This window comes from Ambystoma mexicanum, chromosome 10, assembly GCF_040938575.1.
Source record: "Ambystoma mexicanum isolate Mex_15411 chromosome 10, UKY_AmexF1_1, whole genome shotgun sequence".
Classification (NCBI taxonomy): Eukaryota; Metazoa; Chordata; class Amphibia; order Caudata; family Ambystomatidae; genus Ambystoma; species Ambystoma mexicanum.
The window spans coordinates 1,389,818,206-1,389,890,294 of record NC_090932.1 but is presented as its reverse complement, the minus strand read 5'-3'; positions in this window follow the sequence as shown (position 1 = coordinate 1,389,890,294).

Genomic DNA, 72,089 nt, shown 5'->3' with positions numbered 1-72,089 from the left:
ACACGAAATCTGTCCCTTTGGTGTGGGCGGTGAATTTCACGACCGCTATGCCCACTGGGAGCTGTAGTGCTTTTATCACCCTGTCCAATAAGGCTGCATGTTGCACTGGTGTGCCGTCTGCTCGGAGGTATCCCCTCCTCTTCCAGCACGCTAGTTCTGTGTGCACTGTGGACATCATATAGGCCGAGACACTGTATCCCATTACTTCCTGGTCTGCATGATTCTCAATGGCGAGTATCAGCGCCAATAATACTGCAGCCTGTGCTGAATAATGAGATGGTATTCGCGCACTAACGAGTACTTGAAATTCTCAGTTTGCCGTGTGTTTTATTACGGCAACTCCTGTATATCTCTGTCCATCTTCTTGGTCGATTCTTGATGAACCATCAATGAAAACAATCTCACCACCCGCCAGGGCATTTTCTTTTACCCTGGGGATTTCATCATAGAATTCCTCATAATGTGCACAGTCATGTACATGTTCTCCCTCTGTGACTGGCTCAGCTGTGAAGGTAGCTGGATTTACTGTTTGACATTGAACAATTTTGATCGATGGGTTGGAGATGATCACCTCATATGCGCATGCTCTCTGAGATGTCAACGTGACCATTGGCTTGTCTAGTATGGCGAATAATGAGTGCTCGACGTACAAAGTCATGGAGCACCCCATAACAATGGATGATGCCTTCTCGATGGCGAATGCGGTGGCAGCTAGATTTTGTTCGCATGAGAAGTGGCCTCTCATAACCGGGTCCAGACACCCGCTGTAATACGCTAGGGGCTTATACCCCAGCGAGGTTCGCTGAGCGAGCACTACCGTCATAAAATTGCCATCAGTGTGTGAAAACAGGTAGAATGCCTCTGCATAATTAGGAATCCCTAGAACTGGGGCCTTACAAATCGCCCCCTTGAGTTCTGCAAACCCCTTCTCCATTGCCTCAGTCCATTCAATTTTCTCTTTTGTCGCCTGGGCTTTCTTTAGGTCCTGAAGCAAGGGCTTGGTATACGAGCTGTAATCGAAGACCCATGCTCTGACATAATTGCACAGACCTAAGAAGCTGTGCATTTGTTTTATCGTGAGCGGCTTAGCTGTGTTCATGATAGCTTCAGCCCTTTCCGGGGTTACCTTTTTCCCTTTGTGTGAGATCAGCTGGCCTATGTACAGCACCTCTTGTTGACAGTATTGTAACTTTTCCTTATCCACCTTATATCCTTTCTCAGCCAAGATAGTCAGTAGCTGGACAGAGTCGTACCTGCATTGTTCCTCAGTGATGCTGCAGATCAGAATGTCATCTACATACTGCAAAACAACACTGTCTACCGCAATATTGCTTAGGTCCATTTGCAGGACTCTGTTGAAGATGGATGGGGATTCACAATATCCCTGTGGAAACCTCGTGCTTTTCAGGCGCATTTGTCTGAAAGTAAATGACGTCAGATCTTGTGAGTCACAGTGTAACGGGATTGAGAAAAACGCATTTTTCAAGTCAATCATTGTGAAATATTTTGCCTCAGTGGGTATGTTACATAGGATTGTAGATGGATTCGGGACTAGAGGGAACTCGGCTTCAATAATATCATTTAATGCTCTTAAATGCCAAGACCCTCGCTTTGATTTCTTGACAGGGTAGATAACAGTGTTGCAAGGCCATTCTGATGTCACTAGGATAACCTGCTCCATCATGGTGGAAATTCTCTTTGCGATCCCTTCATCTGCTTCTCTGGACATGGGATATTGTCGCGCTCTTGGTAAAATTGCTCCTAGTTTCAATTTAATTTTCACCTCACCTGCCCCCTTAAGGAGACCTACGTCATAGGGCCCTGTAGGCCATTTTCAAAGTATTCTGGACGTATCAGTGCCAACATCATTCTCTGTGGCACCTCTCATTTGATCATTTTGACCCAAAATATGAGACTCAATTCCACCCCTGTCTCTTCTAGGTCATGGTGTTCTTCGAACAGATCATCATCGGTGACATCAGTCACTCGATCCCCTTATTCGATGGCTATAACCGCGCACCATTGTCTACCTTCGTCATCGTATCCTTCGACCAATACCACTTTCCCTCGTACCGCGGCAGATTGTATCATTAAGGGAAATACTTGTCCCTCTTCTTATTGCATCGGTATTCTGGGTCTGAATAGGAACTCATCAGGTGTCCTCAAAGTTCTATTAGCGAGGCCTGGCAATCCTGCCATGTGCACCCGCACTCCATATGCGAAGATTTCTGGCACTAACGGTATAGCTCTCATGGCTATACGTCCTGAGTATGCTCTGATCATTTCGCACACGTTTGAATAGTGCATCCCTGGAGTGGAGCACACTATACCATTCTCGGTAAACGAGATTGTCATATTCAACTTTGTCATCAAGTCCCGACCCAGGATGTTTACTGGGGACTGACAAGAATACAATAAGGGCCCATACATTTTGCGCTCTCCTACAGAGACTGGGAGTGCATCTGTAAAGGGAACTCTACTGTGAGCTCCTGTGAAACTTTGAGTGTCTAACTAAGAAGGAATATTCTTTATCCTTATTACGACAATCACCCTAGGTTGCCCATTAGGGTCTGGTGCCACTGATAGGATAGAACACATCAGAGTCTCCAGTGAGATGTCCTATTTCATATATAAGTTCGACACACTGTATACTTGTGCATCTCCCCCATTTCCAGGGGTATTACCCAAATTGTTTGTTTACAATTGTTCGAAAGAACAATTGACCGAATTTAAAGGGTCACAATTGACCTTTTCACAATTGACCGTAATATATATATATATATATATATATATATATATATATATATATATATATATATATATATATATATATATATTACATGGACGCGGTAGCGTCCATGTAGTTATGGTTAAGTAAGTTGGTGTTTCCATAGGAAGAGCATTTTTTGGGTGGCTTATAACTTCGCTCCCTCTGGACGAATCCTCACCAAACTTTGCAAAAAAAGTATATGGCCCACTCTAAATTTTTTGCAAAGTTTGGAGAGGTTTGGTCCAGGGGGGGCAAAGTTATAGGGGGGGGTCCCAAAACTTTTGTTTTTTCCCATAGACACAATGGGAAAAAACTTTGCGCATGCCTACAGCCCAAACCGCTGGACGGATTTACACCAAATTTGCGGCAGGAGTGGGGGCTTGGTCCTGAAAGCATGCTTTTGCAAATTTGGTGTAAATTGTCCAGTAGTTTTTTTTAAAATGACCAAAATGTAAGGCAAAAAAATTAGTGATATCTCTGTTCGCTCCGCGGACAGACTTCCCTGTTCGCTCCGCGGACAGCGCCCCGATTGGCCAATCGGCTTGCGTGATGTCCGCGGACATGCGACGTGTTCGCTGATTGGATGGCGTGGTGCGTGAAGCTCGTCAGATTTTTTGTGGCGCCCGCCATCTTGCATTCGCCGACGACCACGGACAGCGCGGTGGTACTTGGATTAAACATTGTATTTAGTGGAGTGTGTTGGTGTGTAAGAGTGTTTGGGGAGGGTGGGGGAGTATGAGATAGGTTCAATGTTCTGTTTTTTTATCTGCTAGATGCTTTTGTTGTGTTCGATTTGTCTGTGGACAACACGGCTGTTCTAAAATTTTCTATATAAACTAAATGGTGGGGTGTTCCGAGTATGAGTCCGTTTTGTTCGTAAGCAAGCTAAAATTGAGCTAAGAACACTCGCGATGTCCTTAAATGTTGGTACATAAACAAAATGGGGGTGTCCTGAGGACGCTGTCCGTATTGTACTCTGGCAAGTTGAATGTGTTCTAAGAACACTTGCGGTGCTAAAATGTTTGCAATTAAACAAAATGGGGGTGTTCTGAGAACGCTGTTCGTCGTTTTCGTTGTCAGGTTGAAAGTGTTCTAAGAACCCTCCTTATGTCTGCTGACATTACAATTTCCTATGGGCCTTACCCGACTTTTTGTCCACTAAACAAATGATAAATCAGGCTGCTGTGCGCCGACATTATGTGATAATCCTATCACTTGCCCCATCGACCTTGCTGACCTGTTTTGCGACACTAAATAATATATCCCTCCTCTAAGCCTGACATTATCAAAGCATTCATATTCCCCGTCTCTCTCCGTGACGTTACAGGGTGCGTAGCCAAACGCGCCCAGTCGTCTCCAGTCCTACGCGACTTTACACAGAACGCGGAAAACAACACAGATCATCTCACAACACAGCACGCCACAATTCGGAATATGAAACTGTGATTTAAAAGCAAACAGCAAGATTGTAAATTTCGTAAAGTACATTTATTTGACATCAAATGTTTAGAGAATATTCAGCGATTTGCATTTGTCTTTGCTGTCGATCTGCAAAAGTTCATCTTGAGTCACACGCTGTTCCTTTGCGTTACACAGGGTGTTGGTTTATGATAAAAGAAGGAATGTGGTCGCACTGATAATCGGAAGGCTGTTCCAACAACGAGGCATTAGACCACCATAATGGTTGGTATGTTGCTTCTAGCCGCTAGTACCGCGTAAGGGCATATTGGTCCTTGGCGATTGTCCCATAAAATGGTGAGGGTCATGAAGTTGTTTACTAGGAGCTGCACCTGGCAGTTAAAAAACGCGTCGGCCCGGGTCTGAAAATCGTGGCATTGACAGGAGGGAAGGATGTACCTGTTTTAAAAACATAAATTAGTCTAACGAGCCGATCTTCATTAAAAATATTCATTTTATTTATTAGGGCGTGAAACTATTTGCTAGCGGGGATAGTGCAACGGAGTATGTTAACTTATTCCCACTAACCCACCCTCTCTCCTCTGCCTTTTTCAGAGCCATCTGAGCGCCAGCGGACCACTTCGACGGGGATAGTGCGCGGTCCAAAACAATATGCCACATAGAATAAACAATTACAACTTAACCGGGCTTTAACGCCACGCTATTGTTATTATATTCTGGTATAAAATAATTGAGAGGGTTACTTACATTATATTGTCATTTTCCATTGTCTACGCGTAATGCAGTCCCTAAATATGACTCCGTCTGTGCCAACGATCTTTCTCATAGTGATATAATATATAAAAGCGGTTTCGTTTCAGAAATGTCATCCTTATCGTCTCTTACGTTTTTGCACCCCTCCTTCAAAAGAAGTCTTTTGGCAAGATCCCTGTCTGTCAAGGTCAAAAAACAATAGAATCTTATAGTGCGAGTCGTGGGCCACTCCGGCCCGCGAGCAAAAAATGGAAGCAGCTGACCTTCACTGTGAACGAGCATAATTCTTACTTTGCAACATTCTGTGTAAAGCCATCCCTGAGAAATTGCTTTTTACACTCCATCTTTGTATATTGTCTGCATGCTAATGAAAAAAGTTTGTTAAAGGGAGTTTATGGTTAACTTGCGCTACTAAAAACCTATGAAATTCAGTAAAAAAACTTTGTTAAAGGGACGTTATGGTTAAGTTGCGCTAATAAAAACCTATGAAATTCAATGAAAAAACGTTGTTAAAAGGGACGTTATGGCTAAGTTGCGCTAATAAAAACCTATGAAATTCAGTAAAAAACTTTGTTAAAGGGACTTTATGGTTAAGTTGCGCTACTAAAAACCTATCAAATTCAGTAAAAAAACTTTGTTAAAGGGACGTTATGGTTCAAAGTAAAACCGAAAAACCACTGAAATTCGGCAGTTATGGTAAGATAAGCAACCATAACTCGCGCCACCGTGCACTGCTAACAATAACACCCAGGACATCAAAGATGACATCACAAATGTCATTGATGACATCACTGATGACATCACATGGCTGGCTCTCCCTTTTTTTCCTTTACTGACATATCTAAGCCACATAGTTTTCTTCAGTAACAGTCAGGAAGTAAAAATTGAAAAGGTACTATATTTGTAGACTTAGGGTCAAGTCATATCATATGAAAGATATATATAGTGGAAGACACAGGCTTGAAAGAGAGCAATCCTTTCTGTGGATGAAGATAATCATTAGAGTTATCAGCACTTCCTCATAGTTTTATTTTTATTACTATACCTTCCCTGTATATGCTCATATGTGTATACATTGTACTCACACTCCTTTCCTTAGGGTTCACTGACATCATTTGATACACATACATACAGTAAGTAGCAGCTTTGAAACAGAGCAATCATTTCTCTGCATAAAGATAATCAGTTAGGTTATGTACTCTTTCTGCTACTACTTCTGATTTTTTGCTTACTTCTCTGTCCCTGTATATACTGATATTTGTATGTGTTGTTGTCTCTTTGTGTTTGTCTGTAATAATGTAATTATGTATTAAGTGGGTTTTATTAGCTACTTATTACATGTTTCACAGTACGCAACACTCTACTAAGAAAGCAACTATCATTTCATTATTCTACATGGCAAGATTATGAATATTGCACCTTCATCATGTATACTGCACACACTGCCTAAATTTCTGCATGAGTTGCTTAGTATACTGGATAGAACTTCATAATAGAATGCTATTTATATCAATGCATTGCTTAATGCACTAATTAGCTCATGATATTTATTCAAATGATCCTTGACACTTTTTGGTCAACATTATAAGAATCCCTCCTACAGAGTTTTCATGAAAAGTAAATGCACATGTGATGTCATCAGTGATATCATCAATGACATTTGTGATGTCATCTTTGATGTCCTGGGTGTTAGTGTTAGCAGTGCACGGTGGCGCGAGTCATGGTTGCCTATCTTACCATAACTGCCGAATTTTAGGGGTTTTTCGGTTTTACTTTGAACCATAACGTCCCTTTAACAAAGTTTTTTTTACGGAATTTGATAGGTTTTTAGTAGCGCAACTTAACCATAGCGTCCCTTTTAACAAAGTTTTTTCATTGAATATATATATATATATATATATATATATATATATATATATATATATATATATAGGGGTTTTGGGGGGTTTGGTGTTGGGTGGGGGGTTGTGGGGGGTTTCCCCCCATATATATGTTACAATTGACCTTCACAATTCGGTCAATTGTGAAAAGGCCAATTGTAATTCGAACAGTTGTAAAACGAACAATTCGTATACAACCTTTCCAGGGTTGACTCCCCCACCGGAGTTAGTGACCTGAGGCATTTGCAGCGGTGCCTGTTGGGATTGTCCCTGTGGCAAGTTCCCCATGTTCGTGGGTTGAACCCCTTGCTGTGCACCTTGCTGCACTGTGATTCTGCGCACTGCCTTGTTGTGGGACGGCGGGCTGATTCGCCATGCCTGTTCCCATTCCTTGGCCATTTTGCCACATGCCTTGGTTTCCGCACACGCGTGCCACATGTCCTGTCATTCCACACAGCCAACACATTGGCGGTGGTCGGGCCATCTGTCCATCTGGCGTGGCTGGACTGCCCATCTGCGCATTTTGAAATCCACCTTGGGTGGTCTGAAAACCTCCCTGGTTACCTCGAAACCCTCGTTGGTTACTCTGCCATCCTCTTCCTCCGAAACCCCTACCCCTCCGGTAAGATCCCGCGCTACCCTGATTATTCTGGGATGGGTTAGTCGCTTGTTGTGTGCTTGGTTCAGCTGGGCTTGTCAGCATCGCTCCTTCGAGAGCATACTTTGAGAGTTTCTTTTGCACCAGCTTTGCCTCCTCACCCTTAAGAGTTGCCTCCTTTTTCCGGTTCTTTTCCTGCAACAATCTACAGTAGTGTGCAATAGTTAACTGTATTTCAGCCCAAGGTTTAGCTTCTATTCCTACCAATTTCTTGAGCTGTTTTTGCACGAGTTCGGGCAACTCCTGGCACAATATGTGGTAGAATACAAGGATAGATTTTGTCCAAGACTCATGCCTCTCGAGCATCCACGCGTCCTGAAAATTCTGGATATAAATCAACAGATCCTCTGACCCTTTCATTTTCTGAGTCATTATAGCTCCCATATCGGAAGTGTCTGGGTACAGCGTTCGTAGCGCTTTCCACACTGCAGCTCTACAATTATTAAATGGCGCTCCGTCATGGGAGGTGTTAATTATGGTTACCCTAGGGTACCCTGCCCGTTTCCATACATCGTCTGCTCTTTCACCGAGAATGGCGATCAATAGGCCCTTAATGTCCCCTATGGGTAAGGTGACACCCCCTGTCATTTTCTCCAACTCATGTATCCACTTCCCAGCTCCCGATGTCAGCATTGGAAGCTTATTTTTCAGGTTTTCTCGATCCATGTGTGGCCATGGAATATATTGTGGTCTTGCTCTCCCTTTTTCTAGTAGTGGGACTTGGAATGCGCAGTTTTCCTTCTCTCTTCCCATAGTACTCCTGTCTACCACTGGGGTAGCATGCCCGCCTTGCCGTCTACCTGGCAATGCCCTCAATTTGTCTGCATAGGCAGGTGATGACGCCCCCCTCTGACCGTGAGGTGTTCCTTCATGTCGGCCGGACTGCGCAGCAGACTTTGATGTCCTAGTTGTAGATTCGCTGGCGTCTGACCATCGCACCCCTCGGTCCCTTGGGAGCCGATTTTCGCACCGTCTCCCTTCCTCGTGTGCCTCATCCTCCAATTCCCCACCGGAGTCAGTTTCTGAATACTCCCAGTTTACACAACTCCTTTCATCTTCTTCGTTCTGCCCAATCTCCAGCCTGTCTAGGGACAGTCCCCTGCTCCCACTACTTCAGGTGATATCCTCAGTGTCATATAGCTGAGTGCTCTCCAAGCGCTCATCTCCCCTTCCCCCTTGGGAGATTTGCTCCAGCCCCATCTCATCATATATTTTATCGATCGTTTTCATGATGCTTCTGGTGTCGAAGTCTTCCTCTATATTTCTCCCACTTATAACTTGCACCGAGTCGTTCGCAGGAAAGAATTCTTCTATGTCTTCCCATTCTACAACAGGATTGGATTTTTTAACTTCCCGCTCCAAATATTCAAGATCCCGTGCACTCTGTCTGCGCTTACATTCTGCTTCCTCATCTACTTCCTTGCACTTCCTCGCCTCATCTCTAGCCTTTTCTACTTCCCTCATCCTTTCGTTTCTATGTTCCTTTGCCCTTCTAATTTCCTCATCTTCTCTTCTCTTCACTCTCTTCTCACGTACCCTTTGCTCTTCTTCCAACCTTTGCTTATTCTGTTTGTACTGGTCGTAGGCTGCCTTCTGTTTGCGATTGAGCTGTTTCTCTTGCTCTTTGCGATATAGTTGTTCTCGCTTCAGCCTATCCTTCCTTCTTATCCTTTCGTCCCTTATTTCTATCTCTTTTTCTCTCTCTCTCGTTTGCGTCTCATCAGACCTCTCTCTCGGTCCCGCATCATCACTTCCTTTTCCATCTAGTTTCAACAATATCTGTCCTCCCATCCATTCATCTTTTGCGAATGTTATCTCATCAGTTCTACCTTTGTTTCCCTTTAGTTTCTTTCCCTCTCTCTCCTTATCAAGAGGTGCACTAATCGGTGCCTGGTCCTTGCTTTCATCTTTGCGTCTCTCCTTGTCCCTCGGGACTGCAGAGGCAAGATTGTTTTCTTGTTCCTTTCCCTTATTGTTGTCACTACTGTACGTGGGCGACTCATATGCAGGATTGCTGTACCCCGTGGCTGCCTTAAGTTCTCTTAGCGGGTAGAGTCACTCTACCTTACTTCCCTCGATGACTGGCTCAGGCGGGGCTGGTGCCACGGTAGGCGTCTCACCCCCCTCCGTGCATATGTTTAATATACAGTCTGAGGGTGGTTCTTGCTCCTTCGTCTGTTCGAACATCTTCCAAAGTTCCAGAACAGCGAGGCGTTTCTCTAATTTTTTGCCTGTGTACGTGGCATGTAGGTAAGTCGTCATATGTTGTGAGACGGCTTTAGATAGGGACCCATTCTGTGGCCAAGGCATAAACATCTTGTGGGTGGTACCCTTAACCCACTCTGTGCTGTACTTTTTGAATTTAGGTGCATGCTTGGGTAGCTGCTTGCACAGATGCGCAAGTGGGGTAACTTCCTCCATTCTTAATTTCGTCACCGACAATATTTATACAGTTTTTTATCCTACCAACAGTATGAGCGAGCACCAAATACACCAACACAACTCAATAATGAGGACTCAGTAATTTGGCAAAGGGAAGTCCGTTTAATGACAAGTACATCAAACAGGGAAACAATTGGAAATCAGCATCGTGGCGATCACCTGTCTCGCTCCAACTTCCTCGAACTTCAGTTGAACAGTAAATTTTATACAATCAGGGCTTTTGAGCTATGTGTCAATTAGTTGGCTGGGCATGGCCTCGAAGCTGTAGCCTCTTATCTGGAGAAGTTATGGCACCCTTTTCTCTGGGTGACATCAGCCGTTGGTAATTCTATGTCTCTGACTCGTCACATGTCTGTTCACTGTGAATCTGCTTCAGTTCCCAGCTTTTCATGTATTTGATTCTTCTTTAGCCTCGCCATCTGCCTGGGCCCCCCCTTATCTTGACCTTCACGTGGCAGGCTGGTATGCTCTGAAGTTTCGATTTTCCAGCGTTGTTGCTCTCCCCCTTTCCATGGGTTAACCTCGACTTCCCAGGCATGGGCTAATCTTTGTTGAGTTTCGATTCCGCTCTTCTTTCTGGCTTCATCTGGAATATGAAACCTGGCCTAGTAGGCCTGGGCACACTTCTGCTTACAAAATGGAGTCGCACTTGTATAATGTGCCTTATTGAAGTAGATATATGGTTGGCGCTTACCGCTCTAATCTTCTACTAAGCATTGCAAGCCGTATCGTTTTCTTAGGTTCTTGCATTCCAAGCCTATTTACACACGTTTAACTGGTTAACTCCTTCCATCTTGCCTCATAGCAACGTTTCCTTACGTTTTAACATCGTCTCTTTTCCTGTGTCCATTACATCTATTTTCCATAGCTTCTCGTTAGCCGTTTTCGTTCATCCGCGAGTCTGTCCAGGCCCTTGTATCATTTCCACTGGCTTTCCATTAAGGCTCTTTGGGTCGCTTCATGGACCGTCTGTAGGTACTCTTCATTTCATCTCAGCGACTGGTACGGCTGTCTGATAGGGTACCGTGCTGACCAGGGCTGTCTGGTTATGGGCGCTTCAGCAGGTATGGCTCTTCTGATGTACACTGGGCAGAGTCCCAGCGCAGCTATCTGTTTGTTCATTTGCTCCTCATACGTCACATACTTTGGCAAGTATGCTCCTGGTACCTCAAAATCGGGGGCAGGGGTGCAGGCCATGTTTGGGACCTCCTCTACACTTTTATACTCATCTTCTTTCAATCTCTTCTCTTGTTCCCTGTCTTTTCTATCCTGTTTGTCTTGATCCTCTTTTTGCCTAACTTCCTCAATGCTTCTCCCATCTAGCTTGAGTATTATCTGTCCTCCCATCCATTCATTCTGTACGAGCGTTACTTCGTCAGCTCTATCCTTCTCTCCTTTCCATCTCTTGATTTCTCATTCAATCTCTGTCAATGCATTTGATTGCTCGCTTTTCTCTTCCTTGTATTGTAAGACCTTGAAGATCTCCTCTTTTCTCTTAGTCTCCTCTGGACTATTGTCACTACTATAAGCAGGCTGTTCGTATATTGGATTACTATACCCTGTAGCCGCTTTTAATTCCTTTAACGGATACAATCGTACATCTTCCGTGCTGTTGCTTTTTACCTCAGGTGAGGCAAGGGGAGAAGAAGGCTCAACACCTTCACTGATTAAGCATCCAATCCTCAGGTATTGGATCCTCTCTCTGTTCCTGATAGATTTTCCAAAGCTCTAAAATAGCTAACCTTTTCTCCAATTTCTTTCCTGTGTACGCAGCGTTCAAGTATGTGGTCATGTGTTGCAATACTACTTTTGTCAATGATCCCCCTTAAGGCCATGGCATGAACATCTTATCTGCAGTGCCTTTCACCCATTCTGCATTGTACTGTTTGAGCTTGGGCATATGTTTTGGCAATGTATTACATATATTCATCAAAGGTGTAATATCTACCATTGTGACAAGTCTCAATTGACTGTCAATACTTACCAGCGTTTACACAAAATACCTCTTTGAAAACAACAAATATGAGCGCTCCAAAAATCACCGCTCAAACCCTCTATTTTTCAATAATCTCAGCCTACCTGTGAGTCGGTACAGCCAGATTCTCTAGATAGACGCTATATCTCCTCAACTTCTTTTCAACTCTCCTTACACAATTGTCGCTCTTCGACACCTTAATATACCACAAATACACAAACAGACAGACTAGTCGACTCTTCACGTTTATCCTTAGAGATCACTCCTCTTGTTTCTGCCCCTAATTATACCCTGATTACAGGATTTGAGTTGTCATCTTTATATGGACCTGTCCAATATGTAGCCTGTACCTCGACTTAAGTGTATGCTAACTCCTTCTGAACCCCTTGGGTTAGAACTCTGAGGCCTTCTTCTCTCTCAATTACACATAAAAAATCACACGTTACTTTTCCCCATTACTTTCTAATTACTTGTTACTTTTAAACAACCACAATCCCATCCCTTCAGTTTGAGATTCTCCTTAGTCTACTCACTGTTCGCTCTTTCAGCTTGAGTCATTTGGTTTTGGCTCTCCCTCCTTCGTCCGCAAAGCGCCTGTGGAAACCAGGAGGGTTTTCATCGGAGAGGCACTCGTCCCACCTGTCTCGATTTTCTTGCAAGAATTCTATATCGGCCGCTCTCCACAGGAAACCTCGCGATCTTCCGACTAGATGGTGGAGGGTACTCGATTGTCCATACTCTAGAGTTTATAGGTTGAAGGGTCTTTCTATTCAACCATCCGACATGCTACCAAGTGAACCCGTACAGTCCCTTTAATTAAGGTAACACATCGTACGATGGATGTGATGGAGAATAACTCTCACACTAAACAAGAAGACCGACTCAGGAAGTTGGCAAAATGTCTGTTTAAATATCTAGTATCTAAAATAGGGAGTACAACGGACATCAACGGACGTCGCACAGCACGATCTCAATGCATTTTATAAAAAATTACACTTTTATAGCAGAGACTCGCCATAGGAGATCTAATATTATGTGACAAACTACAAAAACCCACGGGGGATCGTGGTTGGCCCAAGGGGAATATCTAAGTATATTTTCTATTTGGGATAGGATTGTGATTGGGTCTCTATAGTCAGGTAGGCAACTCATGCCCTCCCTTAGTACAAGTCATCTTCCACAGTGATTAGAAACAATATATATCATTGGCTCTCAAACATATAAGGGTCTTTGTTATATGGCCTTCTACAATTGGTTAGCACACTTGTACCCTTCTAGAACATTCGATTCTCTAGCAGCACGTAAGCTGGTAAAGCAGGTGCTGGGGGATGGACTTGACCGTACCTCCCCACCCAATAAGCCCATCATCTCCCATCACTCATGCTGTCTGCCATTCAGATTGCCTTTGAACTTGGCCTTTTAGTAGCTTCTCATCTCTGGGAAATAGAAGGGAGTGTGAGCATGTTCTTATCAAGGTTCAGGCTTGCATGCTCACATCTATTTCCATCTTGGACTCATGTGATCAGAGACTGTGAATCAGCCCATTTTATAGCATTTAGTTGTCTTAAATGAAAAATGTGGCTCTCATGGTGTTGTCTCTTTACAACCTAACAAGGGATGCCTCAGCATCTCGCATTCACTGTTCTTCAAGGACTGATAACCCGTATTGGCTGCCCTTAGGCTTTGACACCAGGCCAAGCAGTCTTTCTTTGGTCCATCTTCGAGCTTCGGCTCATTCTTTGCTGCAACACACACACAGCTATCAATCCTCCTTTCTCCACGGGTTGAGCTTACTAAAATTGTGGCATTGAATATACAGACTCTACACACATATATATATATTGGCAGGAAAGCCTGCAGTCTATTCACTACGAATAGCCAGCCTTTATGATTACTTAGTCTACTTGCGTTACGGCATCTGTACAGTTGTAAAACGACGTGCATTTTCTGCAGTGCTTCCCTTGCAATCTTCATACACACATGAAAGTCTTCTCGATTCTTTACTTTGCCATCAGGGTCTATATTATCTGTGCATCCTCTTCCTTGGTCATCCATCTCAGTGCGTCACTCTCTTCTCTTGTGACATCACCTGCCTCTCCTTTTCACATCTTCTCACTTCTTCAGGGATCTCCCTCAGGAGACTGTCATCCTGTCGGGGATACATCATGTAGGGTTTTCTCAGTGGATACCTTGTCTCAAAGGCTCTTCATGGTATATGTACCATTACTGGCATTGCACGTGTAGCAATTTCCGGTTTCCAACATACAGGCAGAATAGGGGTGGAATTTCCTGCAGAGGCGTTCGGCTGCTGCTCCACATTTTCTTCGTTATCAATGACATCATGGAGAACAGCATCTAGCCATCTTCTTAGCCACATGTATGCACGCATCTCTGATTTTGAAAGCCTATGTGTCATCAGCAGTCTTTTGAAAGGAGCTTATTCCCTGACAGGGATGAACTGTGTCACCGTGAGTATTCCTAGTTTCAACCATTCTCATAGTAGAAGATCCCATCCATATGGTTCAGCACATCATTGCCCCAATCCTCCACTAGACTTGTGTCACAAAAGCATTTATCACAAAAATGCATTACCTCTGTGTGTTTCTCATCATTGTCAGGGTAGTAGGTGGAGGGTAGTACTCTCACAAATTGCAGCGTGGAGCAAGTTGTCATGTTGCCTTCAGTTGAGCTGCATTCCTTTTCCACCCACTGGGGGATGCTTGCCTGTTTTCAGATTCAGAAATGTCACAAGTTGCAACAGTGAGAAACCAATCTGGTATTTTTAATGTCTAGCAGACTAATGTCCCCAAGGCAGGTCAGGGTGTACAGTGCCTGAAGTGACAAGGGTGGTATCCCATCCCCACAGAGAAGCTTCTTTGTTAGGATGTCTACTGCATATGCTTTCAGTGGGACATTCACCAAGAGATTGTCAAGGATGAACAGTATCATTGGGAACAGAATAATTTTGAAAAGATTCCTTATATCCTCCAGATGTAGTTCATGGGCCAGCCACCTCTCCACCTTGCATTGTGCCAGGCTTTCCATTTATTTGCCATTATTCCCTTAATCGATGTGTAGAAGTCGGTGCTCAGATTCCTAATGAACTTCTCAGAAACCCTGAAAGGCCCTTTACACATTGGGACTCATTACACGGTAGGCGGTAAGGGTTTACCGGTACCGGTATTTTACCGGTACCGGTAAACCCTTACCGCCTTACTACGAGGTCCCTTTGCGGGTTGGAGAATTTAACACCTGCTTTTTGCAGGTGTTCAAAACCAACCCGCAAAGGGACCAGGGAGCTAATTACGGTAGCACAATTTGCGGTGCCGTAATTAGCACCTTCCCCATTCCCATTATGCCCTACGGGGCAGAAATGGGAATGGGGAAGGGCAATGGGGGAAGGGGGAATTACCGCCCCACCAACCTTGGAATAGGGCGGTAATTCCCCTTTCCACCAAGGCGGTGCCGGTATTTTACCGGCATGGACCAAGGTGCTAACAGCACCTTGGTCCACCGCCGTCCGTGTAATGAGGCCCATTGTGTTGTATTTCTTTTTTGACATATCGAGGACAATGTACTTTTCCCAGTTCACTTTATACCCTGCCCAAACTCCTGATTGACTGCCACAATCACCAGGTCTTGCTATGCTCACTTACAAACAGATATATGTCATCTGCATATGCCAGGTTCTGGAACTCAACCACTGCCATTCGATCTCCAGAGTTCCCTTGATAGGTTCTAAGAGCAATTGGAGGGTTCTATACGAAAATCAAATAATTCAGTGGGAAATGCGCAGCCCAGAATAGTCCCATGCTCAATCCTCAACCACCGACTCCAATAGCAAACCACTCACAGCCACCCTTGCAGTCCTGTCCGTGAAGAGGGCCTTTATCCTCATCTCAGACATTGCTGGTCTATAAACAACAGAATAATAGATCTCATCTAATACAGTCCCAAAACGTGCAATACAATCAACATGTGCTAAATGTAAAAATAGTTAATTCAAAAACTCTATGAATATAGAAATACATTCTCTTTTCTATGAGTACTGTACATAATTACTAAATGGTCATCTGTCTCCAGGAGAAAACAACATTGTCCAACTACAATGCACTTTAGTTGTTTACTTGCTTTAGTTACTCCTGTGTATCAATGTATTCATATCCCCTATATGACGCAGCTGTGGTGTTGGCCATGCCAGAGGAGGGAGGGAGCGTGACTGCCAAACACCTTCCCGGGTGCTGAGAAAATGCGGGCAGGCCTGCTCCGAGTTGCTCCTTACCTTCAGGAATGGAGGCGGGCCTCTGCATTGAGCCACAGCTGGAGCAGAAACACATGGGGAAGGGGCCAATGCAAAGCAGGCAGCATCAGTGCCATGTGGTGGTATGGAGAGGCTGAGCTACAGAGTGGCTCCTGGCAGAATGTCACGGGGTGCAACAGCCATGACCGTGCCAGTGTGGCAACACTGTATAAAAAGGGGGAAGAGCTTACAAACCGTTACAAACCCTTGCCAAGCCATTTCCCTTTCCCAAACCCCAGGAAAGGTGAGCTGATTGGTCAGATGAATTGGCCAATACTGGGAGGGGGTGGGATATTTAAGGGTTAGCATGTGGATAGTTAGTGTGGGTTAGTTGGGTGAGGACAGGATGTGGAGGTAGAAGTCCGAGAGACCAGAGCTAGAGAGTGTCGAAGGAGTGTGGATGTTACTGGAAAGAGGGGTCTGTGGAGGCTTTGTAAATGGGAGTGAGTATAATAGGAGTAGAGTAGGAGTAAGGTGGAGATAGTTGTAGTACTAGTGGAAGAAAGTGGTGGAAGGAAGTGTTAGTAATCGAGGCAGTAGTGGAGTAGCTGTGGGAGTGAGAGATGGAAATATTCAGCCATAGTAGCAGCAGTAGAGGGTGGTAGTGAGAGTAGAGAGAGAGAGAGAGAGAGAAGAATCAGTAGTAGTAGAGAAGTGGAAGTAGCGGGAGAGTGGGAGTACTAGTGGTGAGAGGTAGTAGTAGCAAGGAGATGGAGTAGTAGGAAGGGGAAAACAACAGCAGAGGGAGTAGTAGAGTGGTAATTGGAGGTAGTGGTATAAGGAAGTATAGAAGTAAAGTAGGGAGTAGAGGAGTAGCAAAAAGGGAAGTAGTGAGATCAGGAGAAGAGAAGCAACATCAAAGAGTGGAGATAGGAAGGCAGAGGGTAACATCGGAAGGATAGTTTAGTAATGGGAGGAGAACATCTTGGGACCCAGTGTCAGCTGACTCAGTGCTTGCATGTAAAGAGAGTGACACTGGGTGGAAGAAGGCGCCATTCCTGACTTCCCTAAAACCATGCAGGGCTAGGAGAGGGACAGTTATAAGACCACTACGGAGTCATACAGTAAGCGTCTTAGAGAAAAACAGACAGGTGCCACCTGTTGGTACTACTAATACCTTGTTACGAATGCCTTGCTAGGGAGGGGGAGGGGAGTAGTGGGAAGTAAAGATAGAGGGATAGGCCCTAGCGCCAAATTCCCCAAGATCCCAGTGTACCCTATTATCAGTGATCAAAGTGAGTGAGAATGGTCAGGAGGGGCGTTGCACTACTCTACTTTTTACATCCATATTCACCATTCTGTATGGGTGATTTGTCCATCCCTGTCCCTGTGCAAGTGTAAAGTTGTTATAGGAACCTTAGTTACTATTCACATAGACTATTGGAAAGCCCTGGCTGCAACACTTGTCACATGTTGCACTATACTCCCGCCTACCCTCTCCCCTGCTGAGACCACAGTTCCACTACTTTTTTCAGTACACTTCTAACACTGGCAAAGTTATGAAATATAACACCCAAGCTTCTGCAGTCTTGTAAATACAAATAATGTATCATTTCAGAGTAGGTTCTTCCCATGGCAAAATCCATTGTCAGGAAATTAGAGACAGCTGAGTTCGTCAGATACCCAAGGGATGAAAGGTAGCGCACTCAAAGCCACTCCTTTCACCCGCTGGGCCCGATTAAGAAATTGCAGCAATTATGAGCATCAAGGGACGCCTCAATTACATTGTGTGCTGCTGCTAAGACTGTGCGCTTTCAGTAGTTGCCTCTCCACCTCCTAAAATATCCTGATTCGGGCAGACGGACACTTCACTGTATCCCTAGGAGAAGACGCTCCTTCTTATCAGTAAAGAGGGTTGCTTCATTTCTGATGGTGTCACAGTGTTAAAGCCGCTTACAATAATGGACTGCTCTTTCGATAAGAATGCTAAATTGCCGTGACATGCTCACTCCCCGGATCAACCAGTCTGGCTCAGTGAAAATAATTACTACCTGCTGTCAGATGCTTCTTCTACCCAGAGGAAAACAGTGATTGTGTTCAAGGGTACGTGTATCCCATCTGCTGTGGGTCCCTTGCGTAACATAATGCAATGTTACTTTACAAAGGCAAGCAAACAGCTCTGAGGCACACATGAGGTACTCGAGGGAGCACGACGGCGAAGGAGTAGATAACAGTGCCCCCTGTCAGCCTATCAGCGCTATCTTGAACAGATGGGCATCTTATGCAGAGTATACTTCCATGTTGAAAGGGGAGTGTCAGCCATTTTCCTTTCAAATAAATGATGTTCTTACCAATTGGACATCTCCAGGGCAGCTCTTTAAGTTTGTTAGAACCAGCAAGAGCCTAAAAGAACTTTGGGAATACCTTGAACTGGGATGAGCAAGCACCTGGTAATAACACTTCCTGTAAAGAGTAGTGTCTGCGCACAGCAAAATAAGATCATTCAAAGGAGAATCACAGGAAGTGAAATGATGTAGCAAGTTATTTGTTCAACCTCACCATAGCTAATAAAAACAAAAGAAAATCATTGCCAAAGACAAACGTCTGGGCTCTTTCATAGGCAATAGATATGCATGTGCTAGACAATTGGTAACCACTGGCATCAAATACCCAGATAAAGCCTGCGGTGGAGTTAAGGACGCAGCTGTTTTCTGCTGTTCGGCTGAGGATCTATCTGCCTTTAATTTTGCGTAATCTTGCCTTATACCTGTGCTCTGAAGACCCGCTCCAACTCGCATCAGTCTGCCGGCTGGAACCGACAGCGGTTGAAGTGAGCGGGACCTTCCAAGCTTTTTGACTTATCACGTGACAAGCATCACATGACATTATCTTGCCACGCCCACAGGAAGTTCCATACAAAAGCAGTACAGCGCGACCCTTGCGGCGTGAAGCCTGCAGTGGAGTTAAGGGCGTGGCTGTTTTCTGCTGTTTCCGGCTGGTCCCGGCAGGATCGGCGGTAAGTACTTGTTACCCAAACATACTTTGTTTACTGTGACAAACCAGTCCTCAGTGATTGTATCCCTCCTTGCCAATACAAATTATTAATAGAACCTACAAAACCGCAGACGCGATTACAAGGGAAATTAGAAGAATCCGTAGCAATGGCAAATAAAAGCACCAATCCATTAGAGCTACAAGAAAAGCAAACGTGTAAATCAAATACCAATGCTGCTAAAATGGTTGAACTTACAAGTGCCCAACGCTCAATAATGAAACTAAAAAAAGATGATAAGTACTCTTCGTCACTTCATGCGGCCACAACCGCGGTAACATGTCAACCGGATGATCAAGCACTGCACCCATCGGAAACCCTAGTACAATCTGCAACCATGAAATCATTGGGGAAAACACTGCAGCCTCTTGATCCTGAGGCTCCTTCGCTTTCAGCTCAACAAAAGACCACCTCTTCTCCTCAAAACTCGCCCACTCCCCTTCCTCAGTTGTCCAAATATTCAACCTCTACAGAACCATCTGACTCAGAGAAGCAACGGAACATGCAACCTATTCTGCCTAAACCAACCTCTGATGTCTTTCTCGAGACAATGGCACCTGATTGCTCAAAAAGACCTTGTCCCCCATCAATGCAGCCTCGACAACTGAATGGAACAATTCCTAAATCCGTGCTCGAGGATTCCTGCTTCACACCATCCCTTCAAGAACAAGCAAGAGCAGCCAAACAACAATGGCAATCGACATATTATCCCATAGACTCCTTCAATTGTGAAAATACCAAGCCATTGTCGGTTCGCATTGCGCGTCTCTCCCTCGATATAACAGAGATAGATACGATCATGGACTCTCAGGAGAAAAGAGCTGAAGTATTTGGGGAGGTTCCTAATCCTATCCCAATACAAAAGATCAATACATCCACACCAATTGCACCTAAAGGACCCCATGTGTTCCTAAAAAGTACTCCAAAATCTCCTCATGACACATTGACTAATCTACTTAACAATTAACTCTTAGAGGTTGAATCATTTTCTCCACGTAAGAGATCTGAAACTTTGAACAACTCCCCTGAAATCCCGGAAAAACTACCAACTATGATGCTCAACCTCCAGAACACGCTAGTAGCAGTGTTATCAGTAGCTATGATACCTTTTCTCAAAATCCAAGAAGCCATGGTTGACACAACAAAAGACCAAGCGACCCTGCTAGCCATGATTATGACTAAGCAAACCCATCATGAAGGCTTCATTGGAACTATACAGGAGCGTCTTAAGTACAAAGCGGAAACCTCTAGAACATGGCAAAGCCGCCTTGCGGAAGTTGCAAGAGTTGATCAAGCAAATAAACAAAACTTGATGGAGACAGTGTCAATAATTACCAAGAAAATGATAGATGAAAAAGTAAAAAAACATTCACAGGTGCCGTCACATCTACACCAGCCAACTAAACAAACCCAAACCATGGGCACAACGCAGGCAGATGTCCCCAAAACAGACCAGATGAAATCTAAACTTACCCTATTGGAGCACTGGACCCATCTTTACCACCGAGCCAGGCTAATGCCGAACTGGCATTATGCACTCCCTTCAACATCTTTGATATGACAAAACAAGGTCATGTGGGAAAAGAACTACCGAGTAAGACAAATAAAAGAAAAGACCCAAAAAAACCTCAAAAAGGCTTGCGTGCATTCTTAAAAAAAATGCAATCGGTCCAAAAATCTCTGCTTGAGAACACACCTAAAACTACTATAAAAACAAGTGAAAAGCAACCAAGTCCGGTATCTGTTGTTCCAATCATAACAAATGTGAAAGCTTCAAGCCTTACAACTAAACACGATGACCATCCACAGCCTGAACCACTTGACGCTTTGCTGGCTGTGATTAACCAAGACATACCCAGCAAAGCAACAAAGGCCTTGTCAGTCATGGACACTAGTACTTCTGACGACTCTATCGCTCATGATTGTACTTCTATAGACTCACAGGACGCCTTATTGATTGTCCTTGACGAATGCCACGAATCATCCTCTGAATCCGCCCAGATGAGTCCATTCAATCAGGAACCATCAAACAACTTTTATTTGGGATACTCAGAGGTGTCAAATGATGAATCTTCGTTGTCTCCAGAAATGCAAAAGAGACCTAAGAATAAGGCCATTCAATCTGACCAAACAGATCCACCACTTATCAGACCAACCTTTCTTAATCCAATGAAAACATCTTTTGCGTTCAGAGTATCTTTAGTTCCAACTGCGACAGACTCTGATGAGCCTGTAATCTTGAATAGACCCAATGTTCTGCATTTATTTAATGCAGTTTGGCAACTGGCTCAGATTGGTTCCCGTGATATTGAGGTGATTAATTTTTCCAATAAACGACAGATGGAAACAACACATATTGACATTTACACCGAAGAAATAATGCAGCGTGTCCTATCCACCAAGTCTGAACTAGTAACGTTGGGTTTCGAAACTGAAGAGATCTTTGTATCCAGATTAATGGCTGAAAAAATGTTTTGCAACAAATTAGCGACGTTTGACTCATATACTCGCAACAAACTGATGAAACAACAATCGGCATATGATACTCAGAAGAATTACAATAATACGGTTCCAAAGTCTCGAGATACCACCAGGAAAAATTACCAGACAAACACGTATGATGCCTTGAAAAGACAAGAAATATGACGTGACCTCCAATGGACTCACCAATGCAAAACAACATCTAACATTCCAGGCGAACAACGGAGTCCGTGCAGGAAAACTTATTTATAACAATCAACATGCCTAACTGCCCAGTCGAGTAAAATATCCCTATGCTCTTGGAACACTAGAGGCCATAAACACCTCTTTGATGAAGGATCAGCCGCTCTTGCAGAATCAGACATTATATGTCTACAGGAAACCTGGTTGAATGAAGACTTAATCTGTGAAAGATTTATAACCTTGACGAATCCCGCAATTATCTCTCAACAAGGCAGACCTGCGTCAGGAATGATGATCCTAATGAAAATTATCCCCTCATGGTCAATAATATCAAGGAAGAATATCCATTCCTAGGCTCAATGCATCACCATAGTTATACCAACCTTCACTAACGACCTGGACCAATGCTCAGAAACCACTTATCTAACCATTTCTAACATCTATTGGAATCCCACCGCAATGAATGATAACAAATTTATAGACTCAATATGCGATGAAATCGATACTATAGCCTACTCCAACAACCAAGCAGAATACATCATTGCCAGAGACTTTAACATGCACCTATTCAGCAGAGAAGCACTAAAACTCGATTCCCAGGCTTTGTCATCTAGAGCTAGAAAATGGATAAAAGAACTAACCATTCGTACTATATCCTTGATCGACCTACCAATGAATAGTAAAGGTCTTCCTCTCCCAACCTGGTCCGAGAAAAATCGACATCCATTATTGTCTATATTTTCGTTTCAGAAGGTATATGGAATTTAATCACCTCCACTGCTAATGCTCCGCAGTCCACCAGTGACCATCATCAAATATCGATTTCATGGGACACAGTAAGATTAAAGAACCCGCAAATAATCTTACCAGCTCTTGAACTCAACAATGGTTTGAGCAAACTCTGAATCAAAAGTCATCAGATATCTGGATTAATATCAACCTTTGAAGGGTCGCCACTTCAAGATCAACCAAAATTGAATTATGGCTGGATCCTAGAAAAATACTATCAACCACGGTCAAGGATTAACAACGCAACAAAATACAATCATATGCATCATTTCAATATCGAAATCAGGTTGAAGAAAAATTCTCTTCATAAACGAATACAACAACTAAAAAAAAAAGAAAGAACCTGACTTCGAAATCGAAATAAAAAAAGAAAAACAGAAATATTTGAATTCAATCAAAGCTATCAAAGCCATAATGCAACAAAATGATGCAGAATCGATTCTAGCTGCGCTCAAACAGAAAAACACGAGACAACTATGGTCATTGCTGAACGATTCACCGAAAGCACCTGATATGATCCAAGAAGTCGAAGCGCAGACATGGATCAATCACTTCACGACTCTCTACAAATCAAACATCGACATTCCTCCAATCAAACTGGAGAAAGAAGATTGCTCTTGGAATCTCACCTGGGACATTGAAGAGCTGAGAAATACCATCATGGCCCTTAATCCATCTCGAGCCCCAGGTCCCGATGGACTATCGAAAGCCGATCTCAAAGCAGCTCCCGACAAATGGGCTACCTTTTTCACCCAACTTCTTCATCTCATTGGAAAGACAAAGGAAATCCCTTGCACCTGGACACAGGCTATTCTTATTCCAATTTTCAAAGTTGGAGACCGGAAAAATCCGGTGAACTACAGACCTATAGCGCTCATAGATCCTTTAGGGAAACTATTTGTGGGCTACCTTGTAAAAAAGCTTAACACCTGGGCAGAAAAAAACGGTAAGCAGGAAAAAAGACAAACTGGTTTTGTCAACAAAATAGGAACTAATGTGAACCTATTACTGTTGAACATGATAAAATATGAAGCAATAACTAAGAACCAACATGATGGTGCTGTCCACCCTCCATCCTGAACCCGATAAAACAACTCTACTCTAATACCTCTGTCCAAGTCCGGTTAACCAATGACAGTATAGTGACAAAGCCAATTTCCACCTGGAACGGCTTGAAGCAAGGGTGCCCCTTGGCAGACTGCCTATACAATTTGTGCACCTGTGACTTCAGAGAAAGGATCCAATACACAGCGGCCAATCCTCCAAAGATCAATAACAAGCCAATTCAAACCTTAATTTACGACGATGATATCATCACTCTAGATAAAACCGTATCAGGCCTACAAAAAACCTTAGACAAAGCACAAAACTTCATGATGGAAAACGAGTTGCTGATAAATATCAATAAAACTAAGGTAATGAAACTTTCCTCTCAAAAAAATAAAAAACAACATAACTTAAAGATACACCTAGAAAGCGAACAGATCGTGATAACCAAGGCCATCAAATTTCTGGGAGTTATGATTAATCCCTCCTTAAATGAACAAGAATGGAAAGACCACATTGAGGGAAAAGCCAGATCTCTTGTAAGGCAAGGTCGATTTTTTCATCGAAAATTCGGAACTTACTCAATAAAAGCTACAATTGCTTTGTATAAGCAAAAATTCCGATCTTGACATATGTCAGTGAATCACTGATCAACCAACAAACAATAAATTGGCCCTGTTATGAGGCACTATTTTGGAGGAAAACACTATCTCTTCCCAGAGCATTCCCGATGCCAAAAATCCGTTATGAATTAGCCATTCAATCCACTCAATCTGTAGTTCTCTCGAAGCAAATGATCTCCATAGAAAAATAATCTCCCAAGACAAAATACCATCGCTGGAAATCCTCAAGGAAAAGAAACTAGCTTTTCAAATCACAGCCCTTTCCAAGTGGACTTCTGAGATTAAACAGAAAATGCATACAGAAGAAATTACTGAAGAAATGCTGATAAACAAAACGCGAAACGCAAAATACGGACCAACGACTGGATTAAAACTGTGGCCGAACAAAGCAAATATAAATGTCATCTTAAATGCAAAACTGCCTGGCTACTTGAACTATTTTCCACACCGCACCATCCGTGGCCTATTTTTGCGTTTTCGCTTCAATATCTTACCGACTCGTGATTATTTAACCATGACAGACAAATCAACTAACAAAACTTCTGATTGCCGTTTCTGTAAATCAGTAAATATCCCTGAAACTCTTTTTCATCTGATCATGATCTGTCCAGCTCTGAAGGAAAAAACAGATTTATATAGAGACTTCTTTGGAATATCCCACAAACAACTGACAACCCAAGAAAGATGGGACAATTTATTAAGAGGACAAGACAAACGCCCAATCTTCACAATAATCAAATTTTGGACTGCGATCAACGAAGAAAGCAATTTGAATGACTGAAATGTAGTCATATAGTGTTCCTTTTTAGAAATTTAAAGTAACTGCAAATGAAAAGTTTGTAAAATCAAACAAAACATTTTAAATAAATAAAAAATACCCAGATAATTAACTATTTGCTAGATATTGCCTTCTTATGAAGTCCGGATTTGAATTGGTTTGAATGGGGAGTTGGGTGGGGGTTGATGGGGTAGGATTGTGTGGGTTCTGGGCCGTGTTAATGTGGGTGTTTTAGGGTGGGTGGTGCTAGATGAGTTAGATTGGAATTGGTGGGGGAATTGATTGAGTAAGCTTGAGTCAAGTTGCCACGGTGAGCTTGGGTAGCTGAGTCTGGTGTGCTGGGGGGATTTGCGGTACTGGGGTGAGGTAATGTTTCTGAAGTGTGCTACGGCTGTAGAAGTGAGATTGGGAAGGTGGGTGGTGCGTTGCATGGTTGAGCTAGAGAAGGTGGGTGCAAGGGCATGTTTCTGGTCTGAATTATGGATGGTGGGCTACTGGGCTGGGCTAGGGTGGAAGTGTGGGATATGCAGGGTGAGCAAGTTTTTGGGTAGAGCTAGGGATTGCTAGGTTTATGTTGGTGAGAGTGGTTGGGGGTTTCTGGGGTGAGCTTGGGAGGGAGGGTTGGTATGGTGATCTAGGATGGGTGGATGTAAATATAAATGCATTTTATAATCACAAATGAAGATAACAATGCATTGAACTTTTGAGAGCTGGTGAATTTTTAAAGTGGTTGGACATACATATGTTAGCCTGAATTGGTGTGAGTGGGCCCACACAGGGTTGGAGGGTGGATGGCTGGGTACTCCAATAAAGATTTTTATTTTAATAATGGTTTGGAATTATGATAATTGGAGACATGAACATAAAATCTTGTAAAATATGGGGTCAGGTGAACTTTCAAATTCCATTGGCCAAAGCTGAGTTGCCCATTTCCTGTGCCATGATCAAACATTACTCCTGTGCTTCCATTAATGCCCTGGACATGATGCTACTCACCCTTTTGGATGATGGCAGGACATAGTCAGGGTTGGTTGCTTCCCAACCAAAGGTAGAACCTAAACTAACAGGAATAACGATAACGGACAGTTTCAGGTCCAAAGGATAAGCAAGTGTTCTACAGGACATTACTGTAAAACATGTCACTATAGACATACGCGGGGAAAGCCTGCAAAGGAAAGACGTTTCTCAGTTAATCGTGCTTAGAAAGTAATAATAGTAATAATTTGGCATTTATATAGCGCTACGAACCCTCAGGTATCTGAGCGCTGCTTATTATTACCCACGGTGTGTGGTGCTCATTTATCGACCTCGGAAGGATGAAAGGCTGAGTTTGGCCCTGCCGGGATTCGAACCTGCGATAGCAGGCTCTGCACGGGTGTCAAAGCGAGCGCTCTACTCGCTGTGCCACTTGACCGGCTAGGTAAGCACATACTGATTTGTAAAACATACCCCATCCTACGAAAGTATATAGGGCCTGATTTATGGAAGTTATGTTATGTTATGTTATTTTGCACTTATATAGCGCCTTATATACCATTGGTATGGTCTGAAGGCGCTGGTAGGTTGAACGCCCATGGGAACCGAAGTTCAGATCAGTAGAGAGAGTAGAGAGAGTCAAAGGTGGATGTAAGCACCGGGTATGTGTGAAGCTTGTGCGGTATTCGTGTAATCGCTGCTTCTTAGCGGTAGGTGTGGTGGTTGAGAGATCAGGAGAATGTGTTTGTTCTGGCAGGTTTGATCCAGAACGGCTGCGGCTGCGTTAGGCCTGAGGAGAATGCCTGGCTGGCGTGTGTGAAACCAGCAGTGTTTACTTAGAATGAGGTGCAGCGAGCGGCGGATGTTGGTATGAGAACAGTTATACCGAATGGTGTCATAGTATCTCTCTGTTCTAGATGAGTGGTGATGTAAAGGAGAGAGTAAGTGTGGTGGTGTGATATGATGGGTTATATGCTCTTTCAAATGCTCTCTGCATTCTATGCCATACTATATACGTCACGCAATTCTATGCGCTCCAGTCCGTCCAATACTAGGGTCTGCCCCGCGCACTCTAGTCTGCTCACACATGCACTCTTGTCCGCCCCACGCATGCCCTCTTGTCTGCCCCACGCATGCCCTCTTGTCCGCCCCATGCATGCCCTCTTGTCTGCCCCACGCATGCCATCTTGTCCGCCCCACACATGCCCTCTTGTCCGCCCCACGCATGCACTCTTGTGCACACCCATCCGCTCCATACACTCATCCGCTCCATACTCTCAACAGCTCCCTGCACTCATCCGCTCCCTACACTCATCCGCTCCCTACACTCATGTGCTCTATACATTCGCCAGGTCTGTACATTCATCTGCTCCGGCGATCTACACACTCCCCGCACTTCCGTATTCATCCACGATCCACACTCGTGGGCTCTACATACTCATCCGCTCTACATATTCATCTGTTCTACACACTCATCCGGTTTACGCTCATCCGTTCTGCATATTCATCTGGTTTGCACATTCCTGCATTCCTGCATTCTACTTGCTTCTCTGAGATTTACGCACTCATCCGTGCTACACACTCCCCCTCTCTACCCCCTCTCTATGCACTCACCCCCTCTCTACGCACTCACCCCTTCTACACACTCACCCCTTCTACGCACTCACCCCCTCTACGCACTCACCCCCTCATCGCACTCACCCCTTCTGCGCACTCACCCCCTCTGCACACTCATCCCCTCTGCGCACTCATCCCCTCTGTGCACTCATCCCCTCCACGCACTCATCCGTTTCACGCACTCATCCGCTCCATGCACACATCCCCTCTCCGCACTCATCCGCTTTAAGTACTTGTGCTTTTCCTGCATCCAACAGCAATATCCTGTTCTATATATTCATCTCATACACTCACTGTTCTATACCTTCATCTGCTCTGCGCACTCATCTTCTGCATATACTCATCTGGTCCATACACCCATTCGCTTCATACATCCATGCACTCTATACACCCATGCGCTCTATACACCCATGGGCTGCATATACCCATCTGCTCCATACACCCATCCGCTCCATACACCCATCCGCTCCACCACCCATCCGCTCCATACACCCATCCACTCCATACACCCAACCGCTCCATACACCCACCCGCTCCATACACCCATCCACTCCATATACACATCCGCTCCATTTACACATCCGCTCCATATACCCATCCGCTCCTTACAGACATCTGCCCGATACACTCATCCGTCCTATACACACATCTGTCATATACACTCTTCTGCCCTATATACTCTTCCGCCCTATACACTCTTCCGCTCTATACACTCATGTGCTCTATAAACCCAACCGTTCTATACATTCATCTGCTCCAGCTATCTACACACTCACCGCACTTCTGTATTCATCCGCTATCCGCACTCGTGCGCTCTACATACTCATCCACTCTACATACTCTTTTGTTCTACACACTCATCCGGTTTACGCTCATCCGTTCTGCACATTCATCAGGCTTACGCATTCCTGTGTTCTATTCGCTTCTCTGTGTTTACGCACTCATCCGCGCTACACGCTCGCCCGCTCTACACACTCATCCGCTAAATATGTTTATCCATTCTATACACTCATCCAATCTAAATATTCATTCGATTTCCACATTCATTCGAACTATATAGTGATCTGTTCTTCCATTCATGCATTCTTCCACTCAGTGCATTCATCTGCTCCACCTGCTTCATCTATTCTAACTATTTCATCCACGCCATTCACTTTGTTCACTCGTCATGCATTCTGTCTATTTCAGGAGTTTAAATCTTGTTACTGATTCCGTAAGATTTACTCTTATTAACCAATTCACTACTTTGATCTACTTTATTAGTTTAATTCTGGTTGTCCTTCTAGTTTATATTGGGGATTATTAGCTGTCAATTTCTTGCATCAGGTAGTTTGTTGGATTGGTGTCATTGAGTTTGCTGTTAGTCTGTTTGGGTTATTTGGTACAGGTTGGTTTTTAGGGGAAGAGCCAGGTTTTCAGCAGTTTGCGGAAAGACGTTAAATCCTCGGTTAGGCGGATGTGGGGTGGGAGTGAGTTCCATAGCGTGGGGGCCAAGGCTGAGAATGATGATCCGCCTAACCTGACTGAGTTTGTCTTTGGTATGACTAGGAGGCCGGCTGAGCTTGATCTTAGGGTGCGAGGGGGGTGATAGGGTTTTAGCTTGTCTTGAAGATATTGAGGACCGGTTTTATGCAGTGCTCGATGGGAGATGCATAAGGTTTTGAAGGTCACCCTTTGGGCTACTGGGAGCCAGTGCAGCATCTTAAGGGCTGGGGAGATGTGGTCTCTTGGGCCGAGCGCAAGTAGCAATTTGGCAGCCGCATTATGTGCCCTTTGGAGTTTATTCAGTTGGTACGCGTAGACTCCGAGGTATAGGGGGTTTGCATAGTCCAGTCTTGATATAACGATTGATTGGACTGTGGAGAGTCTGTTGGGAAATGAGAGATATGGAAAGATGCGCCTAAGGGTTTTAAGGTGGTAGTGGCAGGACTTTGAGACGTTGTTGAATTGGCGCGAGAGTATTAGATCAGAGTCAACGGTGCATCCAAGATTTTTCACTGAGTTGGAGGGGGTCAGTGAGCTGCCCATGGCGGATGGCCAGGGTAGCGGGTGCGGAAGAAGTTCTTAGTTGCCACATACCATTATTTCCATTTTGGAGGGGTTTTTTCAAGAGGTGGCTTTGGGGCATCCAGAGTTCTATGTCAAGGAGGCAGGAGGCCAGGTCAGGTCGGGAGTTGGGTTTTGAGTTCAGGAGTTTTAGAATTAGTCTTGGAGAGAGATCTGGCTTCACTACAGAACACAATGTTGCGCTCGTGGCGCAGCCGGCTTCCTGTGAATGGGCAATGAACCGAGCCTGACCATATGGGATACGATCGTATCCGACTCTCCATGCGGTTTTTGAATTCTACTGAGAAAATCGTCAGATCTAAACAAAATAACAGAAAAATAACTCATGGAAATAATGGAGTAAAACCGCATGGTGTAATTATATATACATAAAAAGTCATTGGAAAAGAAACCAGTGGAACCTAACAGAATAAATTATGGAAGGAAAATAAACAAAAATATTGACTAATCAGTAAAACCATGAGACATACAATCTCAATTTGAAAGTATTCTCAAATACATAACTATAGACAACCGTATTGAAATGAAAATAAGGAATCTCTCAACCACCTGAAAGGATTAGGAAACACGTGTAGAGGGGAAGAACAAGTCATGACATGATGAAATGCACTTTGATTTGATGTATGAATTGAATACATGTTATGATTACTATTTGCATGAACTAAGCTGAGATAAACTTAATTTTGGAGCGTGCCAAAGGAGTCCTTGTGGTTATTATTAAGTTTCAATTTCTTAACACTGGTCAGTCACAGTGTTTCAAGCTCCAGGCGCAGCAAACAAAAACCTTTATGAAACTACATAAGAACTCAGGAAACTCGCCATAGTCGCCACAGGCTGAAAGAAATATATAGTACTAACCATGGGGGATAACACATGTCTTGCAACATTGTTCACAGTGCACGTCACGTGACTATCTACTACTGCGGCCATGCCATTCAGATCAGTGGTGTGATGACAAGACATTAGATTCTGAGTAATTGTGAAAGGTTTTAGACAATGCTCAAGGCAGACATGATTTTAAAATAGATAAAGGCACACACGTTGTGGCACAACCAATTCCAAGCTATATGAAATCAAAATAGTTTCAGCAAAAATAGCAGTAGTTTCAATACAGGATTTTGCTTTAATGATGTGATAATAACAGAAAATGCACTCGGAATAACATGTTGAGTTGCATTCTTCATAATAAACACCTATTGGGTTAGTTTGGGAAAATCTCCATTCTAATATGACTTCTCTATTTGCTTCAGCCAAGCAACACCCGGATGCTGTGCACCATTCTCACAATCATCTCCGTGCCATGTCAATATTTTTGCCTCAGTAGGTGCTCCATTGTGAAACCTGTAAGCCAAAAGGAATAAACGGACCTGCTGTATTCATGACGCTCGATTCATGAACCTTGGGGTAGCAATGTTTGGTGTTGGCCTCGTGCACTTGAGGACACTGTGCATGGGATTAAACATGAGGATTTGTTTATCTCTCCTTTGTGGCCCTACGTACACCAATAATGTCACAACCAAGCTGTGTCAGGCACAGAATTCTGTTACCGTTCTGCAATAGAGATGTTTATGATTAAGGGGTCAATACGTGTCCCTTTGTTGTGTGTCAGTAATTGTCCCAAACCGAGGGCTGACCACATCTGGGAAAGGTCTATGTTGAGCATACACTGAGGATGCACCTTGTCTATGGCAGTTGGTACCAGAGTTGCTGTTTACCTCTACTGTGCTTCTCATTTGTGTCACCCGCAATATTGATTTTTCACAGCCGCACACTTTGCAAATAACATGGCTTCTTCTACTCCATGGATGCTGTGCACTCATCATCAATGCCAGTCTCATCTCTTCCAATCCACTCTAACCCACTGCGGTCGAACACGCTCATGGCCAGTGTCCAGTTGCAGGTGCACCTCCCAACACGTTAATGCAAATATCGTCTGAGAAAGGTCATCTAGCAGGGCAGCAGGACCCTGATAGTGGTGCAATGGCCAAGTGCCACGAGGACAGTAGAAGTGCTGATAACTTTCGGTTAGTAGCTAAGAGGGGGCACAAAATAGCACTAGCACACAGTAGTATATTTTGTTTTTGCGCCGTAGCGTTACATTTTGCCAGCATTGCACCACATAACATTGTATTACTTGCATGCACTACACCTCACAGAGAGGATGCAGCATATTATTTTTCATGTAGCACATTGTCTCACATCTGCACACAGCACACTGCATGGCCCCATTTCTACTACACTCAGCCTGCACAACATGATTGCGGAAATACACACATACATTCTTGCATGCATCACATTTCATAGAAAACACACAGCACATTGTGTAGCAGACCTCACCACTGCACTATTGTGTCTTGTGTCTTTGTAGGGATACTAGGTTCTATCAACAAGAGGTTTGCCATTTTTGAGTAGGCCTCAGTTAGAGGTATTGAGATGCTAGTATAGTGTATTAGGGCATAGGTGTTAGTTGGGAGCACTTGATTGAATCTTGTCCTGTCCTGTAGGCAGGCTGAGCGCTCCAGGGCAGTCGGGGAGAGGTATTAGATAGTTGCTAGTTTATTATTGCAAGGGAAGTGTTTCTCAAGAGACACAGGCTCATTCCCAGACAGCATGTTGTGTTGCCTCATCAGACAGGGAAAGAATACATAATGTTTTTGAAGGCCACAGTGAGGGGTGGAATTAGTTCTCAGGCAGCCACAATGTGAAATTGGCTGAATAATATGGAGAAATGTGCATAAATTATGGTCCATGGGCAGTGCTCAGCAGTGGACCTTTCATTTTTTACAGAAGACCATTAATTGCAGGGAGGTTCCTAAAAGATGTTGTACCAGGATTGGCAACATGTATCAAGTTAGGCAGCTAAATAGTAAGCAGTTGGGCACAGTGGGAATGGGGAGTTAATTGAGGAGGTATGTGTCATGTTAGTCTGCTGCTCATTGGTCCGTCTCGGTCGGAAATTGTGTCCCCAATTATCAGAGGTAGCATGGTCCAATTAGAATCAGCCCCTTTACCAAACTGTTCCCTGATATGGGATTGGTGCATTTTTTGCTGACAGGGGAGGGCGGGGTGAGATCATGTTGGGTGGGGGTTGCTCTTTTTTGTGATAAAATGTTAACTTCCAGTAGTTTTTAAAAAATGTATAGGGTTGTTTAGGGGATTGTTGACGACCAGCCAATGAAAATGTTAGGCTGGTGTTTCTGTTACATTTCTTTTGCAATATGCTCATCTTTTCGTTGTGGCTATAACATTTTCTGTCCGCAGTGGGTGGGTGAAGTTGGCTATGTTCAGTTCATCTTCCCGGCCGTGATGTATGAATACATTCTGTGTATTTTCCTGCAAGTGGTGCACTCCTTTTTGAGTTCTGTGGATGACCTTTCTCCTACTTTTGGGCTTGTGTTGGGAGCACCCTACCTCAACATTTGGAGGCCCCAGTGAGATGCCAGGAACTGAGGCGGTTGGGGCTCTCCGCTGCATGCCAGGCAGAGGTGGAGCCAGCCTACAGAGACTGGTTTTGGTGCGCAAAAATCGAGGCGGTATCGCAGACAGCGAGTTCCCAAAAGGTCTGCCTGATCCTTTAGGCATGGTCACCTGTCCCGGGTGGTGCAGGCATTTAGGAGAGGTCCAGCATAGAGGGAGTTGGAGGACGACAAACACGTGAGTGCACCCTCGCATGAAAGCACAAGGCACAGCGTGGTATTTGGTCTTGTTGGTTTTTTCCTTTTTTAATGTATTACTGATTAGTGCAATTAGTGCACAGACCGCCCCATAGTAGGGGAAAGCGCATGTTGTGTAGTAGTGTATGCCGATTGAACAAGGGATCTCTCCAAAGGTGGAGAAGGATAGTGTGGTGCAGAGGTGTATGAGGGTTTGGTGAAGGGATCTTCTCCATTGGGAGAAAAGATGATGTTGTAAGTAGCATAGTATTGTAGTGTAGCATTGCATGTGGATTATAGAGCACTTTGAAACACAATTTTCTTGATTTATAAGTGCCTTACAAATGCCCAATAAAATAAGTAAATTAATAGAATGGGGATCCCCTCCGCTCAGAGGAAAGATTACGTCATAAGTAGAATACCACGCTGTGCAAAAGGGATTAATTTTTGGTAGGTGATGAGAAGAAGTAATTTTGGTATTTAGAAGTGTATAACATAGAGGTGTGTTGTTGTCGTTAGGGGTGTGATTATAATTTGCAGTGTTAGAAGTGAGGTGTTTTGGTTGTGTTGAAGGCAATATTGGGTAAGGCATTTGGCTTTGGTTGGATGGGTTGTTTTTTGGGTGTATTTTGGTTTAGTGAAGTATGAGTGTCAGAATTATGATCGGATGTGTAAATGTGAGGATTGTGTAAAAGTATGTGTTGAGTGGACTTGAAGAGAAGAGAGGAGTGAAGGGTGTGATGTGTGTGGAAGACATCTAGGGAGCAGGAGAAAAAACTGGTTGACAATTTGCCTTCTGAAATTGGGGTTTTAAATTGGCTTTTGGGGTTTTAAATGTATATTTGAATTGGATTTTATTTGATATTGACAAGGGGTAGATGCAGGAGGAAGAGGTTTCAGGCACTCCTGGCACAGTGTCCAAACAGGATAAGGGGTGGACACACATCTGCATCATGGCTATTCTATTGGAGCACATATGCGAAACACTTCCACAGAAACGGGGCAAGATATTTACATATCATTTTGAGTGGGTACGAGACACACCAGGCAAACTTTTCACACCCCGGCACAGAGAGGGTACGATTGCATGGGACATCCTCGGGAACATGAGCGCATATCACCACTTAAAGGGCAAAAGTTGAAAAACAGGCAAAGCATTTTGGAGTTGTGGAAATTGTATGAGGAGGGAGTTCCCAGAGATTAGGGTGAAAGGCAAAGGAGAGCATTAGCACCCTTATCCAGGCTGACACCGCCACTGCAGCATGCTCCGTTTCCGCAACAGTACCGTCAGCCCAGCCCCTGACTGGGTATTTTCCTCTAAAGCCTGCCACTGATTACACCAATTCCCAATATGCCACCTACATGCAAAGAGATGAAGTAAAAAGGACTACAACACATGACAGAAGCATGCTGAAAGACACAGCCAGTAGTACATTGGTTACGGAGATAGGGAAGAGCGCGCAAACACAGACTGATGAGGTGTTGAAGGAAGTGGAGGAGACGCAATGTCTGGCAACGCCCCCCGATCAGTGGAAAACAGGACAGATAATGTTCAAACTAGCCAGTAAGCTTGGTGTTGATAATAAAATGTCATTACATGGGCAGTTCGCCGTCGACTCAGCTTGCGGGCCAGGGAGAAGAGGAGGATATAGTGACAGCTAAAGAGGATGAAGAGAATGGAGAAAAAAAGCAGCTGGGGATGCAGCTGCTCTTATTACGGAAAGGTCAAGGGGGTACTCAGTATGTACCATGGCCAAATATGAACAAATAGAATTGAATGAATAGGTTTCCATCTCTCACTGCAGGTGTGGAGAAATGTATATATATATATCCTAGAAAAAAAGACGGCCCAGATAACTTTGGCTGTGGGCGACATGAAGAGTTTGTTCGCCACCCTACTAGGGGACCGAGCTAACGACAAATGGAGAAAGGCAGGGCATGAGGTGGTAAAATAAAAAGTGATGTTCAAAACAGCGCACCATTCAATAATTGCAGGACAATTGTGTGGAAGAAATTTAAGGAGTTGTACCCTGACACAATCAACATGCAGTGTATTCTGTCTCATATGATGTGGCAAGATGAGGACCTTACAAACTACATTCAAGAAACTAAGAAACCGTGGTGTTTGTGGACATGATAAACCATATGATACCAACATACCAGTTTTTGACCACATCCTACTGAGAGGTCTCCCAACAAACTTACAGACAGAATTAGAGAAGGTGGTGGGGATAGAGAATAAGGAGTAGTCAGAGATACAGGAACACATATTACATCACTGCAGGGATAACGAGGACAAGAAGAGAAGGAATGTAGATGACTCTCAGAAGGCAGAGGCAAAAATGGTGCAGAAGAAATTAACTAAAATAGGTTTGGAAGGAGATGTCCTAGCTGCCTTTCTGCAAGGGTGTCCGTGCCACAAGGGGGATTTGTACCACAATGTTTTGTGCAGCAAGGGGGGTTCCTCCCACCGGGAGGGGGGATATTGCAGGAGGAATAGTTCGTAAAACAAGGAGGGTTTGCACCACCAGGACGATTTGCACCACAAGGGCGGGGTTTAACCACAAGGAGGGTTTGACCCACAAGGGAGGTTCATCCCAAAAGGGGGATATTTTCAGAGAGCACAAGTGGGTTCCGGAGATGGGGGGGTGTGGTTATGGCGGAGCAAAGGTGCAATATGGGGTACAATGTTGGGCTTGTCAAGTAATAGGCCACTTTGAGAGGGAAAGTAGGAACAGAAATTAAATACATTATGACCCTGATGACACCCATACTACCACAACATGCGTTACTAGCTACACACACAACAGTCATCATTGCCCATGCAATACACATTGCCCCAGAACCTTAAAAGTATACCACAGCAGCAGCCTGCATGTTTCCTGAATGTTCAGAATGTGCCAACAATGCCTCAGCAGAAGTCCACTCCAGTTCCAACCACACTGATATCTCCACAGTTACCGTCACCATTTTCTGCACCCACTGTAAGTACACCACAGCAATATCTGCCACCAAATCCCCTGCAGGTGCAGGTACGGCACAGATCCAGGTACAGACACAAGCACAGGTAGCCAATCAGCAAATTGACACCAACTTGTTACCTCAGGGCACAGTACCACACTATACGGGAGCAGTGGTGTTGGGGGGCAACCCTTTCCTATCTCCAGACACAAACATAAATACCCAATAGGACAGTCCACAGAGGACTGTGGCATTCCCAATCATATCAGTAACTGCATACCCGGAAGAGGAACCACAGGTGGCAATGAGCATAGGCAGCAAGACATTCTCATTTTTGGCCAACATGGGGGCTACCAAATCTTGCATTAGAGAAGGAAGATTCTTTATGTCAGACAGACACATGGACACACTGGGATTCTCTGGGGCTGTTGTAAAGGTTTCTTTCACCAAAGACCTAGCCCTTAGCATTGGCACTCCAAAGACATATCAATCAACATATTGGACAGAAATATTATGAGAAAATTGAACATGACCATTTTATTCACTGGCAAAGGCTTAGTGTGCTCCACTCCTGGGATGTACTATACCAGAGCATGTGCAGTGCTTCAAACACTCTGTGCCCACAGCACACTGCAAGGGGTCCCAATATGCCCCAGTTATTCCACTATCGGGTACAGGTGCTGATAGGATGGGTACCTAGGATAAGAAACCACACCTACCAATTACCCACACAATGGGCCTCATTATGACCCTGGCAGTAGAGTGATAACGGCGCCGGTAGTGCTGCCGGTACCGTTATTACTCTACCACCACATTACAAGTTCTGCTCGCGGGGCCACTCTGCACACCTGGTCAGACCAGATGTGCAGAGCGGCACCCGCTAGCAGAACATGATGTTAGCAACGCATAGACGACATGTCTGCATTCCTGCTTTTAGAATTTTACACCAGGCAGTTTCTTTAGATAGACGACATGTGTGCGGTCCTGCTTTTAGAATTTTACACCAGGCAGTTTCTTTAGTTTGTATCAGATTTTGTTTAAATCATAGAAACTGATCTCGAAAGAAACGATGAGGAAATATTTTCAAGTAATTAGGGATTGAGTGCGTTTTTTGACTGACTTCCCACAATTTACCATATCCCTTATACTTGCGTCTTTCTTCTACGGTATTGAACCAATCTAACAAATAAAGTTTCCTTTTGATTTCATCAGGATTATTCATTAAAGTGTCATTAGTTTCCTGCAGACAATGTAAAACAGTCAGACACTTTTCTTCCCATTTGTTCAATATCGGCTCTGATTGAGTCACTAAAGCCTCTTTTAGACATACAAAGCCTCCTTTTGGTTGGCCATCTCTGCATTTTCTGTAAAAGGCAGGCATCTTCCATTCCGCAATTGCTGCCAAAGATGACAGACCCAGTTCCATTCTTATTGATTGTATGGGGCTTCCTTTTGTAAGTCTCAATACTGTTTTCCAAAAATGCCCTTCCAGTAATGACCAGTTCTTTACTTCAAAGTTGAATGAGGTCTCTGCTCCATATGTCAGAATGGGAACGACTTTGGCTTTGTAGAAATGGATCAATGATATGAGGCTAAAATTACAATATTTATTTACCAAAATGTTAGCTAAATTTGCCAGATTTGTTGTTTTCTTGTTCAAAGCCTGTTGTCTTGGTGCACCTACCTTACTTGAATTTAGGCAAACTCCCAAATAGACAAACAACTGTACTACTGGAATGTTTGTTCCCAGTAATGACCAGCTCCGACTTTTTGCTTTCATTTGATGCTGTCGCAGACCCAGGGGCAAGATGGCTGATTTTTTTGGGATTAATTGTGAGGCCATTCATTTGTAAGTAATTGTGTAGGGCATTCAATTGCCGTTGGAGGCCTACTGGGGTCTGGTCTATAAGGACCACATCATCAGCATACATGACCCTGTTCACTTTCGTGTTGGCTATTGATGGAGGAAAGTGTCTGATGCTCTGAAAGGTGTTGCCAACATCTGAGGTGAAAAGATTAAATAACTCTGATGCCATGGGGCACCCATGCTTCAGTCCTCTATTAGTTACTATAGATTTCGTCAGCAACCCGGTTTTGTTAAGCCGTATTTGTACAGTGGTATTTTGATGAAATGCCTGAATTGGAGCCAGTATGGATTGAGGGCATTTCCACTGTAGTAATTTTGCCCAGAGTCGAGGTTGAGATATGCTATCAAATGCTTGAGTAAGGTCAATGAACGCAATGTAGATTTTATGATCTCTATTTCGTTCAGTTCTGCTCTTCAGTAGATTTAAAATGAATATATTAAGAGCAGTCCTGATTCCACAGATGAATCCTGCTTGCCATAAGTCTGCATGATCAGAATTTTTTGCCCAATGCCGTAATGCTTTAAGAATAAGATCTTGCCAGGGGCGTCAAGCAACGCTATGGGACGATAATTTATAGGTTCAGCCCGATCACCCTTTTTGTGGATAGGGACTATAATGGACTTCTTCCAGGATAGTGGAATTTGTTTGACCTTGACAGAAAATTCGCCCACTGGGCAGCATCAGCTTTTAGCATTGTGTTGCTAAGACCATCCGGACCACAAGCTCGTGAGGTTGATAGCTTGTCAATGATTTCCACAACGGTTTCCCTAGATGTATTTATTAAATGCCATTCTATCGCAGGTTTTGACACAAGGGCCCTCATTACAACACCGGCGCTAAACTATGGCGCTATTAGCACCATGGTTGGTTCCACTGTTGTAACGGGTCCGCCATGGTTCAATGGGGAATTACCACCCCATTCCAAGGTTGGCGGGGCGGTAATTCCCCATTGAACCATGGCCCTTCGCCATTCCCATTTTTGCCCCATAGGGCTCAATGGGAATGGGGAAGGCGCTAAGTACGGTACAACAAATTGCGGTACCGTACTTAGCACCGAGGTCCCTTTGCGGGTCCCTACTTTAACGGCTGGTGCAGACCAGCCGCTAAGGTCGGGTCCCGCAAAGGGACCTCGTAGTAAGGCGCCTTTTACAGCACTGTTAAACACTTAGCGCCAGGGTCGTAATGAGGCCCAATGAATAGATGTTCGCCTTTGTCTAAAAGGAATGAAAATGGGCAATCCATTTCTCTGGAGCTATACGTGTCATGAATAATTAATATTGCTCTATTTCTGAATTGTTTATTATTTTCCACATTTCAGCTGTATTCTTATTTTTCAATGAGGACAACATAGTTTCTGCATCTTTTCGGATGAGAACCTTTTTGTAGCATTGCATCCAATTTCGATGGTGTTGACGGATTTCATGTTTTTGCATCGAAGCTGTCAAAGTTCTATCATGTTTTAGAACATTCAATTGCTGCCTCATTAACTTCTTTTGGGTTACAATCCGCGCATCAAAATTATGAGTTGAATTTCGATGCACATTTCCCAAGCCTTTTTTTTTTCTTTCAAAATTTCTGAATAAATTCATATAATCAAGTGTCTTGGCTGGCCCTTTCACTTGTAATTAATTAATCGTGGTTGTCAATGCATTGGTCAACTTTGATATTTTTGACGCCGGAATTCTCAAACGATTTTTACCCATAGTTACTTCAAGAGACATTGGCTCCATATGATTGTCTCTACAGGTAACTGGAAAGAAGGTTGCAGACAACAGATTATGGTCGCTATTCTGCCTGTGAACCACTCTCATTTTGTTGTCCCCAGAGAGCAATGAGTCTGAGATGAATATGTAGTCTAGAATCTGGCCTTTTGTAGTGTTTTGTCTTGTAATCTGTGCTGACGAATCTTCCATTGTGGAGCCATTAAGAACTGACACATTTTTGTCTTCCATCACCATATTTCACTGAAGGCCTCTTCGTTGAGCCGAAGTAGCTATGACATTATTAGAAATGATAAATTCATCATTAGTATTTAGGCACTTACAGTTCAAATCTCCACAGACAATAAACATCATGCTCGGCCAGTTTTTTCTACAGTGATCAATCCACCTTTCAACTTGGCCAGGAAATTCCAAGCTAGTTAATGTGCTCAGATTCCAATACAGGTTAAGTATAGTAATTGTAAAATCCATCTTGTCTTCAATATCTGTCAATTTGCCCACGCGTATTTGAATTAAAGAAGTCTATTTAGTTCAGTCACAATCTTCAATTGTAGGTGATTTTTAATTAAGGTCAAAAGACCTGACATTGGATGGCCTTTCAAGCCTTTGGTGGCAGGATTTAAATAAGTTGAATAACCTTCCACGATTGGTGTCTCACGAAGCCAGGTCTCTTGTAGGCAAAATATTTCATGTTCTTCAATCTGATCATTCTGCTGAATAAAAAGATGCATGAAACCCCTAGTGTTCCATGATTCAATTGTTAGGGGTTTATAAGCGATGATTGACATGGCCTATGGCATTTGAATTTTATCCGCCACTAGGTTCATCAGCCATTTCCTTCTGGACAGAGTCGTTCAATCAGTAATCCATCTTCATGATGTACTGATCGGGCCTGATGTTGTGTTGTTAGTTCCTGATGTTTGACTTGATGTTGTTTGGACACTTTTAATGGGGATATATAATAAGATTCCACAGGAGTAGCAATTGGAAGTATCTCACTGACTGCTGCAGTAGACTGTGGATGTATGCATGCTTCCTCACTTGATGGTATCACAGAGTCAGGTTCTATTGAGACTAGATTTTTTTGATTTATCCTTGTTCGACTCTGGCATTGCATTCTTGACATCATCTAAGATGCCATGATTAATTGACTGCGAAGCTTGATGTATCGTGCGAGGAGATGTTGATTTGACTTTGTTGGTGTGTAAACAATCTTCACACGTGCAATTCTCTTCAACACAAAGTTTAAGCGGTCCCATTGGCGCACAATTCCATTGCACTTTTTCTTTAGGTATTGAGGTGTCCACCTCATTGTCAGAGTCTGAGGTAGCCACAGATATGGCATCTATTTCTGCTTCACAGTCTTCAATCTCACTGTCTCCAGTAATGGAATATGTAGATAACTCCATTAATTCTGATATGACATTTTCTCGCACTTGTTTTTCTGAAATCGAAGTTTGACAAACCTTAAGGGAGGATTTCATGTTAGCAGATGTTGTTTGTTGACTCTTTAGAAGTGACTTCTTTGTAACCTGTAAGGCAGCTTGATTTACTTCTGTTTTAATTTGTTGCAGGCCTTTTTCTGTCATTTTCAGATCTTTATTTGAATTAATGGTCTTAATCTCTTAATTCTTAATGGTTTTTTGATTTGCTAGATGTTGGACTTTCGGGCCATTAGCCTTAGAAGGAACTGACCCAGTTTTGATTTTCGGTGCTTTTTTTAAACTTTGGCAGTGTTTTTCCTAAGTAAATATCGGACATATCTGTGGTTTTAACACATGCACTTCAGGTTCTGATAGAATTACATCGTCATTTGAGTTTATCACCAGTATATCATCATTTAGGTCTGTCACCGTGCAGCAGGTATCTTTGAATCAACATTCAAAGTAATTGATGGACTATGGGGTGTCATTGAACACCCATTGCTGTTTACTTGATTGTCAGTTGGCTTTTGAACTACATCAAGATGTTGTATCTTTTGAACCTCTAGGTCAAAAGGGTTTTTCATTGATGTTAGATGTTTTTCTGTTAATACTTCTAAGTCAACTGATCCCAGTCATCGTGACAGGCGTCGGTTCTCTCAGTCTTTAATTACTGGGTCCAATATTGAGTGGAGCAGAGTAGTTACCTTTGCCTGGCTCATGTCCATCTCTTTTTGTATTGCGGTTACAAAGCCTTCTACGAAGATCACCTTGGAAGTTAACATGGCAAGAACGGTCGGTCGTCTGATCTTTCAGTTGCTCAGCCCTTTGTTCATGGAATTTCATGAACGGTGCCATGATTGTGGTTAGTATGGACACAACTGTAAAATTTGGATCACTGCTAGATTGAATTGAATGATCATTTGGCTGTTTGTAAGTTGGAGTCTGAGTTACAGCGTCTTCAGGTTTCGCTGAATTTGATTATCGCTGCTTTGATCTAGTGGTGTCCAAATTGGCATCTTGTTCTGTTTGTGATTTTGGTGTTCTTATGTCTGGCGATTTTGCCATGTTGATTCCTAGTGATTCCAAACAGGTGGTAGATTTCAAGAGTAGTTGATCAGGAATCTTAGTGTCACATTTGCTTCGGTTTTGAATGGTATATCCTCGCGAGGCATAGGAGCAACCTTTATTGAACTGGTGTCGTTCATAAGAGTAAACCTTTCCACTTTCTACTCCCCCTGGTTTCCAAATGGACTTTTCGGGTAAGTAGTATGGCATGGAAAGTTGTTTTCGGGGTATGGTATATCGTTGCTTTATTTTGCCACCAGCCATTACTTCATCTTTAGCCATGGTGTTAGAGTCACTTTTTTGAGATATCAGATGAGTTAATAATAGATTTTGAGTATGAGCTAGGCACAGTTGTAGTTGTGTGTGTGCATGATGCTAGTAATGGCGTGGTAACTAAACCATGACAATGTGCTTCGGTATGGATAGAGCAGACAACGGTGTACTGCTATGAACAATTTTTACATCGTCTGCAGATTTTATGTATCTAATCTTAGATATTGTTTTAGATATTGTGTTAGCACCTCGATCACCGGCTATCACAAGTTCATCACCTAGTGAGTTTGAGTGCTCAACGGTCGTTCTAACAGGTGACTGCAGGACTTGAAGTTCCACTGTTTGTCTTATGTTCTCGTTTGTTTTTATATCGAGTAATGCATCCGCTCCTTCTGTAGACACGGATACTCGCAGTTCATTATCAACAAGTGTCCGCGATTCAAGACCTAACTTAGATGTAATTAGATCCACATGCACATCAGAATCTGCAATGGCCAACAGTTCTTGGTGATTGAGTGATTCTGGAGCAGCAACGTCAGGAGATATTAGGGTCATACAGCTTTCCAATTCAGGTTCTAATAAGTTAGACGACTGTTGGAGTGGGATATAAGACATCATATCTGGCGATGTAGTGGAGGCAGTAATTATTACATTTACAATGTTCGCGGGGCAAGGTGGGAAAACATTTGACTGACTAACAGCTTCTCGCACGTCAATCACCTTCATAGTTGTTAAAGTATCTGAGGTGTTTGGATCCACTGGCAAATCACTCGCGTTTTCCATGCTGCGCCTCGCCGGGTCTGCCAGTCCAACAAAATAACCCTGGTATAGATGCACAAAAAGCTCACACTCCGGCCGAACACTCGGCCAAACACTCCGCCACACTCCGCTTGTGGTGAGTGTTTTGGCAGATTTGGCTCCTCCTCCTCACAACAACCAGCAAAGAAAGACCTCCAATTGCTGGTGCACTGTGCAACTAAGTCTCTCAGCATGACCAAACACTCGGCCAAACACTCCGCCACGCTCCGCTTGTGGCAAGTGTTTTGGCAGATTTGGCTCCTCCTCCTCACAACAGCCAGCAAAGAAAGACCTCCAATTGCTGGTGCATGGCACAACAAAGTCTCTCTGCGTGACCAAACACTCGGCCAAACACTCTGCCACGCTCCGCTTGTGGTGAGTGTTTTGGCAGATTTGGCTCTTCCTCCTCACAACAACCAGCAAAGAAAGACCTCCAATTTCTGCTGCACAGCGCAACAAAGTCTCTCAGCATGACCAAACACTCTGCAATGCTCCGCTTGTGGTGAGGGTTTTCGCAGATTTGGCTCCTCCTCCTCACAACAACCAGCAAAGAAAGACCTCCAATTGCTGGTGCACGGTGCAACGAAGTCTCTCAGTGTAACCAAACACTCGGCCAAACACTTTACTTTCAAATACAGCAATTCACCTCATGAGGTGCCACGTTGTCAATCCAGTGACCTTCTTCACCCAGGCAGTGCAGGCCAGTGAAGATGTTCATGATAGCACCATGTACTAAGAGGAACCAGAGGGTCTGCACAAAGTGAGTAAAGAATCTTTAGATGAGTGAGAGCTACTTTTTCGTTCATGGTTCATCATCGATTTGATTGACCAGAACATGGGATGTCAACACACTCGGTCAGCGGTAGTGCGCTTTTAGGGTGAGGACTTTGAGGTTGCAGCACAGATGAGATCATTATCGCATTATTCAGCACAAGCTGCTGAATTAGTGGCATTCAGCAATAGAGAAATGTCAGGGATGCTGTGCTACTGTTTATTTGGATTCAGCCTATGTCACCACCATGGAACACTCAGGGTTGTCTCAGTGGAAGAGGAGAGGTTTCAGGAAAAGTGATGGGGCATCAGTTCAGCACACGAAGTTGCAATCAAGGCTGATAGATGTGTTATCCCTGCCTTCAGTTCTGGCATCGTTAAATGTGCAGCCCGCAGAGAGGGCTACAGATTTCATTCCGCATGGCAATGAGGAAGCAGACATAGCGACCAAACAAGCGGCATATCTGCCATATGTTACAGATTTGCCTCACATGGTTACAAGCATGTCACAACAGCAGGTGCAGCTAGCAGACTGCTACACAGCTCTACCAGTAAAACAGATAACACAATTACAGGGCAGGAACTACCAGCAGGATCACAAATTATAGAAGAAGAGGGGGTATTTCTTGTCCCCCACCAATTTAATTTGGCACCAGAACATCTCAGGGACGCCAGTTATGCCTATAGATGTACTTATAGTGGCTCTTGAACAGCTGATTCGCCAAACACATACATTGAAAGAAAGCATTGCAGATGATTTACAGGCCGAGGGGTTTATTCCAAACTTGCAAGAGCATGTGACTGAGCTCATTGCCACTGTGTGACATGTCATCATTTTAAAGCGGGGAATACACTCAAACCGATTAAAGCAACTTTATTTTCACCTGTCAGGTCCTTTCCGCCATTTGTATATTGATTACATTGGGCTTCATTACAAGTTTGCCGAACCGGAAATAAAGGTGCCCATAGGACTCTATGGGAATGGGGATTAACAAAATTACTTGCGCCTGACTTCCCGGCCACTGGACTTGGAATAGCCCGGTGGCACCGGCAAGTCAGGCGCCAGTAATTCTTTACCAGTCCAGCGGCAAACCGCCGGTAGCACCTGCAGGGTTACCACTGTATCCTTAATAGGGACCATTGATATGCAAAACAGGTGCTATAACTATCGCTATGTAATACTTGTAGCCTACCCATGCTCCCATTGGCTTGAAGCCAGACCGTGTTTACATTGTGATGCTAAATCAGGAGCTAAGTACCTCATGCACAAGGTTTTCCAACATTAGGGAGTGTGTGAAGTACCAAGGTCTAAGAATGGCCTGCACGTCTCCAATGAGCTCTTTAAGGAACAACATCTATATTAGTCACCTAGCACAAGCTTTCTTCTATTCATCACCCGCAAGTCAATGGTCTAGTGGAGTGCCTCAACAGCCTGCTTAAGGAGCACCTTGCAAAGCTGTGTGATACACTTTACAAAGGTCTGACCCCCATCTCACCCCTCATGAGATTGCGACTGGCAGGCAGATGCTCACACCACACATCCCTGCCCGTACTGCTTGCTCTATCTCTGATGCTCATGGTTCTGCTGACCTTTGGGGGGAGTTGTTTAGGGGGTATCTTAGGGTACTTACCCAATCACTCAGATTTATATCACTGCAGTTCAGGCCCTGACAACACTGGCCAGCACAATTTGAATAGGTTTTGCCAGAGCAAGGGGAACAGGACTGACTGCCCCCATTGCATCTGTACCCATGAGAAAAGGTGTTGCTAAGGAACGTCACCAAGATAAAGTGGAGATAGCCATGCTTTTATGGGCCCTATATTGTAACCTATGCAACCCCGACAGTAGAGGGCCATAGCCAATGGATACACTTGACAGATGTCAGCAGGGACAAAGGCAGCACCCTTTTGGGGTGGGGGGGTGACAAAAGGGCAGTGCCTGTCGTTTGACTATTTCCTTTTTGTCTGCATTTTGCAGCTTCAGGAGATCAGACTATCTTCCTGGATGGTTGCAGCAGAAATGGGAAAAAGTGTTGCAATATGTGATGTGTTCATTTGTTTTTCTCTCTCTTATTCTCTTCTTCTTTCTTTGCTTCTCTTTCTTTCAATTGACTGGAATTGGATTTTTGTATATGGTAGGGGGAGGGTTATTATGCACCCCCAGAAATTGTTTTTGGACCTTGCTGGGGGTCCAGCCTCAACCCCATGGCAGCACTGGGGAAAGAGAGAGCTAATGGAACATGTTGTATGTGCTCCTTCATCCCACATGTGACAGGCGCACCCACAACATTTATTCCAAGAGAGGTGCAGGTGAAAAAGGCAGAGTGTTTACTTCATATGGTGTTGTCCATAAGGATGGACAGTGACTGTGCAGTGGGTAGAGGAAAGGAAAATAGAGCATGACAAAAACTATATAAAGTTAAAATAGATGCAGAGTATCCCAACACAAGAGACATAGTGCTGAACTATGAGAGGGAGTGTCCACAAAGGTGGCAGGTTACATTCATAACACACCACACTCTCACATGCCTGAATGAGTCGGGGCACATCATACGTTGGTGTAGCAGGAGGCCACAAACGTGTGCAGAGTGAGCATTTTATTTTCATGGATGAATGGTTGAAGGTGTTCATGAGCCACAGGGCAAGGGTTTGGTGGGGTTTGGGTATTAAGTGGCGGCCAAGCAGAGCATGAGGACTGCATTAAGATAATGGAGATACCCAGTATGTGAGACAGGACCTCTACCTTTATGGATTTTTATTGGGCCTGTATGCCCAACGCCTATCTACAGTTGCCACCACATTGGGCCAGCTCATGCTCCCTTGTTGCGTCGCACACACCAGCCCGTTGTCAGTTGATACACACTATTTTCCCGAACATTCAGATAAAGCTTGCTTGTCTTTCCAGGAAAATATCAGAAACTCGCAACCTAAACATACTATTGAAGGATTGTCGAGTGCTAGGCACAGACACTCGCATGCTAGGCAACCTGCCATTAACTTTTGGAATTATAGCTGTGCTGATGCTAGGATGGTGAACAAAGAAGGTTTACGCAACATGAGTAAGAGAAGAAGAGATAATAATTACACATCTCAAAAATCATTGGATTATTTGATGAGAGTCCGACCGAGTTCAGATTGTTTTCTTCGACTGCTATTTTTTTTTCCATCTCTTTTAGCACCAGGTATTCGGGTAGCTGCAAACGTTAATTGGCTCCAAATTACATGCTGGGAGCTATTGCAGCTAGCTAATGCAATAGAGAGGGTGTTAAATCCTATACGAGAGGATCATAATGTTTGTGAGGGGTGGGATTAGTCCTCAGTCAGCCACAATGTGAAACTGGCTAAATAATATGGAGAAATTTGCAGAAATGATGGTCTAGGAGCAGTGCTAAGCAGTGGACCTGTCATATTTTTTCAGAAGGTCATTCATTGCAGGAAGGTTACTAGAAGATGGTGCTCCATGATTGGCAATATGTATAGAGATAGGGAGCAGGTGATCACAGTGGGAATGGGGAATGAAGGAAGGAGGTGTGTGCCATGTTGGTTTGCTGCTCATTGGTCAATTCCGGTGGGACGTTGCAGCCCAAGCTGTCAGAAGTAAGATGGTCCAATTAGAATCAAGCACTTTATCAAACTGTTTCACTCAGATAGGGTTGGTTCATTTTTTGCTGACTCAGGGGAGTTAGATCATGTTGGGCGGTTTGTGCTCATTCTGTGACGAAATGGTAACTGGCAGTAGTTTTTGAAGAATGTATAAGGTTGTTTAGGGGACTGGTGATGGCCAGCCAATGATAATGTTAGGATAATGTTTCTGTTACATTTCTTTTGCAATATGCTAACCTTATGTTTGTGGCTATGAAATGTTAAGCCTGCAGTGGGCGTGTGAAGTTGTCTATGTTCAGTTTATGTGATGTACGAATACATTTTGGTTTTTTACTTACAAGTGGTGCACTCTATTGTGAGTTCTGTGGATTACTTTTTTCATACTATTGGACCTGTGTTGGGAGCATCCCTAGTCCAACACCTGCCTCTTTAATGACCTCATCTCCAGCTCTCATGGAGAACCATCGTCTACTGCTGTTCAAGGACTCCTTAAGATGATTGCCATCAACTCATGGACACATACCCGTGGGATATGCCAAGGCTTCTGGATCTGGACCAGGGTGCATCAGGTGGGAGCGTCAGCCTGTCACTTGGGTGTAGGTGGATTGCCAGACTCCATTGTCATCTAGAAAATATCTCGTGGCCAGGATATGTGAGGCATAGTGCCTCCTTCACTACATCCTCCACCGGGATTTTCATCTTGTGCTGAATTAACTTTTGCGGGGGAGGGTGGCTGGGGCATGGTGCTGGTGGGTGGGTGGACCAAAGAAGGAGGCACGCTGGTTTGGTGAGGGATGGGCAATGTTGGGGTCAAGGGAGTGTAAAAACAGTTGTTGGACTGGTGCTGAGGTCACTTAGTATGAGGAGGTTACTTGAGTGCAAGACTGGGAAATTGAAGGCAGCTGAGCTTGCATGATGTTTCCAGGAGCAGGGTGGGAACAGGGATAGTGGGACCGCACATTAGTTTAGTTTAAAAGGGGAAGGGGGACAGTAACTCTCAATGGGGTTAGAGTGGAGAAAACACAGTCAAGGTGGAGTGAAGGGCAAAGAGGGGCAGTGGCAGTCAATGCGGCAAAAAACAGTTAAGGCAGGACCAAAGGAGAGCAGGAACAGTCACCAGGAGAAGTCAAAGTCATGGGGATAGCAAAGGCGCTCTGAAAAAGTTAATGGAGGGAAAATGGACCGTGAAGGTCAAGAAAAGTCACTGGGGGAAAAGGCAGGAAAGGAGTGCCGAAGTACATTCACTAATGGGCAGACCTAGCCAATGGGAGCAAAGAGGTCAGAAACAGTCCAAAAATGCAGTGAGGTTGGGCCCAAGAGAGGCAAGAACAGTTACAGGGAGGATAACGCAGTCATGGGGTACAAGGGTAGCAGAAACATTCAATGGGCACAAACACAGGCAAGGGGGCATATGGAGCCAGTTACAGTCACTGGGAGAAAAATGAGTGAAGAAGGGCTAAGAGGACAGGAACAGTACCTTGGGGGTGGGGGGTGCTCAAGGGGGGACTTGGTGGGACAGGACATGGCACTGGAGGCAAACACAGTCAATATGGTCCAACGGGGCCTGGTACAGTAACTGGGAGGGAAAATGCAGTCAATGGAATCCAAAGGGGAGGCAGGAACAGTACCTTCGGGGCAAACACAGCCAGGGGCTGTGTCAAAAGGTGGCAGGCTCAGTCACTGGCGGCAAAGAGAGATGAAAGGGTTCAAGAGGGACGGGAACAGTGACGGAGGCAAAGGTGGTCAGGGGGCAAAAGGGGCAAAGGGAGCAAGTACAGTCTTTGGGGCCCCAGGTGGGGCAGAAGCAGACAACACTGGGCGCAGAGAGCAAAAGGGCAGGCACGAGTGCACCAAGGCGATAACGAGGTTGCCTGGAGGGTGAGGCGCTGCAAAAGGCAGGGGGAAGAAGAGGTCAAGGGTCATTTGCACTCGTTTATGAAATTTGTTTTTTTGTATGAGGTTTTGTGCTGTTTGTCATGGGATTGTGATTGGTGGGTGTGGTGCTTGGCAGAGTGTTGTGCTTGTATTTCTGGCACTTGCAGTGTTGAGTTAATGTGCAGCGTCACTATCCACTCGAGGCTCCACTTTGTTTTGAAGCAGATAAGACATGTGTCCCTTCTTTGTGTGGGATACGGTGAGGCATACATGTTTACGCCGTATGCAGCTGTGCAAGATGGAACTAGCAGTGTGCACTGCACTACCGTGTGCGGTGTAAAACAAGAAAAATCAGCCACATCCTTTACATCCCCCACATCCTCTGCACATTGTTAACAAAAGCAGAGTGCAGTAACTGTGAACAACGAGCCTCCCTATGTGTAGACGTGATGGACCAAACATGCATGTACAAGGATGACTGCAGGAGGGAGGTGCTGCAGAAAATAAGTGTCTCAGTGGGTACTTTAATTATGTTAGCGTACTGTCTTCTTTCTGTTATGGCAGTGCGTGGATTAGTGGGCAAGTGAGTAGAGAGGCGATCGCATTGACTTATGCAGCTCTAAGCCAGCAAGGAAACGTCCGTGGAGGCTTTGATTCTACAAGTCAAGTGAGCAGCAGCCCCAGGGCTTTAAAGCCCAACCTACCTACCAGGAGCAGGGTGGGAGCTCTTGTTGTGCATACCTGGGAGCCAGTTTATGTGTGCCTAGCTGTAGTCAAATATCAACGATACGTTGCGTCTCTCTCAAAGTTGTACATCAATTAGAAAGCTGTGCGCTTTTTTAACTGTTCACCCTCATTGCTCTTCCAACCTCATTCACACATCACCCACATCCCCTTTCGTTCTTCGTCAGCGCTGTGAAAGGGCTTTAGGAAGCTGCAAGAGTGATAGTTTGATAATGTTAAACCTCACAAGTAACTAATACAAAATAATTATAATATGTGTTGCTAAATTTGAAATTTGAAATGTTACACATGTTACAGCCAACCCCCTGAGGTCTATAATGCCGTGATAATAAAGCTAAATGACACCACCAATATGACACAGATTAGACACAAAAGAAAAATGTTGTGAAGGTGGTCAGAATCTAGGCGAGAAACAGCAGACTTAAAACAGTGGTTAAGGTCCTTCACTGAAGCATTGATTCCAATGACCAGACACATTCCACTGCTATGATTCAGCGGCATCATAGCAGTGTTACTCTGCCCAAGAGCCATAGCTAGTGTTACGGTTGTCGAAGACCAAGAAAAAAGCCCAAGTGCAGTAAATATTTTAGCAATGGTTATCGGTGCAAATAACGCCCAGTAGGTTAAACAATTGTGTTCTATACAACTTGCAAACCAGATACTGGACAAGTGTTGGATAAGTCAGTTTTAAGGTAAAGGGCCTCATTACGAGGCTGGCGGCCGCAGATTGAACGGTGCCGGTAAGGGACCGGCACCATTCATTCCGTGCCGCCACATTACGAGTTCTGCAGCGGGTCCCGCTCTGGATGCCTGGCCAGACCAGACGTGCAGAGCGGGACCCGCTAGCAGTACAGGATGCTAACAACGGGCCCATCATTAATGGGCCCGTTGTTAGCATCCTGCCCATTCCCATTGAGCCCTCTGGGGGCTCAAATGGGAATGGGGATGTACCGGGTCCAGGTCCCCCAAAAGGGAATTACTGGGCCCTCCAAGGTCAGAATGGCCCGATAAGTCCCCTTTTGCAGGACCCGGACCTGAGTTTGGGGGTAGCCATGCTGCTAAAAACGGCATGGCGACCTCCAAACTTGTAATGAGGCCCAATGTGTCCAGGCATCTATGGGAAATTGGCTCCTGCTATGTTCATGAAGTGCAGTCATTTTAAACAGTACCGGAGAGCAGTGTTGCCTTTTTGTGTGTGTTTCTATGTGTCGGGAAGTGTTTAGTGGAAGGATACGTGCGAAATGTTTTTTGTTTGTACTTTGACCGCTTGTTTTGAGCTTATTCCCAGGGAACATTGGGCATATTGTTTCCTAGAGACACAGCAAAACAGAAGTGTGCTGAGAAGTGGAAGGAATGGTCTGAGAGGAAGGAGGGTGCTAGGGACACAGAAGGTGTGTGTTGGCAAGGAGCCACGCGGCCCTTGAGGAACGAGGTGTGTACACAGAGCACTGCACCACTTTTGGGCAGGAAAGTGGTCACCAAAGGGGAGTGTGCCATCGAGAGCGTGTGGCGTGAAGAGGTGGCCACATGATCCATTTCTCCCTCATGCCAATCTGCATGGTATACCAAGATAGGCTATACCTTCTGTCCAAGCATTGTTTAATGGGGGACCCACCAAAACATTCCAATGATTATAATGGATATTGCACCACAAAATGTATTTTATTCAACACTATTATTATTTTCTAAACTACATGTAGCTTTGCTGGTTCATGTGCATTGTCCTAATTTGAAAAGTGAAGCCATTCCAATGTGAAAAGGATGCCAATGGCACAAGGCAAGACTAGGGGTGTTTTTGTATGATAATTAAAAAGGTGTTATTTGCAAAGGAAGTCAGCATAATGATTTAAGCTCAATAGACTTCCATACAATGCAAACAGAGCAAATGTGAGAAAACAAGAAGTGTAGCAGAATATTGTTTTCATTATTTTTGTTTAGGTCTGTTCTTTCAAAGTAGCATATATAAAATATTCTTTTTTCAGGTCTGTTCAGCATACATATTGTTAGTACACACCCTTGGCCTTTTGACTTAATCAAAAGATGATTTATTTCCAAGGCATATTTTTTATAAAACAACATTGGTGTTTCATAAAAACAGACAATCACATAGTGATTTACCGCATCAAGAAAAATTAGATCATTAAACCATCATATGTGAAGAGACACAGGACAAAGTGACAAAAACAAATAAGATTAAAGTAACAAATGAGAAAGCAAGGCTGAATACAATGCTTCCTAGAATCAAGACACAACTAAATTGTGAATTACAGCAAATGTGCACAGGTGGATATTAGCAAATCCAAATAAAAAATAAATAGACAAAGGCAACAATGAAATCTGGAAATACGGTTAGATAATCCTCCTCCCTTGTTTATTGGGACATACATTCCCAGCACAATGCATATTTTCCCCATCTACCTGATAAAAAAACCCAGCTGTGATTATCTCGCAAGATGCTTCAGCTTTACCCAGGGAACCTGCACTGAGCATGAGGGTATCTCTCAACGGTGGCAACGGGCAGTCTATCCAGAGGCACAGCAGATTTGGAACAAGGCACTGCTTGAAAGTTTTCAGATTCCACCCATTCTTCCTATTCGAAGGGCTTTCAAGTTTGGACACTTCAGGGAAGTACATAACACGCAATCTGGTATGGATTCATGAGGGATTTCAGTGCAAGCTGTGAAGGCAGCTTTTTATGACCGTTGAAGCACATCAGCTATCCATCCGTATTGAGTCACAAAAGAATTCATTATAGAGATACAATGGAGAAACATAAGATGCTTCAAGGAAAACAAGAGAACTACCCACAAAACTAACAGCCACTCTCACTCCTTGCACGAAAAATGAATAATCAGGCACTAAATAATAATAAGATTAATAATAAGATTAATAATAACAATTATGTTTTGATAGGTAGTTTACAACTGTCATATGAGCTAGTTGCTATTATTGCAATGGCCTCCAAGTCCTGTGGGTTGTCCTGAAATTTGGTAGATAACTCTGGACCTTGCATAATGCAAATATCAGTACTGTCTCGTGTGCTTTGGAGGAGTGCCTCCGACAGACTCTCCTGATTGGATAGGCCACAGCCTATTTCCCAGGCCTTCCCAAAGCCTACAGGTGGAGCAGGCATTATCCACTGGGGAAGGCTGCTCGGAAAGGCTGGGGGCTGTTGGCGCCTGTACTGGCCTGGAACATGGCCCGGCACCTCAATGAGGTACGGGCGCATCATCACCTTTTATTACTCCGCATGCCATGGGCCTCAAATTAACTCTCCTTTACCTACCCCACAACCCCATTGTATGCCTAGGAAGGGCATCAGATATTACATATTTCTGACAATTGTAGTCTTAATTTTTGGAATCTGACTATCTATGAAAATGAAACTGTCTTAAATTTAAGACTTTGTCAGACATTGACAGAGGAGAATGCTGTCCTCCATAAAACCAGTCATCATCCGAAACATGTCAAGGAGAACTATTGGAAAACGCAGCTCAGAGAGCAAGGAATAATAACAGACAAACCCTATTAAAAGGCAACAAATATAAAGAACCATCATACAACCAGAGAATTGTATGTGTTAGCACTTTTACCAACATGCCATACTGTAGGATGTTTTAATAGGGCGACATATAAATATGTGCTTCGTGTCTACAGAAAAACAATTTTCATGTCTGTGTGTATGTCCTTCATGTCTGCGGGCATATGTTTTTTGTTTCTATGCGATTCTTCATGTCTATGTGTCCTCGTGTCTGTTACATGGACTTTGTGTGGATGCATGTGATCCTATAATAACTTCTCTATCTATGTATATAGTAACAGCTACCTATTACCCTATTTGTCACACCCTCTATTCTTATTCATAAGGCACCTTCATGGTCTTAATTTGTCTCGTGTTTCACCCCTAGACTCTTGGGGTGGTAGGACAGTCTCAGCTGATATTGTTTCTATCCTGGCCGATACTTGTGAGGGGTAGGCATAGGAAGTGGTACTCGAATACTCATCTGAGTTGGGGCAGTAGGTATTACCTATCAATTCATCTACCCCATTACACTACCCCCTCTGGTCCAGTCATTGACCACTTCTTCACTGCTACTCATCCCCCTTAGAGCCATCTCTTGGGAGCCATATTCTCCTTACTTCCCTTAGGCTGCCTCGTTGTGCTATGTATTCTTCTGGACTGCATGTCATGAAACCGCAGTCTCCCTCTCCTTCACACTCCACCCAATGTTCTATATAGTTGTAGAGGTCAACAGGACATTTGAACATTGTCCCAGGGGGTCCAATAGGATGTTCAGTTGGATACATATGGGCTGATTCATCTGTGTGTATCTGTTAATGTGGTCAACCGCATTCACTATTATTGTAATTTCCAGCACGCTTTTTTGCTTTCCTTTTTGCTTTGGATGCATGATATTTTCAGGACACAGAGGCCTGTTAAGACCGATACTAGTATGGCCAAAAATATTTTAAATATGTATACCCATGAAAGCAGGTAATTAAACCAGTTATCTCTCTCTTCGACCTCTAACATCATGTTAGTGTGCATCTAATGTATGATCATTACAGCCTCTTTAAAGGACCCATTCTGCACATCTTTTACTAATATATATATATATATATATATATATATATATATATATATATATATATATATATATATATATATATATATATATATGAGAAAAACACACAAGCCCCTGCGCGGTTGTAACACTGCAAAAAACCACCCAGTGGGCATGTGTAGAAAATACTCCAGCACACAAGACCTAGCTATTTAAAATATCATATTTATTGGTACTTAATACAACACATTGCAAAACGCAGAGGTGAAATCATTTGCCTCTGTGACAGCCATAAGGTTGAACAAAACACTCACCCCACGGGTGGAAGATGGTTACGCGTTCCGCCTGAATGCTCAGGCTTCCTCAGACCTTTAAAATCCAAATGCGGCTTGCACATCATAGAATTTAAAAAGAAAAGCAGTTACAGAGCATCCCCATTCGTGTCACATCACGTGCAAACACGGTCATGTGACCGCTGCAAGGAAACAATGGTGAAATCTGTCATCTACGATGACCTCCATATTGGAATGGTCAAAGTCTTGTAGATAGGGTAAGTACGATGGAAATTAGCGTAAAAGTTACGCGTAAGGATGTCACTTATGTTAACTACCGCATTGTGAACTACACCATGGAGACGCTCTAAACTGCTTATTTAAAGTATTATTGTCAAATTACAATTGATGTGTAACAAGTGTGCACAAGTGTGCCTGTTCATAATTGGATGACTAAAACTGGCTAGGATAGCCGCTCTCAGACATATGCCCCCACATAGGGTCAGTGTTTGCAAGCCAGAGATTACGCGAACAACGGCCGCAGCCAAATCATCAATAGGCAAGTGCCCTGTTTTTCGGGAGTGTGCCTATAACAGGCCTAATTCTTACAGGCAAGTGCCCTATTGCTTAGTGGATGCACAAGTGAATCCAGAGTCTGGAGGGAGAGTAAAAAATGATTCATCATATAGCTCCTCCCAGTGTGCAAATGGCAATTCCTGAGTCAATGATTAGATCCTTCAGATAAGCAGCCTACTACAATCAACACACAGAAATTGGTTCCATTACACCACTAAAATGTCCATTGTGAAAATAGCAATTCTTATGTCAATGATAAAGTGCAAGAGAAAAGCAGCTCAAATCAATCAACAGCTCAGTACATCGCAATATGGAGATGTGTAACTTACACTTCTCCCAATGTGCAAATAGCAATTCCTATGTCAATTATGGAGTACAGTTCAAACTAGTATAAAGTGATGGCCAAAAGGTCATCCCGTGTTTCATATGTCCAAATGTTACTCCCTAGTGCAAATCACAGTTCCTATGTCAATGATAAAGTACAAGAAGGATAGCAGCCTCATTAGATATGTCATTCAGCTTATCGATACATAGCAGTATGGAGATGCCTAACTCTCGCTTCTCCCAATGTGCAAATAGCAATTCCTATGTCAATAGTACAGTGCAAATCATACAGATATAGATATAGCGTAATTGCCTAGGGCTCATCCTGTATTTCCAGTTTACCCCTAACCAAGTGTGGAGATGGCAAGTATGGATTTCAACACATGTCTAAAAACAATGGTTATATACAACACTTATATTGTCATATATTTTTCGAAAAGCTCAGGTTTGCAAAAACACATAAAGTTCTGCATCTATGTTCAATCCTTTCAGTCTCAAGGTGTCAAATTTACAAATGAGTGTTCCTTCTAATTGCCTCAATTTCAATTCTCGGTTGCCTGATCTTTTGCTGGGTGGTATGTAAGCCAGCCCCGTGAAGGATAGAGATTTCACATCACCATTATGCTTTTCTTGAAAGTGGCTAGTGAGAGGATATGTTAAATCTCAATTTTTGATGGCTCTGTAGTGTTGGAGAATCCGCATCTTTAAAGGACCTATTGTCGAGCCTCTATAATGAAGGCCACAAATGCATGTAATCACATAGACCACATATTTCATGGTACAAGAAATTCTGTGTTTTTATTTCCAACAGTGGCCATTCACACTATGAAAGGGAACCTTAGACACATGATTGCACAATTTACAGTGAGCACATTTATAGAAACCTGTTCTTCCACTCTGAATCATTCCTATATTTTCAGCTGGTTTGCTTATTACCATTCCAGGGGACAGCATAGTTTTGAGCGTAGGAGCCTTGCGATAAGGGATCTGAGGGAAGTCATCAAATACTGACTTGAGATGAGGGTCAGTGAGCAAAACTTTCCAATGTTTATTCATTATCATTCTGATTTCTTTAGCTTGATGGTTAAACCCTGTGATTAGCCTGATTTTTTTGTCTTTCGCTTTCACTTTTCTAGACAACAAAGATTCTCTAGTGGGTATTTTTGCTTTCATAAAGCTTTTGTAAATAACATCCTTTTCATATCCTCATTTAATGAATCACTGACCGATTTTTTTGGCTTCACTCATATAGTCATCGCTATTACTGCAGGCTCTTTTCGCTCTCAAAAATTCCCCATAGGGTATGGAGTCTATTAGGGCTCTTGGGTGATGACTTTTGGCGTGGAGAGTCGAAATGGAACTGGTGGGTTTCCTGTATAATTTGGAGGTCAGCATATCTTTCTCTACCCGGAATTCCACATCTAGAAATACCAGATTGGTTTGCTGATAACCGTGGTTAATTCCAAATTTAGCGTGTTGTCATTGAGTAACTTCACGTATTCCTTTAGCTCCAGCTCAGTCCCATCCCAAATAATAAACAAATCATCGATAAATCGATACCAAATTTTTATATGTTGGGTCCAATGTTCCAATTCATCTGTCCACGCCTGATTAGTCTCCCACCATCCCATATAAAGGTTGGCATAAGAAGGGCCATGCACGACCCCATTGCTGTCCCACGTATTTGCTTGAAAAGCTGATTTTCATGCAGGAAGTAATGAATAATTTTTACTCTCCCTCCAGACTCTGGGTTCACTTGTGCATCCACTAAGCAATAGGGCACTTGCCTGTAAGAATTACGCCTGTTATAGGCACACTCCCGAAAAACAGGGCACTTGCCTATTGATGATTTGGCTGCGGCCGCTGTTCGCGTAATCTCTGGCTTGCAAACACTGACCCTATGTGGGGGCATATGTCTGAGAGCGGCTATCCTCGCTGGTTTTAGTCATCCAATTATGAACAGGTACACTTGTGCACACTTGTTACACATCAATTGTAATTTGACAATAATACTTTAAGTAAGCAGTTTAGAGCATCTCCATGGTGTAGTTCACAATGCGGTAGTTAACATAAGTGACATCCTTACGCGTAACTTTTACGCTAATTTCCATCGTACTTACCCTATCTGCAAGACTTTGACCATTCCAATATGGAGGTCATCGTAGATGACAGATTTCACCATTGTTTCCTTGCAGCGGTCAAATGACCGTGTTTGCACGTGATGTGACACGAATGGGGATGCTCTGTAACTGCTTTTCTTTTTAAATTCTATGATGTGCAAGCCGCATTTGGATTTTAAAGGTCTGAGGAAGCCTGAGCATTCAGGCGGAACGCGTGACCATCTTCCACCCATGGGGTGAGTGTTTTGTTCAACCTTATGGCTGTCACAGAGGCAAATGATTTCACCTCTGCGTTTTTGCAATGTGCTGTATTAAGTACCAATAAATATGATATTTTAAATAGCTAGGTCTTGTGTGCTGGAGTATTTTCTACACATGCCCACTGGGTGGTTTTTTGCAGTGTTACAACCGCGCAGGGGTTTGTGTGTTTTTCTCATATTTACGAATTTGGCTAAATTCGTCACTCCAGCACCAGCCACTTAAGGAGGTAGAGCGCCATCATTTTGCTAAATTGATTTACTCACACTTAGCTTATGTCTGCCACTGCCCTTGACTTAACACACTGGTAGAGGGAATTTTGGAAAAGCCCAGTAATCTGGTATCCAATACTAGTCAAGGTGTGGCCCCCCGTCTCTGTATGAGGGTCTTAGTGTTTTCCTATATTTGGTAAACGCATGTGAGATTTGTATCCGGTTATGTTTTTCTGACCAGGGGGAGACCAACTAAGCACTTCTTAGCCACAATCTAGTGGAGTGAGGATGGTATAGCACAAGTTGATTTGCCCAGTGCTATCGAGCTTAGTCAATTAGCTATTTTTCATACAGCACAGCAAATAGATCTAGCGCGGGTGACAGTTTTTCTAGCCCACAGCTATGACAGACCAGGTTGAAGCCAGGAGACGAGCAGCGGCAAGCATTCTTTTCAACCAAGAGGCAACAACAACTGATATTGAGGTGGACAAGAGTCTTCCAGCAAGTCTGACTGTACTGCAAAAATTGGACAAGCTTGAAAAAATAAAGAAAAAAGAGATTTCGAAATGGTGGGAGGCCATGACTCTGCAAACATATCTTGAAGTTCAAAGAATCCCTAGAGGACTAAGAATCCTCACGATCCCTACGTTTGAAGATATGAATCCCGAGCTGATTAAAGAATGGACTGACCACACCAACACATGCTCCTTCAAGATGATTGAAAGTTTGGTCAAATATGCGAAAATAGATAGAACCAAACTACTTAAAGACATTGAAGTGATGGAGGAACAGCTGTTTACTTCAGAAGACGGTGATGAATGTAAGAGGAGAATGTCACGTCTGGAAGAAAATCTGGAGAGACATGAGGGAGAAATCAGAATGAGAAAACAAAACAAGTTCAAACGAGATCGTATAGATTACGAACAAGGGAGGATTTATACTTTTGCTAAGAGGTTTGATAACCCCATCAAAATCAGATTGCAACAATTGGAAACCAACAATGCTCAAGCATCAGTCCCATTAAGTGAAGAACCAAGCAGCTCTGAAATGAGCTCATCAGAAACAGAAGGAATGGGCTCAAAAAAATTAAATTTTTTAGAGGAGTTCAAACTACTACATTTGGACAGCAAATCAGAGAGAAGAGGGCGAGGCCAATACAAAGGACCAGGAAGAGGAGCAGCAGTAAGAGGGGGCAGAGGAAGACGAGGCGGGGGAACAAACACAGACAATCAATCGCCCATGGCAACGAGATCTGGAGCCAAGGAGAAGGTGCCACCCTGAGGCAACAAGACCTCCAATTAAAAATCTTCAACATTTCCAAGAGAATCCTGACAGATCATGAATCATCAGTGCTTTCCCTGGGTCTTTCCTTTAGCCCCTCGCACATGTTTGATTACACTTCCACCAGGGTAGATTTATTTAAATTTACCAGAAAACTCAAATTGACCAAATTTCACGCCACCAAGATTGAAGATAATCTAGGTTTAAAGAAAAAACAGGCAGTGAAAGAGGTCTCCATATTATCTGAAAAAGATCTGACTAGCCTTTTATGTTTGGCCAATATGGAAGAAACTGTGGATTCCAACTTGGATAATAACGTCGCTATGGATGAGTCCATGTTAGAAGCAACGTTTGGCATCTCTACTGATTTGAACTGTCCCACCAACTTTAAACCACAGTCGATCTTCTGTCCCAATATAGCATGTGGACCCATTGACATTTTTGAAGAACTAGTAATGAAAGACCTCAAGAAATTATCTAGTCATATTGCACCGGCCAATCGCAATCTCAATCACTCGCAATTCCAGGCATTACAAACGTTGAAAAGCGATCACTCCATAGTCATCCGCCCATCGGAGAAAGGTGGAGGTATTGTTGTCATGGACAGCGACAAATATGAACATGAAGCTAAGAGACAACTCAGTGACAGTACCAACCATATACCAATAGAAATGGAGACGCTATCGGACACCAAATTGACATACCATGGAATGTTGAAAGAGTGGTGTGATTTGGAGCTTATAGATCGAGATGAGTACTTCTTTCTCAAAAATGCCCATCCGGTAACCCCTTTGTTCTACTTTAACCCCAAGATTCATAAAAGCCTTATGAATCCCCCAGGTCATCCTATTGTTTCTTCGATTGGCTGTCTGCTTGAGAACACATCCAAATACTTGGACTTTTTCTTCCAGCCGTTTGTTTTTAGTCTTAACTCATACATACGATATACTGCAGACTTGGTTGCGAAGTTGGAAAACATCAATTGGGAGCCTGGGTATCTGCTTGTGTCATTAGATGTAGTATCTTTATATACCTCAATACAGCACACAGCAGGCATAAAGGCATGCCAAGCATTCTTGGAAAGTAGATCAATTAGCTACCGCCAACACAATAAGATGTTATTGAATATGTTGCAATTCTGTCTTGAACACAATTACTTCCTGCATGAAAATCAGCTTTTCAAGCAAATACGTGGGACAGCAATGGGGTCGTGCATGGCCACTACTTATGCCAACCTTTATATGGGATGGTGGGAGACTAATCAGGCGTGGACAGAAAAATTGGAACATTGGACCCAACATATAAAGATTTGGTATCGGTTTATCGATGATTTGTTTTTTTTTTTTTATTTGTGTTTTGGTTTACAAGATATAAACCTTTACAAAAAAAATAACACAAACTTCATTTTTTTTTTACAAAACAGTAAAATTCATGAATCATTAAAACAGTTTTAAAATGGAGACTCTATTCTTAACTCAAAAGGGCAACCGAGCTAATATTATACCATTCCTAACTTAAACTTATAACATTTACTTTTCAAGTAAATTTTCCATTTTACAATTTTGCAAAAATAAAATAATTAATTCACTGTAGTCAAGTTACAAATTTCGACCAGGAATTTCACGTTTGCCAATTTCAATGTGTTAAGTTTACCGTACAACACATTCCACCATAAATCTTCGATATCTACTCTAGAAGCATCGTGAACAAATTTACCAAATATTGTAAGTCTTTGAGTTGCCAATGCCTGACAGTGTAATAGCAGATGCTTCAATGTTTCAGAAGACTCTTTACTATGGCAAAAGCGACAGGTAATTATCTGTTTGGTACCTGAACGGATTTCTAAAATCTCCCCTGTTAACAGAACATTAAAGCGAAATCGCATGTATGCAGCTCTCCTTTTAGGATCAGGAAATTTAACTAAGTATGATTCCGGCATACCCATTTTTTTTCCGTCATAAATAATCTGCTAATAGATCCTGGAGGACTTGACCTGTTCCATTGATTGCATCCAATCCAGAGATTGAAGTTTTTCCTTAACTCTCAGTGGGTTAATAATCAAGGTCTCCAATGTTAAACAAACTGAGTCAAGGTAATTCAAACAGTCCGTTTGTAGGTTCACCAACCACTTTGAAGTCGAAGAACCAGTTCTTAATCTACCGCCAATCAGTGCATATAATGTATTTTCTTTGGCAAGTAGTAAATTCCGATAAAGGTTTAGTCTCTTCAACTTAATTTTATTGTCAAGTGATAAAATACCCAACTCGAAACGGATAGCTGACAGCGGGACTCCCATAGGTAGACAATACAAAATTTTCCGCCAAATTTTGGCTTCCAATTTGGCAACTAATTTATGTGTTGGAAACGGTATGATCTCAAAACCATATATCAATTTGGGTAAAACTTTAAGAATATAAAACTTGATTACAGGGGTCAATGCATACTTACAATATTTAATGGCAACCTTTTGCATTTGATAAATAAGTTTATCCACTTTATCGAGGTAATAATTCCAATACATATGGACAGAGGCGCCACAGAAAATAGGGAAACCCAGATAACAAAGTGAACGAACCTTTAGTAATGGATATCCATCTATCTTTCATTTAAACACGGGGAGTTTTTTCCGATTAGTCAATGAGATTACAACTGATTTTTTCTCGTTAATAGACAGTCCATTCTCATCCACATAAGTTGAGAACGCCAGCAATTTACGCTGGAGACCCACCGGAGTAGAATCAATCAGAAGTATGTCATCTGCATAAGCTGTCCAAGAGAGTTTCCCACCCTCGATCCTAGGAGCGACAAGCGGGGCAGCCGTTATGGGCCCATTCACATCTCTTATATATAAATTAAAGAGAGTGGGTCCAAACAAGCAGCCCTGTCGCAAGCCATTGCTAGTTTGTATAGGCCCTGACAGATCCCCTGAGAGGTTTAGTCGGATTTGGATTAAGGAGTCTTCGTGTAAATTAACGAGAATAGTTAAGAGTCCAGAAGGAATACCCATTAAAGCTAACTTGGACCACAATCTTGATCGATCCACCTTATCAAATGCAAGGGAAAGGTCAATTGCTGCAAAATATATGGGGGTGGCGGCTTTCTTACATGCCTTTTCTAAGAAAAGAGTAAAAATTAGGCCCCCTATCTCCGTGCCCATACCTTTTCTGAAGCCAGATTGCTGCATGCAGAGTATCCTATTTTCAAGCATCCATTCCTCAATTTTCCGGAGGACAATTCCTGCAAATACTTTTGAATCCGCATCCATAATAGATATCGGACGATAATTACAGGGGGAACTTCTGTCCCCTTTTTTATATATCGGAACGATATAGGAAATCCGCCAGGAAAATGGAATGGTGCGAGTCAACATAATATCCAAAAATAATATGTAAAGAGCCTTTGCCCACAATTCTGGGTTTTTCTTAAGTGTGCTGTTAGTTAGCCCATTTGGTCCCGCAGCTTTTGAAGTATTGGAAGCCTTGATTTGCTTTTCTATGTCTTCTACATCAAAATTGCATTGCCAGTTTCCCGTTTTAATTATTTCTATACTGTCTGTCATTGCAAACTTTCCTTCATACAAAGTGGAAAAATGAGAAACCCAGACATCCTCTTGCACACACACAGTTTGTTGCATAGCCTGTGTTTTTTCTAATGAGTTTATTAAGGTCCAAAAATGTCGGGCAGATGGATCCTTAATGCAGTTATCATCGCTGTGTTATCTTTCTCCACCATATACATCTTGTGGCATTTCAGCCAATTTTTTTTGCTTGTTTAATAGACCTAATTGCATTAATCTTTATGTCCTGTTGTTGATTGGATTTTTGGATTGCTCTAATTTGTCTATTGGTTTCATTTTTTTTGCCCTTACCATAGGATCATATATATGTGCATGTTGCGGTCTTGTTATTCTGATTTTTTTTTATTTTATGGAGCTGTCAATTAGACATTTTACGTATTCATTGAAAAAAGGGACAGAGAGTAGTATTTGTCTTGTGGAAAGCGCCGTACAGTCGCATTCATAGAGAAAGGTGGCGTTAAGTTTTTCTATGTTACCATCATGCCATCTAATCCTATTTCCACTGCATGACACTATCATTGGAGTTGGAAAGGAATCCTGGATTTGTTTAGTGAAGTTCCAACGCAATTTGGCCACCAATGTTCTATGATCACTTGTGTAGGAATCACCCACACAGAAATCAACACAAGACGCTGCGAGACGCTCTGAAAAAAACATATGATCTATTGCTGATTTTTGTCTGCCATTCGACCATGTATGCTCATTTACGGAGGTTTCAAAAACAGGGTTCATATGAATGAGTCCCCAGGAAAGAAAGAGTTTTGACCAAATGTGCCCCTGCATACTTTTGCGTGTGGTGGAAAAGGGAGCACCATCAATCGGTCCCGATAGACCCATAGATCTAATTGAAATAGAGCCCATCCTCTTAAACATTCCCACTCCATTTTTAATCTCCGAATTAAGATCACCCAATATTATAATTTCAAGGCCTTTATATTTGAGCAGCATGTTCAGAAGGCAAGTATTAATTGATGGCAAAAACTTGTCCATTGCGTTCTTTAGTGGATTTAGTGGTCAAACAATTCAGATTCCTATATTCCAATATAGACACCAAGATACCACTTACAAAATTTAGAGATTCCAGTATACGCGTTCCGCGGGCTATTTTCACTGCTGTTAGTAGGCCGTCAGAGGGTCTTCCTCGGAGCCCTGTTGTTGCATATCGACATTCAAAACCATCCAAATGAAGCGGAGCACTCAACCAAGTTTCTTGGATGCAAATTAAATCCATAGATTAAAATTTAATACATACTTCATTTGGGGTCATTAATGTTGAATAGCCCCTAGAGTTCCATGAAAGAATTTTCCAACTCTGCGTAAAATCAGGAACTCTAAAGTTTCTTTTGCAAGGTCTGGATTTGGGAAATTGATTCTCGCAGGGATAGCGCTAGCCATCTCCAATCTTGGGCATCACCCCCTCTTGCCGAGATGTTAACATCCCTATTGATACGCCTCTCCTCCTGTCTTGGTGGCACAGTGGGTTTCTGATCTTTCGGGACCCTATCTTTATCCCAGCCATAACTGAAGACAAGGATATCATACCCCATTTTATTAAAATACTCTGTCTCCTGGGTTATAAGGTCAAAGATGTTTTGGGACCTTGGGACTATTCTCACGTGATCCATCTGCGAAGGGTGAATAAAGTCAATCAAGCTGATATCGGCAGAAGAGATTAATCTCAATTTTGGGATTTCATTAAACAGTGAGAACACACAGGCCCTATTTAGAGACGGTGGACCACCGATGTCACATAGATTGTATAACAAGATGCTTGGATAGTCGGGAAGTGCCGGTTGACGCCAAGTCATATTACGCAGATCACTGTCTTTAATGTGGGTTGGAGGGACTAGTTGTTGATTCAAGCCTGCATCCCCGTCATGATAGGGAATTGTTTGACCATTTTTAAGGTTAGAAGGTTGTTCCAATGGGTTCTCCCAGTCCCTTTGTGAGTTTTCCCCCATACTTGATTGGGTTATCTGAGTATGGTATTTCAGAGACTGCTTGTCTTGTATGTTAATAACGGGGGGAGCCTCCTCATGGTCCAGATGGAAATTACGAGTTCCCTTATCTTCACTATCCCTTTGTTCCTGGGTTCTAAGCTTGGATGCATCTGGTAACAGATCCAATAGAATTTTCTTAATGATTGTTGGTAAGTCACTATTATCTTTCTTCAGAGCTTCTACAGATTGGTGTGAAGCAGTATTTAACCCCAATGAAACTAGCTCTGCAGCCTCCTTCCTTTTTATGGTGGCTGAGTTTGTTTCTGATTCTGGAGCCTTGACCGGCAGAAGCCAAGAGACCACATCACTTGTCACTAGGGGGTCCAGATTACCAACCCTCGATAGTGAGGTAAAGCCCAACCTGTTAGATTCCAAGGATGTCGTTGGGGTCTCCTCTTCCTGACTTAAAATCTCCTGTGGTAGAATTTGGCTTGAAGTACTTTTTTCGAGGACTGTATAGAAGTTAGATCATTTAAGCTGTTTTACTTCTTTACAGTCATCCTCCTTCAAAATTGATATCCCAGATTTACCTTGAAGTCCAGAGATTGTATTTCCACCAATTACACTCCCCCCCCCCTTGTTCGATCTTTATATTTTTTTCTTTTTTTAGTTTATTATTTTTTTTATTGACCAAGACGGGACTAGGAGATTTTAAGTCTGGGCTAACATTTTGCACCTGCAGGGCCATTCGACTCTCTTCATTAAGCTGTATCAAGTCGGACAATGCCACCTCACTTGTTACGACTGTACTTTCTTTAGTTTTTATTTGAGCCTTATCCAGGAATTGGTTCTTTTTTTGCTGCCTTTTCTTTGCCCTTATAGCCAACCGTTTTTGGCATCTTGAAAGCGAGTAACCCTCACAATCTTGAATTAATACATCATCTGTATTTTGAGAGCCCACAAGCGAACTGTTTCCGTCTTTTGATTTTTCCAGAAAGTCTGTTAAAACCGATGGGCTATCTGGACAGTCAGACGGAGACTTTAGAACCACCACTCATTTTTCTCTTTCGCCACCTGTTATTTTTGGGGGAGAGGACTGGATCAATCGCGAGACACCCTGTTCTACTTTATTCACTTTTTGATATAGTTCTTTCATTGCGGTAAGGATTTGTTTTTCCCCTTCGTTACATGTTTCCAAGCTGTTATATACAGACGCGAAGTCAGTCATTGTTGATTTAGTTGCTGTTGTTACTGCTAAGCAGTCACTTGATCGATAATTTAAGGCAACACATGTTTGGGAACTTTGGGTTTTAGCCGTCCCATGGCAGGGTAGCGTAGAATGCCCCACTCCTGATATATCATTACCAATTTTGCCCATTAAGAAACCTTCCACCCGATTAAGTTTTGCTTGTGAGTCTAATACAACCCGTTTCAGATCTCTGATTTCCCAGTGAGTCAACTCATGTCCCTTGTCCAGGAGATTCAATATCCTAGAAATTACTGGCAGAGATTCCTCAAAGTGATCTTCACCCCCCACAATTGGAGAACTGGTTAGAGAATGCCTAGGAGGGGGGGGAATGAACACTAGGCTCAGAGCTCAATTTTTCGTTTTGCCCCATTGAACCAATTCCACCCTCTTTAATGGGCAGAGCAAAGTTTTCCTCCAAGGGCCATTTTTGCCCCCACTCCTCAGCAAAAATTGATGCTGAGGGAAGGGGGAATTTCACATTCGAGGAAAACATTCTATGAGGGCCCATTGTCTGAATTCGCGGAAGGGTGTTATAAAGATGGACCTTGTCAACACCATTTCGTGCAGCATTTACAGGGGTGGAAGGTCCTCTCGATAGCATTACACGTTTACTTAGCTCCAATTTCACAGTTTGAGACACCATTGACACATCCAGTTTTGTATCCTCTGACTCCCTAGAAAGTTCCACAGACTGGTGGGCGGGCAAAGTCTCTTGAATACTCAGGAAACTTGTCTGAGTAGGAGCTTGGGAGTCAAACGATAAACCCGCTGGAGTAAATTTATCATACTCATCTTCTGAATCATTAGCCCTGTCCCTTGCATGTACCTGTGCAATCAAGGGAGATAGTTCCACATCCTGTACAATGTTTGTTATTTTCTGATTATTTGCTGACACATTCCCCAAAAGGTCACTAACTGTATCCACCTCCCGCCCCACATCCAAACTACTCTTCCTTTGTTCATCTGTCTTACATCCCTTAACACTGTCTGTCTTACTATCAACGATGTCATTTCCATTATTCAATACAGGAGGGTCACAGCCCTCGTTTGATGAATCAGGATTAGGGGTTTTTGTGACTGGGGTCGGGAGACAAATTTTCCCATTTCTTAGGATTGTCGCCATAGTGGGAGGGGGGAGAAGACAAGGACACCCTTCCCGTAGACCAACACCTCACCTCCTCAAGAACCTCCCCGGACCCACAAATCGGGGTTAGGTAATCGCTATAGGGTAGAAAGGACTGGTAGAAGAACTCGGGAGGAGGAGGATTTCTATTTACCGACAAGGGTCAGTATTTACTTTAATTACACAAGCTGTTTTAGCCTCACTCCGTACCTCGCCATCCCTCAGTCACCAAACTCAAAACAAGTCATAAGACCGGGCTTCAGTCACCCCCAAAAAGTAATCCTCCACCCTCAACACACATGGATAATTGCAGTCAACCCATTCACGCTAGTATTAGAACTCAAATCCCCACGGAAGACACCATCCTGGTCAGACACTTAAATGGGGGGGGAGTTACTTACACTAAATTACCAGCGAGCACCAAGAACAGTGGACAGTATGCACAGATATGAATTTAGTTTTAGACTCTCTTGTGTGTCCCGCGCCCTGCGCACCGTGAACAGTAAACAGTACTTTTCGTACTTTCCACGGTGCGCGCACGATTGCGCGGGCACAAGTCTATTTATAGACACAAAGAAGGGCGTCCTAGTTCAACACAGGGGCAGGACCCAGGACCAAGACCTTAAAGAACAGAGGGAGAAGGGGAGAAAAAAAAAAAAAAAAACGCCGTTTAGTTAATGCCGTTGATGCACCACGTTAAACACTCTTGAGGGACGCTGTGCACCGTGTTCGCGCTACATGCTGTGTACCGCGTTCGCGCTACACGCTTTACACTGTAATCAATCCAATCCAACTTTGGGAAGAGTCAAGTTCTTTGTGTTGCACACAAATCACGAATCAGGAAGTCAGGCAACACCAGGGTTGCTTCTAAAGACGTCCTCCAGGCGTCGTTTATGCAGCAGCTCGCCTTCAAGCAGGGAATAATCCACGGCCACAGTTAGAAGCGGGGGCAGCACAGCAGGCCAGTAAACAGTACTTTTTGTACTTTCCATGGTGCGATTTGTTTATTATTTGGGATGGGACTGAGCTGGAGCTAAAGGAATACGTGAAGTTACTCAATGACAACACGCTAAATTAGGAATTAACCACGGTTATCAGCAAACACAGTCTGGTATTTCTAGATGTGGAATTCCGGGTAGAGAAAAATATGCTGACCTCCAAATTATACAGGAAACCCACCAGTTCCAATTCGACTCTCCATGCCAAAGGTCATCACCCAAGAGCCCTAATAGACTCCATACCCTATGGGGAATTTTTGAGAGCGAAAAGAGCCCGCAGTAATAGCGATGACTATATGAGTGAAGCCAAATAAATCGGTCAGAGATTCATTAAACGAGGATATGAAAAGGATGTTATTTCCAAAAGCTTTATGAAAGCAAAAATACCCACTACAGAATCTTTGTTGTCTAGAAAAGTGAAAGCGAAAGACAAAAAAATCAGGCTAATCAAGCCAGTACTTGATGACTTCCCTCAGATCACTTATCGCAAGGCTCCTACGCTCAAAACTATGCTGTCCCCTAGCATGGTAATAAGCAAACCAGCTGAAAATATAGGAATGATTCAGAGTGGAAGAACAGGTTTCTATGAATGTGCTCACTGTAAATTGTGCAATCATGTGTCTAAGGTTCCCTTTCAGAGTGTGAATGGCCCCTGTTGGAAATGCAAACACAGAATTTCTTGTACCACGAAATATGTGCTCTATGTGATTACATGCACTTGTGGCCTTCATTATAGAGGCTCAACAATAGGTCCTTTAAAGATGCAGATTCTCCAACACTACAGAGCCATCAAAAATGGAGATTTAACATACCCTCTCACTAGCCACTTTCAAGAAAAGCATAATGGTGATGTGAAATCTCTATCCTTCACAGGGCTGGCTTACATACCACCCAGCAAAAGATCAGGCAACCGAGAATTGAAATTGAGGCAATTAGAAGCAACACTCATTTGTAAGTTTGACACCTTGAGACCGAAAGGATTGAACATAGATGCAGAACTTTATGTGTTTTTGCAAACCTGAGCTTTTCGAAAAATATATGACAATATAAGTGTTGTATATAACCATTGTTTTTAGACATGTGTTGAAATCCATACTTGCCATCTGCACACTTGGTTAGGGGTAAACTGGAAATACAGGATGAGCCCTAGGCAATTACGCTATATCTATATCTGTATGATTTGCACTGTACTATTGACATAGGAATTGCTATTTGCACATTGGGAGAAGCGAGAGTTAGGCATCTCCATACTGCTATGTATCGATAAGCTGAATGACATATCTAATGAGGCTGCTATCCTTCTTGCACTTTATCATTGACATAGGAACTGTGATTTGCACTAGGGAGTAACATTTGGACATATGAAACACGGGATGACCTTTTGGCCATCACTTTATACTAGTTTGAACTGTACTCCATAATTGACATAGGAATTGCTATTTTCACATTGGGAGAAGTGTAAGTTACACATCTCCATATTGTGATGTACGGAGCTGTTGATTGATTTATTTAATAAGGCTGCGTTTCTCTTGCACTTTATCATTGACATAGGAATTGCTATTTGCACAATGGACATTTTAGTGGTGTAATGGAACCAATTTCTGTGTGTTTATTGTAGTAGGCTGCTAAACTGAAGGATCTAATCATTGACTCAGGAATTGCCATTTGCACACTGGGAGGAGCTATATGATGAATCATTTTTTACTCTCCCTCCAGACTCTGGGTTCACTTGTGCATCCACTAAGCAATAGGGCACTTGCCTGTAAGAATTAGGCCTGTTATAGGCACACTCCCGAAAAACAGGGCACTTGCCTATTGATGATTTGGCTGCGGCCGCTGTTCGCGTAATCTCTGGCTTGCAAACACTGACCCTATGTGGGGGCATATGTCTGAGAGTGGCTATCCTAGCCGGTTTTAGTCATCCAATTATGAACAGGCACACTTGTTACACATCAATTGTAATTTGACAATAATACTTTAAATAAGCAGTTTAGAGCGTCTCCATGGTATAGTTCACAATGCGGTAGTTAACATAAGTGACATCCTTACACGTAACTTTTACGCTAATTTCCATTGTACTTACCCTATCTACAAGACTTTGACCATTCCAATATGGAGGTCATCGTAGATTACAGATTTCACCATTGTTTCCTTGCAGCGGTCACATGACCGTGTTTGCACGTGATGTGACACGAATGGGGATGCTCTGTAACTGCTTTTCTTTTTAAATTCTAAGATGTGCAAGCCGCATTTGGATTTTAAAGGTCTGAGGAAGCCTGAGAATTCAGGCAGAACGCGTGACCATCTTCCACCCGTGGGGTGACTGTTTTGTTCAACCTTATGGCTGTCACAGAGGCGAATGATTTCACCTCTGCGTTTTGCAATGTGCTGTATTAAGTACCAATAAATATGATATTTTAAATAGCTAGGTCTTGTGTGCTGGAGTATTTTCTACACATGCCCACTGGGTGGTTTTTTGCAGTGTTACAACCGCGCAGGGGCTTGTGTGTTTTTCTCATATTTACAAATTTGGCTAAATTCGTCACTCCAGCACCAGCCACTTAAGGAGGTAAAGCGCCATCATTTAGCTAAATTGATTTACTCATATATATATATATATATATATATACATATATATATATATATATATATATATATATATATATACATATATATACATATATATATATATATATATATATATATATATATATATATATATATATATATATATATGTGTGTGTGTGTGTGTGTGCAACAGGATGATCCTATTTTTGAACACACTCCTCCCTCATACCTACTTTGGAGAGGCATTACCCTTAATGCTCTCAACTCCTCTTTGATAGCATTGAACTCCTTCACTGTGGTGTTTATTGCTTGCAACAGTTCTCATCTGGTTATTTGTAACCATTTGGCATTTGTTTCTGCTTCTTATAAGCCAGGGGCCAGGTAAGCAGTAAAGAAAGAAAACTGATGTGCTGCCAAGCAGTTATGTTCATTTGGTATGTCATCATAGACCTCTATTGATTTTGCGGAAAAATAATCCTCCCTTCGGGTATGTTTTAGGGTAAGAGACCATTTATTTTTAC